This window comes from Coturnix japonica, chromosome W (assembly GCF_054131305.1).
Source record: "Coturnix japonica strain WE chromosome W, WE-NBRP24, whole genome shotgun sequence".
NCBI classification, from domain to species: domain Eukaryota; kingdom Metazoa; phylum Chordata; class Aves; order Galliformes; family Phasianidae; genus Coturnix; species Coturnix japonica.
Window position 1 is genome coordinate 7,214,931 of NC_140701.1, and position 71,845 is coordinate 7,286,775.

General features: G+C 47.0%; 3 protein-coding genes across 3 annotated transcripts; 1 reads left to right on the plus strand and 2 right to left on the minus strand.

Annotated features, from left to right (window-relative positions):
• Positions 1-15,699: 15,699 nt before the first annotated feature.
• LOC146754459 (olfactory receptor 14J1-like) lies at positions 15,700-16,446 on the minus strand. The gene has a single exon (XM_085527571.1). It carries the CDS (start codon positions 16,444-16,446, stop codon positions 15,700-15,702), a length of 747 nt encoding a protein of 248 aa, XP_085383697.1.
• A 17,109-nt stretch (positions 16,447-33,555) lies between these two features.
• Positions 33,556-35,735, minus strand: LOC146754460 (olfactory receptor 14C36-like). Its single transcript, XM_085527823.1, has 3 exons — positions 35,537-35,735; positions 35,002-35,089; positions 33,556-34,544 (listed from the first exon to the last, which is right to left on the minus strand). Exon 3 carries the CDS (start codon positions 34,519-34,521, stop codon positions 33,556-33,558), a length of 966 nt encoding a protein of 321 aa, XP_085383949.1. The 5' UTR covers positions 34,522-34,544; positions 35,002-35,089; positions 35,537-35,735.
• Positions 35,736-41,289: 5,554 nt separating this feature from the next.
• On the plus strand, positions 41,290-42,225 carry LOC146754461 (olfactory receptor 14J1-like). The gene has a single exon (XM_085527572.1). The coding sequence runs from the start codon at positions 41,290-41,292 to the stop codon at positions 42,223-42,225; it is 936 nt and encodes a 311-aa protein (XP_085383698.1).
• The last annotated feature ends 29,620 nt before the right edge of the window (positions 42,226-71,845 follow it).

A 71,845-nucleotide genomic window follows, 5' to 3' on the forward strand; every position in this document is an offset into this window, starting at 1 on the left:
CCCATAGCAGATCTGGATGCAGGCAGTGCATGTTTCTTTACTGTGGAAAAAGCCTTCTGCTCCAGCTGAGGGCTTCCATACTGCAGTATGAAATCACAGCCCTGAGTGCTGCGTGTCCCAGCACGGCAGCAGGCTGTGCAGCCGGGGCTGCAGGCGGGTGCCCAGGGCTGTCCTGCAGAGCAGGGTCCCTGCTGTGCCCCAGGGGCTGTGTGCCGGGTATGGGACTCTGCCGCCTGCCAGGCTCAGCACTCAGCCTGCCCGGGGAGCTGCCCAGGGCGCTGCGGGGAGACGGGTGGGGGGAAGGAGCCCCCCGGCAGGGCTTGTGCTGCTACAGCTGCTGCCTGGGGCAGGGGATCACAGCTCCACTGCACAACTGAATGTTTCTGAGGGCACTTTGCAAGTGGAGAGCCAAGGCAGGGGGTTTCCATTTCCTGTTCTGAGGCAAAGAGCTTTGGAGTCTAAAATCTAAAAGGGGCAATAAGAGTTCTGAGAATTTTTCATCAATCAATTGCTTGTTTTGTGAACACTCACACATGATGTGCTTTCAGTCTCCCCTTTCTCGAAGGATGGAATTATCATCATTTTCTGTAGGCATGAATAATTCACTTATCCTACAAACAGGCAGCATTTTCTAACTGAAACTGAATGCCACAGAAGCTGGGGTAAAGGGCTCTAAGAGCACTTGGGGTAAAGATATGAGACATGAAACAGATGAAAATATCCAGGAAGAAGGCATAAGAAAATAAAAGGAAGGTTAGAGCTCCATATGCTGCTTCTGCTTAAGGAATGTTGAAATACATGAAATTAAATGCAAGTAATGGTGCTAAATGTACACTGTTGTAAGAGAATAAAAACATTTCATAGTATAGCAGGAGGAGTGTGTCTGAGAATGGTCTGGACTTGTCATTATCTTCTGCACTCTGAGCAGGACTCCAAGCCCAACAACAGCAGATGCCCAACAGCAGCTCCATCAGCGAGTTCCTCCTGCTGCCGTTGGCAGACACGCGGCAGCTGCAGCTCCTGCACTTCTGGCTCTTCCTGGGCATCTACCTGGCTGCCCTCCTGGGCAACGGCCTCATCAGCACAGCCGTAGCCTGCGACCGCCGCCTGCACACCCCCATGTACTTCTTCCTCCTCAACCTGGCCCTCCTCGACCTGGGCTGCATCTCTACCACTCTCCCCAAAGCCATGGCCAACGCCCTCTGGGACACCAGAGCCATCTCCTATACAGGATGTGCTGCACAGATCTTTTTCTTTTCCTTCTTCCTCTCAGCAGAGTATTCCCTTCTCACCATCATGTCCTATGACCGCTACGTTGCCATCTGCAAGCCCCTGCACTACAGGACCTTGATGGACAGCAGAGCTTGTGCCACCATGGCAGCAGCTGCCTGGGGCACTGGGGTTCTTCATTCCCTGCTGCACACTGCCAGTACGTTTTCACTGCCTCTCTGCCAAGGCAATGTTGTCAACCAGTTTTTCTGTGAAATCCCACAGATCCTCACGCTCTCCTGCTCTGGCTCCTACCTCATGGAATTTGTATTTCTCTTTTTTGGTGTGAGTTTAGGCTTTGGTTGCTTTGTTTTCATAGTTGTGTCCTATGTGCAGATCTTTGTGGCTGTGCTGAGGATGCCCTCTGAGCAGGGACGGCACAAAGCCTTCTCCATGTGCCTCCCTCACCTGGCTGTGGTCTCCCTCTTTCTCAGCACTGGTGCTTTTGCCTACCTGAAGCCCCCGTCCATTTCCTCCCCACTCCTGGATCTGACAGTGGCACTTCTGTATGCAGTGGTTCCTCCAACACTAAACCCTATTATCTACAGCATGAGGAACAGGGAGATCAAGCACGCTCTCAGGAAAGTGTTGCAATAAGCACTATTCCAGCTACAATAAAATGCACAACTTCCTCAATAGGATTCCCAGTGATGGTTCTTTATGTTTTATGCATCTTTGTCTGTTTGATTATGTGAGATATAGGAATGTGCAAAAAAAAATTTTATTGAACTTATAAATAAAAATGTATTTAAATTCTTTCCTACCTAATTTCCATTTTCTCACTCCAAGAGCTCATGTAAACATGGAACCAGATTCCCTGAATATGTTATAAGATACCTAAAAAGCTTTCAAAATAGACTTACTTAGCTTTTCTTTCTTCCTACTTTGCCTGTATTTGGGGAGGTACAGCGACAGACAGCAGCACAAAGTGCTCTTTTCATTCATGTGCTCTTACCAGTGCTGCAGTGCTCTTGAGTCCTCTCATTTGTGCAGTCCTGAAGGTCTTGTGTGTCTCACGACAGTCCTGTTGCCTCTACAGCAGCAATCCAGGGCTGCAGTCAGTAGCCGGCAATATGAACAGGTCTGTCAGAGCTGGTCTCCTTGCTGGCACTGCCATAACAAGAGGGCCCCTTTAGAGCAGAACCAGAGAACTGGAGGGAGACCTCTTCCAAAGCTGGTGCAAGGAATATACCTCAGGAACTGCTCCCTGAGAAAACCTTGAGATCTTCAGGTGCTCTTCACTGTGTGACCAGATCAGATTGAATAGTCCCAAGGAGATCCGTAAGCATCTCAAGGCAGTGCTGTGGTTTAAGGTTTATGGGTTGAGACAAAGAGAAAAAGAAAAGGATAATAATTATGACAAATGTATTTATACATATATAATATATTTAGTGTATTTTCACACATATACAACATATGCAGTTGCAAACATATATGAACTAATCCCTATGCGCATCTGTTTGCAAGGCCAGGACTATGTGTATGTTTGGTGGCCCTGCTAGGCAGGGGGGTTGGAACTACATGATCCTTGAGGTCCCTTCCAACCCGGGTAATTCTGTGATTCTGTGATTCTGTGACTAGTTGCAGGGGTTTTAACAGCCACAGGGTTCACTGTAGGAGCTGAAGTGGCTGTTGGGCTGTTGCAGGAGTTGAAGTGACCTCAGAGTTCATTGCCAGAGCTGGAACCACCACAGGACCTGTGACTATGTTGGAGCAGCCACTGGGCTCATTGGAGGGGTTGGAGTCACCGCAGGGCTGTACTTCCTCCCTTGGGAGGAATTTGTACCATTTTCTTATTACCATACTTGGAACAGCTACAGGACCCGTAGCAGGAGTAACTGCAGAGCTCATTATGAGGGGTGGAGTGACAGAGGGATCTGTCCCAGAGCTTGGAGCAACTGCAGGACGTGTAGCAAAACCTTGGAGCTGCTGCATGGTCTGTGCCAGAAGTTGCAGAGGCTGCAGCACTGTCAGCAGATCCAGCTCTCTGGATCTGGCACACTGCAGTCATTTGTGCCTCTTGGGGGTTACCAGTGCCACAGCAGACCTGCCCCCAATATTCTACCAGTTTCTCAGGATCCTGCAGTTGCTCGGAGATGAAGTTCCAAAGCCCTGGGGGTGCCCACCACTCCAGGCAGCTGCCCAGACCATCCCACACCCTCTGCCATGCAGAGCCTTCTCACCTTGGGGCAGATCTCTCACTGATATTCCTGAATAATTGTTTAACCTCAATCATAGATTCATAGAATCACCAAGGTTGGAAAAGGCCTAAAATTTCATCCAGTCCAACCGTTCACCTATTACCTATAGCTCCCACTAAACCATGTCCCTCAACACAATATCCAGTACACCCCCGGACTCACAGAGGCGACAATGTAAATTGTGTAATTCCTAATGATATGGACAATATTACTTCTAAAACCCAAAGATGACCGCAGAGCTGAATGTGCACAAAACTTCACTTTGTCAGCTGCCAATTTTATCGTGGTACAAACTGAGGTCAAACAGCATAGCAAAATAAATACCCTAATCAAGCATCCAAGCACCAAGTAAGGAGCTGTGCAGTGAAGCTTCATGAGAAGACTCAACAAGCTCCACACATAGGGAGCACATCCACACATATCAGCACCATGGCCTGCACTTCTCCAGCTCCCACAAAGCCCTGTCCGCTCTGGACAGATGTGCTGCTATCTCAACCCTTGGAGTCTCACATCAGGCACCAAAATGACAGTGGTTGTTGAACCCAACATGTGGCTCAGCAGCACACAGTGCTTTGTGCACTGCCCAATTCCCAGTGGGATGGGGATGAGAACTGGGAAAAAGAGTACAACTTCTGGGATGTAACAAAGCAGTTTACTAAGAGAGATAAAAGGAGAGGAGTAATAGTTATCACTATATATCCGTTGATATGGAATTGTATGTAACAACTGATGCACAAGCACTTGCTCAGCACCACCAGACTGATGCTCAGCTGGGCCCTGGGCAGTGAAGAGACTGAGATGAACTCCCACCCCTTTCAATACAATTTCTGCTTGCTGTCAGCTGATAGAGAACGTCCCTTTGGCCACTATCAGTCAGCTGTCCTCACTCTGTTCCCTCCCAGCTCCATGTGCCCTCCACTGACCATGGCCTTGGCTCTGTACAACACTGCTTAGCAGCAGCTGTAAACATCAGAGTGTTATCAATGGTTTTCTCCTAGAACCAAAACACTGCACCACAGCAGACAGTCTGAAGAAAACAATTCCATCCCAGCTGTAACTCAGATTCCTGCCTGTCCCCTCTTCTTGTTCTTACTGATCAGGAAGCAAGGAACAGAATCTGCCGCTCTCCTCTCTGAGCCCTTTCCATCAGTTCTCAGCTGGCTCCTCTGCCATCCCCAGGCAGAGCTCAGTGCATTCTCATGGATGGCAGCAGCCTTTTCTCTTCTTCCTTGCCCATCCGTCATGCAGAATCTGTACCCCATTTGCTACAGTACAGAGCTGAGAATCAACCCACCATGTCTCTGTGAACCAAACAAGACCCTAGGCCTGCAAAGACACAGAGATTTGGAGTTAGCTGAGTGAATGTTTGTGGTCCTCTCATTAGTGTAAAGACTCTTCAGAAAGCTTCCCCTTCCAGTAGCATGTTTTGATTTTGCCTGGCTGGGCCTTGCATCTACACCGTGCTACTGGTGTTCAGAAGATGGCACACAGGTACCAGACCCATTGTGGGGCTCACAGTTGTCCAGTGAACATTGTCACTACCCAAGGCATGTCTTTCCTAAAGGTCCTCAGTGGCATTTGCCAGCTGGCTGGAGGTGTGTTGGAGACCCCAGGGAACTGCCATTCTGTTGTAATACAAGAAGAATTTTACAGAGCAGCTGCCATGGATCAAGATAAGCACTTTACAGAGCTGCAGCTGCGGAGCAGGATAAACAGCATGAGAACCAAGGACACCTCTAGCAAAAGAGTGAAAGGCTCGTGGCTTTGAAGCGGGGTTTTAGGTTTCTTATTGCAGAAGCTTTCTTCCAATTAGTACGTGTGATTTTTGTACACCATTGTTTGTTTGCTATAAAAGTACAGCTTTTCAGGCAATAGATGGACACAGCTATATTTAACTATATTGGTGTGTGGTTGTTTGTCCTAGAACACTGACCTTTTGCCTTCAGGTTTGCCAAGACGTGGGGGCCCGCAATGTCATGGGATTTAACTCTTGAACACCTGTGGGATCCCGAGAAACTAAGCCAGTATTTGAGTCAGGGATGGTGCAGCCTAGATAGATCTAAGGGGGTATGACTTATTTGGGGCTTGAATTGTGCTTACCGTGCTCTATATAACACTGTTCCGAAAAGAGAGAGTTTCCAAGCTGAGGTTCAAGCCAAAAAGGGAAATCCCCAAGTCGATTTTGATCAGTCACAGGAGGCACCAGTAACAATATCAGTTGCCCTTGTGGAAGGCAAGAAATGGAAATGGATGTCCTCACGTCTAGAACGGAAAAAAGAAGTGGAGGAGAAGGCAACAGAAGATCCAGCTGACAGGTTTGGATCAGCACCGAGAAAGGAAAAAGGAAAAGTTAAGAGGCATGAAGAAGAGAGTGACGAGGAGGAAATCTCTATTACTATTTGTCAACCCCTGAAGATGACTGAAATCCAAGGCGTAAGAAAGGAGTACACACGGCACCAGAATGAATCTCTTGTTGTAGTTTGTTGTGACGTGTCAGGCCCTTCCCCATATTCTGGAAGAATCTTAGTGACGTGTAATACAGTGGGTGTAGACGAAAAGGCGTAAGTTATATAAGGATGAGTCTGTTTCAATAAATTGCCATTTTGCCACTTCATCTCCTTGGTGTCACTTGGTAATTGGCCTAGCTGCTGCTTCAGTTGAAGGTGAGAGGTCGTAAAGCCATTAACAATCGTAAAGCCTTCACGTGTATCATCAAAAAACTCAGCTATTAGACATACGCGCTTTCGAGCTCGAGCAAGGAACAACAGTAAATTGCACTGCGTGTTTCCTTGTGGTGTTACCTACATGACCACAGAGAAGACATGAAAAAGTGGCATGACCAGCCTACTCCTGTACTATTAGCACGGGTGAGAGAACTACAAAACAGTCCAACCACCAGTACGGCTGCTCCAGTTATCACAGGTAACCAATAGAGGGGCCCTGCCCTCAGACAAGGGAGTGGAAGGGATAATAGAGTTTATTGGACTGTGTGGATTTGATGGCCTGGCACATCAGAACCACAGAAATATAAGGCGCTGGTAGATACCGGTGCACAGTGCACCCTAATGCCCTCCAGTCATGAAGGGACAGAATCAATCCATATTTCTGGATATCTCTCAAGAATTGACTGTGTTGGAGGCTGAAATAAGCCTCACTGGTAAAGACTGGAAAAAACATCCTATGTGAGTGGCCCAGGGTTTCCTTTCATACTTGGTATTGATTACCTCAGAAGAGGGCATTTCAAGGATACTAAGGGGTATCACTGGGCCTTTGGAATCGCTGCTGTAGATATGGACAACATTAAGCAGCTGTCAGTTTTACCTGGCCTGTCAGAGGACCCGTCTGTTGTGAGGCTGCTACGAGTAAAAATAAAAGAGCAGAAGGTACCGATTGCTACAAAGACAGTGCACAGACGGCAATATCGCACCAACAGGGATTCCTTGCTCCCCATTCATGATTTGATTCGCCAGTTGGAGAATCAGGGAGTGATCAGTAAAACTCACCTTTTAACAGCTCCATATGGCCAGTGCGTAAAGCCAGTGGAGAATGGAGGCTGACAGTAGACTACCGTGGCCTGAATGAGGTCACACCCCCACTGAGTGCTGCTGTGCTGGAGAGCAAATAATTCAAATTCTTCTATGAGCCAGTTTTGCTATTAAGTGAAGCAAAGTAAAAGGGCCTGCCCAGGAAATTCAGTTCTTAGGTATAAAGTGGCAGGATGGATGTCATCACATCCCAACAGTGATCGACAAAATCACTGCCATGTCTCCACCAACTAGCAAGAAAGAGACACAATCTTTCCTGGGTGCAGTAGGCTTTTGGAGGATGCACATTCCAAACTACAGCCTCATTGTAAGCCCCCTTTATCAGGTGATGCAGAAGAAGAATGATTTTGCATAGGGCCCAGAGCAGCAGCAGGCTTTTGAACAGATTAAACAGGAGATAGCCTGTGCCGTGGACCTGGGGCCAGTATGGACTGGACAGGATGTAAAGAACATCCTCTATACTGCTGCTGGAGAGAAAGGTCCCACTTGGAGTTTGTGGCAAAGAGCCTCAGGAGGGACCCAAGGCTGACCCCTGGGATTTTGGAGCTGAGCGTACAAGGGGTCTGAAGAGTGCTACACTCCAACTGAGAAGGAGATCTTAGCCACGTATAAGGGGGCTCGGGCTGCTTCCGAAGTAGCTGGTACTGAAATGCAGCTCTTTCTGGCACCTCGACTGTCAATGATGAACCGGATGTTGAAAGGGGAGGTTCCATCCACCCATCATGCTACTGATGCCACCTAGAGCAAGTGGATTGCACTGATTAGACAACAAGCGCGGATGGGGAACCTCAATTGTCCAGGAATTTTAGAAGTGATCATGAACTGGCCTGAAGATAAAAAGTTTGGAACATCACCAGGAGAAGAGGTGTCATGTGCTAAAGCGGCCCCACCATACATCGAACTACCAGAAAATGAAAAGAAATATGCTCTTTTCACTGATGGATCATTTCATATTGTAGGGAAGCATCGGAGATGGAAAGCTGCTGTTTGGAGCCCCACACGACAGGTCGCAGAGGCCACTGAAGGTAAAGGAGAATCAAGTCAGTTTGCAGAGGTAAAAGCTGTCCAGCTGACCTTAGATGTGGCTGAACGGGGGAGGTGGCCAATGCTTTATCTTTATACTGACTCATGGATGGTGGCAAATGCCTTATGGGGGTTGTTACAGCAGTGGGAACAAAATAACTGGCAACGGAGGTGTAAACCTATTTGGGCTGCTGAACTGTAGAAAAACATAACTGCTCAAAAAAAAGATATGATTGTAAAGGTGTGTCACGTGGATGCACACTTGCCCAAGAGTCGGGCTATTGCAGAAAAAAAAACAACCATCAGGTAGATCGAGCTGCCAGAATTGAGGTGGCTCAGATAGACTTGGACTGGCAGAACAAGAGTGAATTATTTCAAGCTTGATGGTTCCATGAGACCTCAGGCCATCAAGGAATGGACATAACATATAATTGGGCTAGAGACTGAGGGGTGGACTTAACTATGGATGCTATTGCACTGGTTATTCATGACTGTGAATCATGTGCCATAATTAAACAAGCCAAGAATATGAAGCCTCTCTGGGGGGAAGGCCAAGGCAAAAGTATAAATATGGGGAGGAGTGACAGGTGAATGATGTCACCTTGCCAGGATCTCATAATGATAAGCGTTTTGTGCTTACCATGGTGGAAGCAACCACTGGGTGGCTTGAAACATACGCAGTACCCCATGCTACTGCCAGAAACACAATATTGGGTTGTTAGAAACAAGTCCTATAGAGACATGACACCTCAGAAAGAACTGAGTCTCATAATGGGACACATTTCAAAAATTCCCTTAATAAATACTTGGGCCAAAGTTCACGGATTGAGTGGATTTATCATATCCCCTACCATGCACCAGCTTCTGGTAAAATTAAAAGATACAATGAGGTGTTGAAAACTATGTTGAAAGCAATGGGTGGTGGAACACTGAAGCACTGGGAAAAGCATTTGCATGTGGTGCAAGGATGCTGTTAAAGTTCATATCCCACATGTGCCCTGTGTCTCATCACAGGATGTGGGGTGTGAGAAGGGCCCAGTCTGAACAAGCAGTCAATCCCAGTGAAACTCTGAACTTCAGATCTCTCAGTTCCAGTACCCTCCTGTGCACACTCTCCCATAGTTTGATGTTCTTTATGTTCTGCATTGCCCAGAAGTGCACCCAGAGCTCCACGTGAGGCTGTAGCAATGCAGAGCAAAGAGGGACAAACCTTTCTCCCACCCAGCTGGCAATAAATTGCTTGATGCACTTTAGGGGACTGTTGGCCTTCTTGGCTGGCTGGGCACACTGCTGACTCACTTAAAATTTTATGTTGAGCAGGACCCCCAATCCTTTTCAGTCAGACCTCTCTCATGTGTCCAATATCCAGTCAGTGTTTATGTCCAGTGTTGCCCATAGCCAGATGCACAATCAGGCACTTGTTCATGTTATGTGTTATGCACTTGGTGCTTAGTACCAACTGGTACCCACTTCTCTGACTTGTCCACATCTCTCTGCAAGTCCTCTCCACCCTCAGTCAAGGCAACAGCACCTCCTCATCTGGTCTTATCAGCAAACTTGCTCAGAACGTCTTCTAGTCCTGCATTCAAGTCATCTGCATAAACATGAAAGGAAAGTGGCCCTAAAATGGAACCCTGGGAACTCTGGAAGTGACCATCTACCAGCCCAATGGAACCCACTGACTATAATCCTTTGGGACAGAACTACTGGCCAACTGCTCACCCACTACTGCTGGTGAATCTGAAAGGCAAAATGTCAGCTTGCTGGGACAAACAGACAAACACCAATATAGTTACATATAGCTGCGTCAATTTATTGCCCGAAAAGCCATGATTTTAAAGGAGACAGACAAAGGTGTCCAAAAATCACACACGCTAATTGGAGGAAAGCTACTGCAATAACAACCCTATAACACCCCTTCAAAGCCACGAGCCATTCATTCTTTTCCTAGAGATGTCCTTTGTTCTCATGCTGTTTATCCTGCTCCGCAGCTGCTGCTCTGTGAACTCCTTCTCTCAATCCATGGCTGCTGCTCTGTAAAATTCTTCTTGTATTACAACACACCACGTTCTGTTTCTGTCTAGCTGTATGCAGGAATTTCTGTCCAGAAGGGTGCTGGAGAAATAGTATCAAAAGCTCTACTGAAATCCTCAAGGATTACATCAACTGCCTTCCCTTGTTCAGCTCAATGGATAAAGGTGTCATAAAAAGACCTGAAATTAAATAGGACCTTCCTCTCAGGATCTTGTGTTGTCTGTGACCAATGACAGAATTGTCCTTCAGGTGTTTTTCCATAACTCCCACCATCATTTTCTCCATAATTTTACCAGGCACTGGAGTGAGACTGACAGGTCCATAATTGCCCGTGTCATCTTTCTTGTTCTTCCTTACAATGTGACAACATTTGCCAGCTTCCTGTCAACAGGTATGACCCTAGATTTATTAGATGCCATTGAAATGCGAGCCCAGAGCATGCTAAAGTGTCATCAGTGCAAGAACGTAGATGTGCCATAGCTTTGCAATGCCTTGAAATCCAGACTATGCCACAGATGGAGCAGAGAGGAAGATCTGCCTCTTCTGTTCTGAGCTCATCCTTTCGGTAAGCTGAATATCACTACGTACTCCATGGGGTCAGGTTCAAAAGACACACTGGGTGCCCTAAGCACAGGGCTGCAGTGGTATTTAGGATGGCCAAGAATACCTCCATTCTGGCCCTCAGCTGATGCTCCAGAAGGAGGTGTCTATCTCATAGATTTTCCGTCACAGTTTACAAGCACTAGCACAAAACTAGGATCACCCAAGGCACCTTGGGCATCACTGAGAGACTGTGTATGAGCAGTGCAGTCCCTGTGAAATAAAAACCAAGGATTCAGATGAGGGACTCACACACAGACACATCACTGTGCACATCTGAACTCAGCTAGGTGAACTTGCAGTCATTGTGGTTCTTTGAAAAACTGATCCCAATTCAGCCCCAGGGTTTCCATCTGAGGATGAGATGCCTAATGCTAGAATAAGGATGGGATGGTCTGTTGATAACAGGACAAATGGAAATGGATTTAAATTAAAAAGGGGAGACATAGGTTAGATGTGAGGAACCTATTTTTTTACACAGCAACACTGGAAAAAGTTGCCCTTAGAGGCTGAGCATGATGATGGATGGGATCCTGGTTTTACTCTGGGTTTACCCTCACGTCAATCCAGGTTTCTACTCATACTTTTCTCTAGGTGAACTCTCACTTTACTCAAGGTTTTACTCACAATTTACCATCAGGGTGTGTGATCGGGAGATGGGCTGGTGGAGTGACTTGCTGGCATCACCGAGGGAAGGCTGCCAGGCAGATACCCCCAGAAAAGTGGTTGACTCCCTGCCCTGTCACAGTCAGACAGACCTGACTGATGAGGCGGGTTGGAAGAGAGTCCCAACTCAACATCACAGGAGCCCCCCCATGCCTGCCTAGCCCTCAACCCCTGCTCCCTCTAAGCAACAGGTTTGACACTCTGAAATCTGAAGGAGATAAGAATAGGGAGGCAATGGAGGATCTGCCTAGGAGGGAACCTAATGCAAGGCAGTCACTACCAAGCCTTGTGACTTCCTCTGCCATGAAAGAAAGAAGGGTGGCCGTGGTGGGTGACTCCCTTCTCAGAGGAACATAGGGCCCCATTTGCAGACTGGACCCGAGTTGTCAGGAAGTCTGCTGCATTCTTGGCTGCAGGTCAGGGACATAATGAGGAAACTCCCAATGCTGGTTAGGTCCACTGATTATTTTCCACTACTCATAGTTTAGGTGGGCAGTGATGAAATTTCTTAGATAAGACTACAAACTATAAAAAGAGATTTCAGGAATTTAGGCCATTTAGTTCACAGAGTGGGAGATCAAGTGATTTTTTGTTCTATACCTTCAGGGGCAGTGAGGGACACAGAGCAGGCTTGGAAAGCAAAGCAATGAACAGTTGTCTCAGAGGTTGGTACTGAGCCAGAAACTTTGGGTTCTTTGATCACAGGGCAGTTTACTTGGCCCATGGTCTGTTATCCATGAATGGAACCCAACTGTCTCAAAGGGGGAAACAAATCCTAGCACAGAAGGTAGTGGGGCTTATTGAAAGAGCTTTAAACTAGCTACGATGGGGGAGGGGACAAAACAGAGCTCACCAGAGATGAGCCTAGGGGAACGCTTCTTGAGCTGGGAGAGAGGCAGATGCCTCAGCTGAAGTGTCTACACCAACACAAGGAGCTTGGTCAACAAGCAGGAGGAGCTGGAAGCAACTGTGCATCTGACAAACCATAACCTAGTTGCTATTACCGACCCATGGTGGGACCACTGCCATGACTGGAGTGCTGTGATGGATGGTTACAAGCTCTTCAGAATGGATAGATGAGGAAGGAAGCTTGGAGGTGTGGCCCTTTATATTAAAGAGAGTTTTGATGTTGAAAAGCTTGGGCTTCAGAACCATCAAGATGAGTGCATGTTTGTAAGGATCAGGGGAAAGGCCTTTAGGTGTGACATCTTGCTAATGTTCTATTATAGACCACCTAATCAAGATGAATTGATGGGTGAGGCATTCTATGAGCAGCTTTCTGAAGTCACAAGATTGCCAGCACTCATTTTCTTGGGAGACTTCAACTTCCCTGATATATGCTGGGAATATAATAAAGAGCAGAGGAAGCAGTCCAAGAGGTTTCTAGATTGTATGGAAGACAGCTTCCTTACGCAGCTGGTATGAAGGCCCACCAGATGTGGTTCCTTGCTAGACCTGGTCTTCACTAACAGCGAAGGACTTGTAGGAGTTGAGAAGGTTGGGGACTGTCTTGGGCAGCGTGGCCATGAAATGGTAGAATTCTCTGTTCTTGGCGATGTCAGAAGGGTGACTAGCAAAACTACTATCCTGAACTTCTAGAGGGCAGACTTTGACCTGTTCAGGTACAGGCTCTTCATTATGATTAGGCAATGAAGATGAAGAAAGGCTGCTGCCGTCTGTGAGAGTGCAGTGAGCTCTGCCTGGGGATGGCACAGGAGCCAGCTGAGAACTGATTGAAAGTTCTCAAAGAGCAGCAGATTCTGTTCCTTGCTTCCTGATCAGGAAGAACAAGAGGAGGGGGACAAGCAGGTATCTGAGTTACAGCTGGGATGGAATTGTTTTCTTCAGACTGTCTGCTATGGTGCAGTGTTTTGGTTCTAAGAGAAAAACAATGTTGATAACACTCTGGTGTTTACAGCTGCTGCTAAGCAGTGTTCTACAGAGCCAAGGCCATGGTCCGTGGAGTGCTCAAGGAGCTGGGAGGGAACAGACTGCGCACAGAAGACTGGAAGTGACCAAAGGGATGTTTTGTAGCACCTGACAGCAAGCAGAAATTGTATTGAAAGGGGTGGGAGTTCATCTCAGTCTTTTCACTGCCCAGGGCCCAGCTGAGCATCAGTCTGGTGGTGCTGAGCAAGTGCTTGTGCATCACTTGTTACATACTATTCCATATCAACAGATATACAGTGATAACTATTACTCCTCTCCTTTTATCTCTCTTAGTGAACTGCTTTGTTACAACCCACAAGTTGTACTTTTTTCCCCCCAATTCTCTTCCCCATCCCACTGGGAATGGGGCAGTGCACAAAGCACTGTGTGCTGCTGAGCCACATGCTGGATTCAACAACCACCATGATTTGGGTGCCCAAAGAGAGCCTCCCAGGGTTGGGATAACAGCACATCTGTCCAGAGCGAGATAACACAGGGCTTTGTGGGAGCTGGAGAATTGCAGGCCATGATGCTGATAGCTTCCCTATTTGTGGAGCTTGCTGAGTCTTCTCATGAAGCTTCACTGCACAGCTCCTTGCTTGCTGCTTGTTTTCCCTGCTGCATTATTTGTCAACACGGGATGCTGGATTAGGGTATTTATTTTGCTATGCTGTTTGACCTTGGTTTGTATCACAATAAAATTGGCAGCTGAACTGAAGTTTTGTGCACATTCAGCTCTGTAGTCATCTTTGGGTTTCGGAAGTAATATTGTTGATATGATTAGGAATTACACATTTTACATTGTCTTCTCTGGGAGCCCAGGGGTATTCAAGGAGTGACTGGATATTGTGTTGAGGGACATGGTTTAGTGGGAGCTATAGGTAATAGGTGAACGGTTGGACTGCATGATCTTTTAGGCCTTTTCCAACCTTGGTGATTCTATGATTCGGTGATTGAGGTTAAACATTATTCAGGAATATCAGTGAGAGATCTGCCCCAAGGTGAGAAGGCTCTGCATGGCAGGGGGTGTGGGATGGTCTGGGCAGCTGCCTGGAGCGGTGGGCACCCCCAGGGCTTTGGAACTTCATCTCTGGGCAACTGCAGGATCCTGAGAAACTGGTAGAATATTGGGGGCAGTTCTGGTGTGGCCCTGGTAGCCCCCAAGAAACACACATGACTGCGGTGTGCCAGATCCAGAGAGCTGGAAATGCTGACAGTGCTGCAGCCTCTGCAACTCTTGGCACAGACCCTGCAGCAGCTCCAAGGTTTTGCCACATGTCCTGCGTTTGCTCCATGCTCTGGACAGATCCCGCTGTCACTCATCCCCTCATAATGAGCTCTGCAGTCACTCCTGCTACTGGTCCTGTAGCTGTTCCAAGTATTGTGATAAGAAAATGAAACAAATTCCTCCCAAGGGAGGTGCACTGTGCCAGGAGGTACAGCCCTGTGGTCCCTCCAACCCCTCCAATGAGCCCAGTGGCTGCTGCAACTTCAGTCACAGGTCCTGCGGTGATTTCAGCTCTGGCAATGAGCTCTACAGTTGCTCCAACTCCTGCAATAGGAAAAGAGCCTCTCCAGTTCCTACAGTGAACCTTGGGGCTGTTAAAAACCCTGCAACAGGTCCTGGACTTGCAAACAGATATGCATATATACTTCTATCATCTATGTATGATATGTACATGTATTAGTACATGCACATATGTTAGCAACTGCATATATTGTATATATGTGAAAATATACTATATATATAAGATATGTATATATGCATATATCATATTTATAATCGTTTTCTTTTTATCTTGACCTTAGACCACAGATTCTAAACCTCAGCACTGCCTTGAGTCCCTTACAGATCTCCTTGGGACTTCTGAAACTATCCCTGCCAGTCAGTGAAATGCATCAGAATATCTTGATGTCTTCTCAGGGAGCAGCTGGTGAGGTACATTCCTTACACCAGCTTTGGAAGAGGCCTCCAGTTCTCTGGACCTGCTCTGAAGCAGCCCTCTTGTTATGGCAGTGCCAGCAAGGAGACCAGCACTGACAGACCTGTTCATATTGCTGGCTACTGACTGGAAAGAGCACAGAAATGAAAAGAGCACTTTGTGCTGCTGTCTGTGGCTGTACCTCCCAAAATCCAGGCAAAGTAGGAAGAAAGAAAAGCTAAGTAAGTCTATTTTGAAACATTTTTAGGTATCTTAAAACATATTCAGGGAATATGGTTCCATGTTTACATGAGTTCTTGGAGTGAGAAAATGGAAATTAGGTAGGAAAGAATTTAAATACATTTTTATTTATAAGTTCAATAACATTTTTTTTTTTGCACATTCCTATATCTCACATAATCAAACAGACAAAGATGCATAAAACATGAAGAACCATCACTGGGAATCCTATTGAGGAAGTTGTGCATTTTATTGTAGCTGGAATAGTGCTTATTGCAACACTTTCCTGAGAGCGTGCTTGATCTCCCTGTTCCTCATGCTGTAGATAACAGGGTTCAGTGTTGGAGGAACCACTGCATACAGAAGTGCCACTGTCAGATCCAGGAGTGGGGAGGAAATGGACGGGGGCTTCAGGTAGGCAAAAAAGCCAGTGCAGACAAATAGGGTGACCACAGCCAGGTGAGGGAGGCACGTGGAGAAGGCTTTGTGCCGTCCCTGCTCAGAGGACATCCTCAGCACAGCCATGAAGATCTGCACATAGGACACCACTATGAAAACAAAGCAGCCAAAGGCTAAACTGGAACCAAAAATGAGAAACACAACTTCCCTGAGATAGGTGGCTGAGCAGGAGAGTTTGAGGATCTGGGGGATTTCGCAGAAAAACTGGTTGACAACATTGCCTTGGCAGAGAGGCAGTGAAAACGTACTGGCAGTGTGCAGCAGGGAATAGAGAACCCCAGCGCCCCAGGCAGCTGCTGCCATGGTGGCACAAGCTCTGCTGTCCATCAAGGTCCCGTAGTGCAGGGGCTTGCAGATGGCAACATAGCGGTCATAGGACATGATGGTGAGATGGGAATACTCTGCTGAGATGAAGAAAATAAAGAAAAAGAGCTGTGCAGCACATCCTGTGTAGGAGATGGCCCTGGTGTCCCAGAGCGCGTTGGCCATGGCTTTGGGGAGAGTGGTGGAGATGCAGCCCAGGTCGAGGAGGGCCAGGTTGAGGAGGAAGAAGTACATGGGGGTGTGCAGGCGGCGGTCGCAGGCTACGGCTGTGCTGATGAGGCCGTTGCCCAGGAGGGCAGCCAGGTAGATGCCCAGGAAGAGCCAGAAGTGCAGGAGCTGCAGCTGCCGCGTGTCTGCCAATGGCAGCAGGAGGAACTCACTGATGGAGCTGCTGTTGGGCATCTGCTGTTGTTGGGCTTGGAGTCCTGGTCAGAGACCAGAAGATAATGACAAGTCTAGACCATTTTCAGAGACATTCCTCCTGCAATAATATGAAATGTTTTAATTCTCCTACAACAGTGTACATTTAGCACCATTACTTGCATTTAATTTCATTTTGTTCAGCATTCCTTAGGCAGAAGCAGCATTTGGACCTCTAACCATTCCTCTTACTTTCTTACCTTATCCTGTCTAGCTGGTTATTTGCATCTGTTTCCTGTCTCGTATCTTTACCCCAACTGCTCTTAGTGCCCCAAAAGCAGCCTCTGTGCCATTCAACTTCAGTTAGAAAAAGCTGCCTCTTTGCAGCTAAAGTGAATTATTCATACCTACAGAAAATGATGATAATTAATATTAATAATCATCCTTCAAAAATGGGAGACTGGAAGCACAAAACGTATGACTGTTCACAAAAAAAGCAACTTACAGATGCAAAATTCTCAGAAGTGTGACAGCCACTTTCTGCCTCCAATTCGTTTTGCCTCAGAACAAGAAATGGGAATCCCCTGCCTTGGATCTCCTCTTCCAAGGGCCCTAGAAAACAGAGTTGTGCAATGGATCTGTGATCCCCCTGCCCCAGGCAGCAGCTGTGGCAGCACAAGCCCTGCCGGGGGCTCCTTCCCCCCACCCGTCTCCCCGCAGCGCCCTGGGCAGCTCCCCGGGCAGGCTGAGTGCTGAGCCTGGCAGGCGGCAGAGTCCCATACCCGGCACACAGCCCCTGGGGCACAGCAGGGACCCTGCTCTGCAGGACAGCCCTGGGCACCCATCTCAGCTGGAGCAGAAAGCTTTTTCCACAGTAAAGAAACATGCAGTGCCTGCAGTCAGATCTCCTATGGGATGTCCCAGTTATAGTTATCCCTTAATTAAAAGCAGCTCATGGTCAGCTGTGAGACTTACCTTGTCATGGTCTGTGAGCAATGCTCCTGCAGAGAGCTCACAGCCCACTCACACTTCACACTTCCTGTAAGTTCTCTTCAATTTCTCTCCTCTCCTTTTGGGAGCTGCAGGCTGTGCTGTGCACAAGAGCTGCTCCTGGGCACAGCTGTCTCTCTGCAGCCCTGCACACTTTTATGAGCTCCCTGTGTCCCAGGAGCCTTGACAAGCAAGCAGCAGATTATGTCATTTTTATCTTTCCCACTTGTCTCCCCTGACATGTCCCTGGGTCCTCATGGCCAACAGCTCCTGAAAGAAAACAGCATCATGACTGTGCTTTGAAATTCGCTCAATACACCACCAAATGTCCAGTGGTCAGTGACTGATTGGAGACATATGGGGAGTGCTCCCAGAGTTCGTTTGATGAAACAATAAGGGCAACCAGACAAGGAAGGCGAGGTTTGGACTTTCCCTGTGCAGGACAGTGATCCAGCTGAGGCAGTGCAGGAGTCTCATCCATTGACAGAAATCCTGGAGCTGAAATGGGATTCAGCTCCCCATGGACACACAGTATCATTGGGATTCCTCTGGTTCAGTTTAGAAGTGCACAAGGAGTTGCCTGCGTGTGAGCTCCTGCTCTGAGTCCTTGGTCCTTCAGCTGGGAGGCAGCTGCTCACACACAGACACTGGGTGATGCCCAAGGTGCCTGGGCTGCTCCTGATGTGTGCCAGTGCTTGTAAACCGTGTGGGAAATCCCTGAGATAGACACCTCCTTCCTGGGCATCAGCTGAGGGCCAGAGAGGGGATAGCACCGGCTGTCTGGTGAATTCACATGCAGCTACAAGTGCAGTACAGGGCCTTCAGCAAAGCCATGCCCATGGTGTGTCCGTGCTGCTACGTCACCTCCAAGACCCACGATTGGTCTAATGTCTGTGTGCCACCCCCTGCACTCTGATACCATAGATGAGCTATCCAGTCAGGCTATGTCCAGTGATGCTTTTCAATTAGGATGTTTACTTCTGTGGTTTTGCACTAATGCAAACACCAACAAACAGTAAGCTAGAAATATTGATAGAGCTGCAGGCCTGAGCTCCTGTTTGGACCATGGGGACACAGTTTAATGGCTTCCACAACTGCACTGTAGCACAAGGGGGATACCGAGTCTTTAGGATGGATGGGCGAGGAGATAAAGAAGGGTGAATGCCCTCTGTGAGAGTGCACTGAGCTCTGCCTGGGGATGGAAGAGCAGACAGGTCAGAGCTAATGGAAATGGCAAACAGAGGAGACCATCAGTGTCTTTTCCTGTCTTCCTGATCAGGGAGAGTCAATGGAAGGTGCCCTCTGCAGACAGATGGGAATCTGATATTGTCTGTCCCTTGTCCCATTTGGTGGCCTTTGTCACTCCATTATCTGCGGCAGGGACAGCACAGCAGGGCATGTGGCATCCAGCAGATCCATGGAGAGCACAGATGGCAGCTTCTTGACCAAGCCATGGAGGAACCAAAGAGGAGAGGTGCTCTGCTGGATCTCATACTCTCCGGCATGGAAGGACTTGTGGGAACTGTGAATGTCAAAGGGGCATCAGTCCATGTGCGAGATGCAAATGTTTCTCTTTTTATTTATTTATTTATTTTGAGGCTGTAAGCTTAATAGTTGATCATAAATGTCAATAAAACTGAAACAAATAATTGAAAACAAAGATGGAAATCAATGAAAATGTGTTAACCCTTCTCAACATGAAAAATTCTCATGAGTCTTGTTCCATTTTAAGTTGTATATATGAATCTTTGAGGTGATTTGATGTCTTTTTTTTTCTTTTACTGAAACTACAATGTTTTCCAGAACTGTGTTCGCTGGACACAAATGTCTTCAGATTCAGAGACACAGACAGTGGTGCCAGTGCCAATGCCCTGTGACTATAGCCCGGTGCCTGGCGCTACTCTTCCCTGCTGCCTATTTGATGTGCCTCATCCTCCAAGTTTTTTCAGCTCTCCTAAATAAATGGCCATGGTTAAGGGCATGATTTCAGCAGGCCATTTGGGCACACACTACTCCCACTGCCCTCCAGATTTCTCCATCCCTTGCTCTTTGTTCAGTCAGATACCTCCCAATTATCTGTCTGATTTCTGGCTTTCAGGGGGATTACTGGAATTTGTTCCATCTCCCCAAAGTCTGATGGAATGTGTTGTCAACTCCTTTACTGTGATTTGATCTATCCCTTCCTATCTATTCTTTTTCTTTTTCTTCTTATACTTTTTCTTTTTCTCAATCACTGTCTCTTTTTTATTAAGGCACGAAGTCTGAAAGATGTTCATTAATGTCAGTAAAAGTGAAAAACAGAGTTGGAGACAAAGATAGAAATCAATGAGAATGTGTTAACCCATCTCAATGTGTGAAATACTCACAAGTCCTGATCAGTTTTAAGTTGATACCTCTCAACTACCTGGCTGATCTATCCCAGGAAGATTACTGGAATTTGCTCCATCTCCCAGAGTCTGATGGCCTCTGTTGTCAACTACTTCACTGTGATTCAATCTATCCTATCCTACCTCAGTATAAATCATTTCTTTTAAAAATATTCCATATGAAAATCAAACTTCAATAGATGCAGCTTGAACATGGCATGCAGTTGATCACTGTGTTTTACTGTTCATTCAATTGCATCACCTTTCTTTCCATTTGCTGGCCAGATGAAAAACAGAAATCTTTCCTTTTCCATGTGTAGCTGGTTCTCTGAGGAAAGCCAGTGGGAGTTGGTGCAAAGCAGTTTTAACACTGAGCGGATGAATGCAGAGGAGAAGAGTGATGTGAGGAAAAGTGATGCAAGTCCCTTAGGTCCATTGTGAGCAGAAATTGGGTGGGGAGGTTGAGAAGGACCTTTGTCAACACAGTAACAGTACAGAACTCATTGGGACATCCTGGATTGGTATCAGTTGCACAGTGCTGCTTTAAACCCAGCTATAAATAAAGAGACAATAAATTTATAATGGATTCTTTCTCTTTAAGCTCTCTCCAGATATCCCTCCTTTTTGCTGAAGAAGTTCTGATAACCTGAAGAAGATAACAAGATGGCATAAGGCACAGGAGATTCTTTAGGTTATAATGGGCCCCAGGGCGCATTTGATGCTGAGTTCATCAGCCTCCAGTGCAGAGAGAAGTTTGCACAAAGTGCTCAACAAGACAAAGTCAGAAGTAACAGTGAAGTTTCTTGGAGTATTAATGGGCCCACTGAGGAACATTAACAAGCAAGCTTCCCAAGGTACTTGTTAGAGAAGATAACTGGAAGCCATGACTACAGGCAGGCAAAGGCACTGGCATGCTAAGAAACCTCTCCTTTGCCTTACGAAGCAGACAGGTCAAGCCCTGATTGCAAGACCAGAAGGAGGGAGATCCTGTCTCTCATGTTGGCTCAGGGCACTTCCTGTGGCAGTGAGTTGGAAGTCTATATGATGTTAAGTGAAAGACATAGGAACGGAAGAACCCAGGCTCTACATGTGGTGCAAGGATGCTGTTAAGTTCCTATCCCACATGTGCCCTGTGTCTCATTGCAGGATGTGGGATGTGAGAAGGGCCCAGTCTGAACAAGCAGTCAATCCCTGTGAAACTCTGAACTTCAGATCTCTCAGTTCCAGTGCCCTCCTTTGCACATTCTCCCAGAGTTTGAAGTCCTTTATGTTCTGCGGTGCCCAGAAGTGCACCTAGAGCTGCTAGTGAGGCAGTAGCAATGCAGAGCAGAGGGATGATCCTTTCCCTCACCCAGCTGGCAATAAGTTGCTTCATGCACTCCAGGGGACTGTTGGCTTTCCTGGCTGCCTTGGCACACTGCTGACTCACATTGAGTGTGATGCTGACCAGCACCCCAACCCTTTCCAGTCAGTCTCCTCTCCAGTGTCCCATATCCAGTCAGTGTGTATGTCCAGCATTGCCCCTACCCAGGTGCACAATCAGGCACTTGTTCTTGTTATACTTTATGCACTTGGTGCATAGTACCAATTGGTACCCACTTCTCTGACTTTTCCACATCTCTCTGCAAGTCCTCTCCACCCTCAGTGGAGGCAACAGCACTTCCTCATCTGGTCTCATCAGCAAACTTGCTCAGAACATCTTCTAGTCCTGCATGCAAGTCATCTGCATAAACATGAAAGGAAAGTGGCCCCCAAATGGAACCCTGGGGACCCTGACAGTGACCATCTACCAGCCCAATGGAACCCACTGACTATAATCCTTTGGGACTGACCTACTGGCCAACTGCTCACCCACCACATTGTGTTTCTGTCTAGCCATATGCAGAACATTCTGTTCAGAAGGTTGTGAGAAACAGTGTCAAAATCTCCACTGAAATCCTCAAGGATTACATCAACTGGCTTCCCTTGGTCAACTAAACGGATAACTGTGTCACAAAATGAGCTTAAATTAAACAGGACCTTCGCCTCACAAACTTGTGTTGGCTGCGACCAATGACAGAATTGTCCTTCAGCTGTTTTTCCATAACTCCCACCATCATTTTCTCCATAATTTTACCAGGCTCTGGACTGACTGGTCCATAATTGCCCATGTCATCTTTCTTGCTCTTCCTTACAATGAGTCAACATTTGCCAGCTTCCTGTCAGCTGGTATGACCCTAGACTTCTTTAGATGCAATTGAAATTAGAGCCCAGAGCACACTAAGGTGTCATCATTGAAAGAAAGTAGATGTGCCATAGCTTTGCAATGACTTGAACTCCAGAGTATGCCACAAATGCAGCAGAGGTGAAGATTTGCCTCTTCTGTAGTGAACTCATTCATTTGGTAAGCAGAATAACACTACCTGATACATGGGGACTGTGTCTCTGCTCTGCTCTGCTCAGCTCACAGGGCAGCGGTGCAGGGTGTTGCTCTCATGTCAGTGCAGGTAAACTTGCTTTAACCCTTTTTCCTCTGTAAATGCTTCCTCTATTTGTATGCTCAGATACACTTCCACATTCCCTCAAGTACACTTTCATATATCATTAACAATTACAATTTCTTATACCAACAAAACAGTTTGTCAAACAGTACAGTTCTTCAGTTCACATAAACTCCCTTAATACAGTCTGTATTCTTCAGCTATAAACACTGTGCCACAGAACCAGCACTGACTGAACCACCTCCCTCACACACTTCCTCGCAAGCAGTACATAGTATTACATAAATGGGTTGACACTCATTGGTCGGGTGGAATGTACACCTCTCCTCAGGACAATCTTACTAATCTACAGAGTACAAACTCCTGTCTTCTTACATACAAGCAGAAAGTACATATGAGTGGACAGACAACACAGTCTTTCACTTTGTCCATGTCTGGCCATTTCCCTCACAGGAGGAAGGAAACATGGATCGGGACTCGGCACTCACCCTGCAGCTGTTCTGTGTCTCACTCACACCACACTCACTCTGACATTTAGATCAAAAACCATGGTTTATTCATACTACACAATGCTGACAACGTTTTCTAGCTGGAATCTTAATTACACTCATACACTGGTCGACCAGTTGCAAACGTTAATGTTTTTCCCAGAGTCGGCTTGACACACGGTACCAAACACTTAAAGCAGATGATAATATTGAACATACAACCTATAAGCCCCGTGATTACACCTTGGAGAACCCAGGCTACCATTTGACAGGCTATCCACTATATCCCATACCCGTAGGAGAGACCAACCTAGGTCCCTCCTATTGCCAACCACCTGGGAGAGAGTATTTGTTCTTGTTTCCATTCATATGACATACAGTTCCCTTTCATAGGAACTCACCCAAGGAGTCTTCCTAACCCAGCTGGCAACCAAAGCCATGAGCTCACCTCCCTGGGAGCAGCACGTATGGCTGTAAACTGTGTAGGATGTCTCCTCAAGACATATGGGCTCCACTTACCATACACATACCTGTTCCACCTATGGGTGGAATGTCCCTGCAGTGATCAGGTGAGGAAGGGAGTCCTTCAGAGAAATCTCAGGGTGCGCCAAAAGTGTCTCCCTCTCAGCTGGTCCTGCAGCGAACAGAGCTGGTCCCACCTGGGCCGCCAAATTGACTACAGGAATTGAACTCTATAACCTCTATAACTGATACAGTCTCCCATGACATACTTATAACAAAGCTGAGGAAGTATGGGATAGGTGAGTGGACAGTGAAGTGGGTCGAGAATTGGCTGACTGGCAGAGTGCAGAGGGTTGTCGTTGGCGGTGCAGTGTCTGGCTGGAGGGCTGTAACTAGCGGCGTCCCCCAGGGGTCTGTGCTGGGTCCGGTCTTGTTCAACATCTTCATCAATGACCACCCTCAGCAAGTTTGCTGATGACACGAAGTTGGGAGGATTGGCTGACATGCCTAAAGGCTGTGCTGCCATTCAGCGAGACCTGGACAGGCTGGAGAGCTGGGCAGTAAGAAACTGGATGAGGTTTAACAAAAGCAAGTGTAGAGTCTTGCACCTAGGGAGAAATAATTGCATGCACCAGTACAGGCTGGGGGATGAGCTGCTGGAGAGGGCGTCCTGGTGGACGACGCATTGGCCATGAGCCAGCAGTGTGCCCTTGTAGCCAAAAAAGCCAATGGCATACTGGGGTGTATTAAAAAGAGCGTGTCCAGCAGGCCGAAGGAGGTGATCCTCCCCCTCTACTCTGCCCTGGTGAGGCCTCATCTGGAATATTGTGTCCAGTTCTGGGCTCCCCAGTAAAAAAAAGGCAGGGATCTCTTAGAAAGAGTCCAGCAGAGGGCCACTAAGATGGTGAAGGGCCTGGAGCATCTCACCTATGAGGAGAGACTAAGCAAACTGGGTCTGTTTAGCCTTGAGAAAAGAAGGCTGAGAGGGGACCTGATCCAGGTCTATAAATATTTGAGGTGTGGGGGGCAAAGTGGTGAGGCCAGACTCTTTTCAGCATTGTGTGGAGGAGGGACAAGGGGAAACAGACAGAAACTGGACCATAGGAAGTTCTGCACTAATGTGTGCAAGAACTTCTTTATGGTGAGAGTGACAGAGCACTGGAACAGGCTGCCCAGGGTGGTTGTGGAATCTCCTTCTCTGGAGATATTCAAGACCTGCCTGGATGCCGAGCTGTGCGACGTGGTGTAGGGAACCTGCTTTGGCAGGGGGACTGGACTCAGTGGTCTCTGGAGGTCCCTTCCAACCCCTACAATTCTGTGATTCTGTGAATATCATGGGGTGGTTTGGATGGGGAAAGACTACCCCTTTGAATGACCTTTTGTCAGGGCATGTCCTGGGATTCCTAGGATCCTCAAAATGCAGCACTGCTTCTGTCACTGAAAAATGGGGCCCTGTGTGGGACGGAGGGAGGGTCCATGAGTCCCTGGCCCACCTGACTGAGTATTTCCATGGTCTTAGCAAAGACATACTTACAACTTGAGAATGAGAGTTAGCTGCGTTCATGGTGGCATGGTCACTGCTGATGGCCTTGAACTGTCTGAACATAACTGAAGAGGCTCAGGCTGATGCAAATCAGCTATTGAATGACAGTGTTGAAAAACTGGAAAGACAGGTGGCAGTTTTGATGGGGAAAAAACCTAATTCAATCATTCTCCTATGGAAGATCAGGAACATCTCTCTGGAAGACCATGGGGACCCTGTACAAGGGAATCTGTATGGACTCTGTAAATGAAGGCACTAAAAGGTCAGATTTTGAGGTTCCATTTGGACTAGATCTATTTGAGATCTGACTGATTGTAACCCAAAAATGAAAAAAAAAAATAAAAAAAATGCAGGATAGGCTGGTGGGAGTGCCCTGACCAGTATCCAATCCCCCAAACCCTGCTGCCCATAATACAGCAGCTGAACTGATGGATATAGTACAGTGGTTTAGACAGAAACCAAGAGAGTATGCCAGCATAGCTGCTCTGGTTATGGGACATGGAGGCAGAAAGCGCTGTGGTGAACGGACTGGAAATTTCAAAACTGACATCCATTACTACTCACCCTGCACTCAGGCAAAGACTGTATGCTCTGTCCAACATAATGAGGATAGCCATTTGATCAGTGAATGATTTATGGCTGTGTGTCATATAACATGGCCAAATAAGAATGACATAGCATTAAATATCACCCTGTGGTCCTCTATGGAGGACTAACAAAATTATATTAGAGAATTAGGCATGAAAGAGGCAATCTATGAAGATGATTTTGAGAGCCCAGTCAATAAATTTTTCATCAGGAATGAGGGATCTCATCCTACAGCCATCACCTTTACATCAGGATGGGTCTATGTTATCCATACTGAACCCCCCAGTGGCCCTCAGGTGCTGTAATACAACAGGCTGCCCAATTGATGGGGAGACAAGAGTGCCTATGGCCAGATGCAGGCTCTGAATGGTGGTGAAAAGGTCAGAGAACCATCTGCTGCCATGACTTAGGCGTCCAGCCCCTAAGGTAATCTAGTCTGGACCCATTAGGGTCTTGAGACAACATATGTTTAAAGACCAGATTAGAGCAGGAGTTCAGTTTAAAAAGATCGATGGACAGCATAATCAGGAAAAAATATCTGTTAAACAGGCCCAAGCACTGAGTATTTATAGTCCAACCTTTTAAGCCAAACTAGATGTGAATGTAACTCAAGAAGGGTCTGGATGGGGGCTCTGGCAGAGCCAGAGTTCTTTGTGAACCCCTATGAGGTTTTGGCCACAGGTTTGGCATGGAGCAGAATAAAGATACATCACAGTTGAAAAGCATTTATTGGCTACCTATTCTACACTACAGGTGGTAGAACCAGTAACTCAGATTTCAGAGGTTATCGTTAAACAACAAGGCCAGTCCAGGGGTGGGTAAAAGATCTAACACACATCTCTATGATGGGGGTGGCCCAATCACAAGCAGTGGTGCGCTCAGTTGTTCTGCTTCCCTGCTCCTCAAGTAGTTAGGAGAAATCTATGCCTGTTGCGTGTTCGAGTGCATGCGCAATGCCATGTGGACGGCTTATCACAATAGAGATTGGCGGATTTGCTGCGTAGACCGGTCAGAACTCAGATCTGCGTTGTGCTTCCTGCGGCACCAAACGCCCAACAGTGGCAGTTCCGTGTATTGGCCAGCAGGTGGCAGCAGAGACCACGGAAAGAACTTCTGCGGGACAGACCCTGGGGATCCGTTCTCTTTTGATTATACGGGAAGAACACAAAGATGGAAGAGGAGGGAAGGGGGAAAAAAATAAAAGAAAAAAAGAAAAAATCAAACCACAGCAAACAAATAAAACCTTCTCCAAACGTAGCAAATGTGAATGTCTGTCAATAAATAAATGAGTAATTGAATTGATGTCCATTTCCTCTCCCTCTCGCCCCCCTTCAACTTCCGAGATGAAAAAACACCTGGTATCAATTGGACAGATGCACACAGTGAAGCCAGGGATGGTCTGAAATGCAAAGCAGCTGAGCAGCTTTTAGAAGAAAACAGAGTAGTAACAACTTCTGTACCTACATTCACCACTCTGAGATCCTGTCTGGGTCACCCAAGGCTTGTAAATAACCACTGGGTCGGTTCTGATGTCGAGTGATTTGTTGTCAGTTCTCTCATGGTTCTCCGGTCAGTTCTCCGGTGCCAGGATCTGCCACAGGGCATTCTGACCACGGGCATCATGTTTCTACGCTGCCGCCTGCATTTAACAGGCAATGGGACTGCCCAGCATGTGCAAGGCAGCACCTCTTTCACACCACCAGAATGTTTAAGGCTGTTGGGATTGTTGTTAGCGTCCCATTAACACTGAGGCTAGAGATACCCTTAGGATTGACATTACTATTAGCATTACTTTGATGGTGCCCTATCTGGGTCATTTCCAGGGGATGTCAGGAGTAAGGCACAGTGTCAGGAGAAAAAGAACAGACTCTGTTACTTTATAAACGTGATAATAGAGAGAGTTCATTGGAAAAAATACAACTCTTAAATAATACAAAGCATGCTTCTGATTGGATGCAGGCATCATCTGGGCTCTGATTAATATTACTTTTAAGGTAAAGATTATTGTTACCTTAATGATTGTTTTTTGGATTATGATCAGGGTTAAGGTTCCTTTTGCTACAAACTTCTAGCATCATTTTTGTTGTTACATTTGGAGTTAGGGACGATTTTAGAATCAGGGTAAGGGTTAGGATTAGAGTTACATTGCGGGTTAATGCTGTTATCTTTACAGCTCCTGTGAGGGTTGGGGTCTGGGTCAGGTGTTTAAAAAATGAAATGAAAAAAGAATAAAAAAAATATATTGAAAGCTTCAGATTTCATTAATCTTTGTGGGTATCATATAATGTGCAACTCAGATCTACCTCTTCGGGCAGTGACTGCCTGTAAATTTGCTAGAGCCTAATATAATATGGCCTTGTGCTTTCCGCTAACTCACCTTCATTTCATTTTCATTAAATTTGCTTGGTAGTCAGATTTTGGTGTGTGGATATTTTAAAACAATCTAACTGACATTAGCAAAAAATTAAAAATAAATAAATAAATGCACGACAGCATCAATTGTATCAATTTTTATAGATATGAAGAGCAGTTTTCCTTAGTTTTCTGTGCCTCTCTACTTTCTTACCCTCTCCCCTTGTGTGAGAAACTCTCAAAGTCAAAGATTTCTAGTTAGGCAAAGATGGCAGCGATAGCAGCAGTGCTTATTCATTATTGCAATACTGCACGCACATCCCCTGTTGGCAAGGGAGAAATTGCACACCAGTCAGTGAAATCAATTCTGTTCTGTGCCCTAAACCCAATGCAGGTGATGCTCTCATGGCTCTCATTGGTTGAGCATCACAGGCTCACAGACTCCTCGAGACTGTTGCTAGGATTCATTTCCATATAAGGTCAATTACCAAACTCTTGTTTTTAGATCTGCCTTGTACTTTTCTGCGGAGAGAGAAGGGCAATGTTTCCAAAAGTCAGTACATTCATTCTGTCCTGTGCTGGGCTCTACCCACCCTGTGTATTTATCTTGTGCTTGTCTCAATTCTCCCCATGTCAGAATGCCCCCAGTCTGAACTTAACTCTGTTCAGCAACTTTCTTGGTGGAAAAACTACTTATAAAGCTGTTTTACAAGAGGGTTATACATTCAGTTAGGGCCTACCCTATGTACTGAAAATACTGGAAAATTCCACTGCAAAAACACAATCTACCTCTCCCATCTGTGCAGCCTTGCAGACCCAGAGCATGCCAGGTTATTTCTGCTTTCATAGCATTTGCATGCTGTAGGGTGAGCAAAAGGTTCTGCTGCTTGATTCTTCTGCAAGAGCTGCCTACCGGCAAATGGTTGCAGGGATGGAGGATGTGACAGAAAGCATTTGTCTCCACAAGAGCATAGTTACATTCAGTGCAGAGAGTGTGAGAGTCAGGTTGGTGTGGAAAAGCACTGACACGCTGGGGATGATGCAGTGCTCACATGTCTGACATTACTGTCAGAAGCATGGTGCTGTGTTGTGCTTCTACCTTTGGCAGCCCCTGGAGAAATGCTGTGGCACACAGAACACCTTTGTATTGCACTGACTGCTGCCATGCAGCATGGATTTAACACACCAAATCCAGAGGAGCATGACTGCATCTAACTTCCCTGAGAAAAACTCCTGTAGCTGAAGAGATGAGGAGGCAGCTGCTCATCTGCAGAACAAGCAGTACTGCCAGACATTGGGCCAGGCGAGCACCTCCTGCTGCAGCGTGATGATGACAGGGCTGGAGATGATCTGCAAAGCCAGCTTAAAAGTGGGAGACATGAGTCAACATGGCAGGAGGACAGAGGTGTTAGGGAGCAGCCAAGGCATCAAAGAGTATCAGAAGGCTTTGAAAAGTATCACAAAGTGACAGCCAGGAAGGCTGGGATTATCATGAGCAGCAACCTGGATGCTAGAGATTATTTGCTCCCATACAAAATGGTAGAGATCTTGCTGCAGACATCCCAAAGCCAGGCAAAATGGGAACCCAGAGCTCTGCCTGCACGAACCCCACAGCCAGAGTGTTGCAAGCTGAGCTGCCTTGCTGTTTGTTGCATTCATCCCAATCCCTGTGAATGAAGACTCGGAATGCAGTCAAGGCGATGATTGAGCATGAGAGTGACTTTATTCAATAAAAGACAGGAGGGCTTGAGAGGTCAAGGGTGAAGATGGGACTCCTCTTGTCAAGATGAGAGTGGCTCAGAGCTGGTGCTGCTGCCTGGTGCCTGGGACTGGCAGCCTGACTCTAAGTCCCCATCTAAGATGCTCAGCTTCACCTCACTGATGCTGACCTGCTCCTGCATGGTGGTGCTGCTGCTGGGGCACTCGGGCTGTGCTTGGGATGGGCAGCACTGCAAAGGCGCTGGGTCACAATCCAGGCAGGTGACTGCTGTGTCTGGCAGGCTCAGGTCAGCATCTTCAGCAGAGCCAGGAGATATGAGAGCATGAACGTGGATGAGCCCCTTGTGTCCATCACTGTTACCATGTGGAAGGCTGTCATCCAAATTGCAGCGATTCGTGCTTAATAAGAACTCTCCATTGATGGAAACACACTGCACATCACTACTTGGTTTGGATCTTTGGGGTTGACAAGGGCTCGAATCACCTAGGAAGGCATAGAAACACAAGGGTTAGTGTCAAACATTTCCAAGTTGAATCATGAAAGGTTGTTGATATTTGGTAATAGAGTGGCGTCAGGAAGAAGCAAATAGGCTTCAAGCAACTTCAAGAGCCACTGTCTTGAAAGTGATCCTCGTGCAGTTCCAGCTCATGTGTTGTTTCACTGTAATCCGCTTCTTTGGGTCTACCTAGTGGGCAGCAGCACTCGAGCTGTTACTGATATCACTGAAAAGAACTGGAGACAATTGTTCTATTCCTAAGAGCTTCAAGATGTCTAGAAGCACAAATAGAAACTAGCAGTATTTCATCACTTCACCAAAAGGAAGGTCAAACACCTGAGCTGTGAAGAGCAGTTACAGAACCTATGCATAAGATCACACCAGACATACTTTGTTCTAACAACAGTTATGGCACATAGTCCATTTCCTTCAATATTCCCAAAATGAAATGATGTGGAGCATTACAGGGAAAGAAACACTGCACACAGACACTATGACCCTGATTATACTCAAGCAGCAGACTTAAAACAAGTCAGAGTTTTAGATTCCAGGATATTTCAGGACCTATCATGTGTGAAATTCAGTTACACAACAGTGCCTAGGTGCCTGCGTTTCAAGCAACTTTCAGATCACAGCCATGTAAAATAAAAACAAATTCAGTGCAGAAATAGCAAGCCTGTACCTTAATACTCATGAGATTATCCATTTTTTATAGCACTCTGACTAAGTTCTAAAACTTGCTCATCCCAGTTCACTTCAACAAGTTCCACCAGTTCAAGCAACGCAGTTCTGAGATCCTGTGTATGTTATGCAGATAGAATTGAACAGTGCAGAAATAATCTCTGACAGCTTTAAGAGCTCCGTTCTGCTTACAAACCCTCAGTCCAAAATTATTCGCAGTTTTAAGGAAATGAACACCTGAAGCAGTTGGATCATCTGCCATTTGCCGCATTCTGCTTCTTGGCATCATGATTAGCACAAAGGGTTTTCTGCTGTCCTGCAGAGATGGACAAAGTCCTGCTTACAAATGGACCAAGTTTCAGTGTACAGCAGAGTTTGTACCAGACTAAAAAGCCACGTCATTCAATTCATGTGCTCAGGTTGTTATGCACTCCGAAAGGAAACAGAACTAACTGTTGGATTCTGAAGGCAATCTGTGGGGTCCTACATTACCTCCTGATTCTGGAAGAGGAAATTCTAATAGCAAATGCAGAACTTTGATCTTTGTAGACATGAGAAGAGCTGGCATTTAGGAACATTCATTTCAGGGAAATCAAATGATGTGTCTATATTTTTACTACAGATAGTATAGGGAGCAGCCAGTTGAAGAACCAGATACAAAAAATCCAGCCCATTGGCAGGAAAATACTTCTCCTTAAATTCTGTATGCTATCATGGTACAGAATTAGGCTACAGCGCCACATAGGCCAACCAAGTGTAGAACCAAATCCACAAAATACTGGTAGACAAAGCAGCAAAAACAGGGACAATATTCAGCAGACAGGCCTTTCTACCCACAGCTCAGCATGTTCTGCCATCCGAAAAGCAAGGCCTCTTGTCAAGCTCAGCTACTTCCCTTCTCAGTGTATTCTAGCACAACTGATAACCCACTAGTATCCTCCTGTAGAGTGCCATCACATTGTCATCATCCAAAGGGAAAACCCACACAGCAGAGCATACAGCACTACACCCATGCTCCAAATATCCGCCTGAAAAACAAAAAGACAAGCTTACAAACCTGAAGCACCTCAAATGGTGCAGACAGACTGTATTGTCTGCCCTTGCCAAAGCCCACATATAGCCCATGAAAAGCTGGCTCTTTCCCTCAGGAAAAAAAAACCTTATCGTCCCAGAGAAAGCATATAACCCTCATTCAATTGTTCTTCCACTCAGCTTAGAGCACTACTAAAGCCAGCATCTTCATCTTAGCTCATCACACTGCTGCAGTTCCTTTTACAAGGATTTCACTGGGAAAAATGAAATCAAAGCCGTCACAAGGGATTTAGCACAGTTACATGTTACTGGATATGAGAGCTGTCAGCACAGTCACCTGTCAGGCTTTGCTGCTGTTCTATTTATGTATAGGCACAACAAGGTTCAGACACCTCACAGTGCAATTCTCACTTTTACTGTAAAGAAAAAGGAGGCTTGAAAAGCAGTGTGTGGAAAACAAAGAAACAAGAATTAGAACAACAGTGGGGCCATGGCAATTGTAGGAATTGCTCCGCCTTTAACAGCAGAGCGATTCAAGAAGTACGAGGACATTCCAAACCAGACCAGTTTGGACAGATTAACAACTGCAAGTAGTGGGTTTCAAAATTCCAGACATGAAATCAAAGCTGGAAAAACTCTTTGCATTTACATCTCTCAATTTTTAGTACATTGTGCATTACAACGGAAACAATTCTTCACATACAACTTGGAAGCTAAAGACAAGTCTGACAAAACAGACTGCACAGAAATGATGGATAATTAACAGAGCAAATTGCTCTTTCAAACACTTAGTAATAGAAAGAGATCTCTGAAGTTGCTGTTCTGTAGAGCACCAAAGCAGTCGCTTGAGGCAGTTCAGGATTAGCCAGAGACAAACCAGCCAGCTGTGTGAACTGAGACCAATTGCAATTTTCCAGTCTGCGGCCACTGACAGCTTCTGAGAGCTACCAAGCGATGCAACCTAGCAGAATTCAGAAGGGAAACCAAGAGAGCCTACCTGAGCTCCACTGCCTTTAAATGCTCTGTGGAGACATTTGGGTGATTTTGCATGGCTGAAGCAACTCTTTATTGCTTTGTATTACTGCAATCATCTTGCTTGTTTTAATGTACGTTGAAATGAGGTGTGTATTACGGCAGTGTAAAACCAGTGGGAATAGCTATGAAGAATACAAAATGAACAAGCTAAGACAGAAAGTGGAGAGGAGAAGTTATTTGAAATCTTCCCTTTCCCAGAATGTAGTAATCAAGCAAAAGTATTTGTAAAGTCCAAGAAAAGAGGGATTGAGTTTGAACAAGGGGGCAATCTAAGGCTTAACTATTGCAGAGGGTCTTGGTTAAGCAGGATGTCAGGTCAGATGAGAAAAGAATATTTTGAAACTCCACTGTCAGCGTTATGGGGAACACTGGGCAAGGGACCATCTGGAAACGGTTGCAGGCTGAAGTCAACGCACAGTTTGATGAACAGCCATGTGCTTCCTGCTGGATTGTGGGCTTCTGAGAACATCTGACCCCGACTGCCCAGAAATGTCTCAAGAAGGAGGACAGACAGAGTCACTGCACATCCTTAATTTTTTTAAGGTTCACGGAGAGCCTAATTCATTATGTACAGTGCGTCTGGGCTACACTTAAAAGTTACAAGCTGAAGAGGAATTGATTTGAATAATGAGTTTTTAGTAAAAAGCATTACAGTATTTTAAAAAAAAAGAATAAGATTTAATACATTACACTTATAAAAATCGATTGAAACAAAACAAAACAAAGAGTTTGCAACAGTAAAAAGCTGCATTATATGTCATGAATTCCAATAGACGAGCAATTCACTGCCTTTAAAACACATCTGGTTATCACTTCCCTCATAGCATTCTTGACTTCGTGGTTCCTCATGCTGTAGATGAGGGGGTTTACTGCTGGAGGCATGACTGAGTACAGAAGTGCCACCATCAGGTCCATGGATGGGAAAGAAATGGACAGGGGCTTCAGGTAGGCAAAAAAGCCAGTGCTGAGAAACAGGGAGACCACGGCCAGGTGAGGGAGGCACGTGGAGAAGGCTTTGTGCCGTCCCTGCTCAGAGGGCATCCTCAGCACAGCAAGGAAGATCTGCACATATGACACCACTATGAAAACAAAGCACCCAGAGGCTAAAATGACACTAAAAATGAGAAACACAACTTCCCTGAGATTTGATTCTGAGCAGGAGAGCTTGAGGATCTGGGGGATTTCACAGAAAAACTGGTTGACAACATTGCCTTGGCAGAGAGGCAGTGAAAATGTACTGGCAGTGTGCAGCAGGGAATTGAGAACCCCAGTGCCCCAGGCAGCTGCTGCCATGGTGGCACAAGCTCTGCTGTCCATCAAGGTCCCATAGTGCAGGGGCTTGCAGATGGCAACGTAGCGGTCATAGGACATGATGGTGAGAAGGGAATACTCTGCTGAGATGAAGAAGGTAAAGAAAAAGAGCTGTGCAGCACATCCTGTGTAGGAGATGGCCCTGGTGTCCCAGAGGGCGTTGGCCATGGCTTTGGGGAGAGTGGTGGAGATGCAGCCCAGGTCGAGGAGGGCCAGGTTGAGGAGGAAGAAGTACATGGGGGTGTGCAGGCGGCGGTCGCAGGCTACGGCTGTGCTGATGAGGCCGTTGCCCAGGAGGGCAGCCAGGTAGATGCCCAGGAAGAGCCAGAAGTGCAGGAGCTGCAGCTGCCGCGTGTCTGCCAACGGCAGCAGGAGGAACTCGCTGATGGAGCTGCTGTTGGGCATCTGCTGTTGTTGGGCTTGGAGTCCTGCTCAGAGTGCAGAAGATAATGACAAATATAGACCATTCTCAGAGACACTCCTTCTGCTATACCATAATTTTTTCCTTTCCCTTCGGAAAATGATCATTATTGTGAACTTCACCATCCCTTAAAAAGAAGTAGATTAGGGAGCTCTTATTTTCTTCTCATTTCCTAATCACGTCACAGCCTCCTGCATATTTTCCTCTATGCTCTTTGGGACCCCAGCCCCTGCCTCTGTGTACTTCAATCAAGAAATCTGCCTGTTTGCAGGAGACATCAACTATTAATGTCTGCAGAAAACAACGATAAGTTAAACTGATTGATTCCTTTTCGAAAGAAGAGGCTGAAAGTACAACCTGTGTGACTGTTCACAAAAGAAAAAAAACAACAACAAAAACAACAAAAAAGATGGATTGATAAAAAATATTTGTGAGTTGAAGAGCTGTTTTTAAGTTAGACATACCTTTTTAGATTTCTGCCACAATCCTCTTTCCTTCTTTCAGAACAGGAAATGGAAACCCCCTGCCTTGGCTCTCCTTTTGCAATGGACCCTAGGAAACATAGTGTTGTGCAGTGGAGCTGTGATCCCCCTGCCCCAGGCAGCAGCTGTGGCAGCACAAGCCCTGCCGGGGCTCCTCCCCCCATCCGTCTCCCCGCAGCGCCCTGGGCAGCTCCCCGGGCAGGCTGAGTGCTGAGCCTGGCAGGCGGCAGAGTCCCATACCCGGCACACAGCCCCTGGGGCACAGCAGGGACCCTGCTCTGCAGAACAGCCCTGGGCACCCACCTGCAGCCCCGGCTGCACAGCCTGCAGCTGTGCTGGGACACGCAGCCCTCAGGGCTTTTCTTTCATACTGCAGCACTGAAGCCCTCAGCTGGAGCAGAAGGCTATTAACACAGTAAAGGAACATGCAGTGCCTGCAGCCAGATCTGCTACGGGATGTCCCAGATTAAGTGAAACTTCTATGAAAAGCATCTGCATGGTCTGTAGTGAGACTTACCATTTCTTGTTCTGTGAGTAACTCTCCTGCTGTGCTCTCACAGCCTGCTCACACCGTACACATCCTGGAAGCTCTTTCCCCTTTCTCTTCTCTCTGTCTGTCACTTGCAGTCTGTGCTGTGCACAACAGCAGCTCCTGGGCACAGCTGTCTCTCTGCAGCACTGCCCACTTGTATGAGCTCCCTGTGTCCCAGGAGCCCAGCCTAGCTCGGCACATCTGAGGATTTGAGTTTCTCTTCCTCACTGCTTCCCCAGGAGATTTCCCTGGGGCTACAGAGCAGAAACCTTCTGATAGACAGCAGGCTCATCTCTGCTAAATGCACTTGGATGTCAGATCCGTTATTCACCAGTTGAACGACTGATTCCAAAAGCATGGCTTTGAGTTGTGGAATCAAACTCTATAACCCAGAGTTAGGTTTTAAATTAGGAAGTCTACTTATTAGTCTCTTATTAGTCACCTGGTGTAAGGGGATCACTTTTATCTTGCATACCTGTAAGCAGAAGTGTTATATATTTGAAAACCAAACTGAAACATATCCAACAAATTTCCTGGAACTCATCTTCATATTCATTATTTTCCTGGAACTCATTTACATTCTGCCTGCGTGTACCAGGGGGTGGACACATGTGCAGGACATATGGGTCACGGTTATTCATTGCGTGTGTCTGTTCTGTGTGCCCTGGGCTGTGGATGTCCAGAACGTAGGGGGTTAGCCTAGCTGGTTTGCCATTCAATCAATGTAGGTCCTTAGCATCGCGGCTACATTTGGTGACCCTGACTTGATACAACTGGGTGCACACTCGTGGTGAGAGAAGGCTGGTTGTTTATGGCTTAATTGAAGCGAGTGGTGAGTATGCTAAAAGGGACAGGGCAGAATGTGGACTATCCAGTCCATGAAAAGGAATTGAAGCCACTAATACATTGGATGATGAAGAAGGGGTTTGGCTCAACCCCTGGGGAATGCATTAATAAATGTAATTTAGAAAAGGCGAGAGGATAACTATTCCAGAACTATTCTTGCTCTGGTAGTAAGGAAGCAGAAAAACTGCTTCCAGCCTTTTGGTCATTACGTCTTTTTTCCTGGGTGAAGGAATCCCAACAGCTATGGCAAGCAGCACATGACTGCTTGTCTAATAAGGTTTGTCCCAAATCTGAGTCTGACAACCTTGCCACCCCCTCAGATGCGGCACTAGACAAGGGGAATCACATGGAGCCTGCAGCTGGAGAAATACAAGATACCAATGCAGAAGCGACTTTAGATCAGGAACCATCAATAGGGGTGGGAGGAGAGAAGTCAAAGAAGTCAAACGAGAATGGTTCAAGAAGGGCCACGGTGGTTGCTGTAACCTCAGCCTTAATGGATCCTAAATCCCCTGTGGTACCCGTTTTGATGAAACTGTCCAGCATTACGTCAGGGAGACCTGTGATCTCTTCAAGACTTCCCCATATTTTAGCCTGAATAGAAGGATACATCTGCTTTTCATTTATTGTCACTGTTACAGGCTTAGCAAGGATAGCAGTGACTTGCTGGCGCTTTGCATTGTCATTGTGTTTGCAGAATCAGGTCAGATTGGACAACCGGGGAGTCATATTCTCCAGACAAAGATGTTTCATTTCAAGACTAGATTTGTTATGTCCTGAAATACACTCTTCCAGAAACTCTAGGATAAGACCTCTACAGTGCCTGTCCTTGCTTCTTTCATTTCTGCTCAACCAAGTGGCATCTAATTTCTGGAAAGAGTTGGCCACTCTGACTTCCCACCAGGAGAATTGTGTGATATGCCTGGCCTTATCATCTGTAGGGGACCCTTTCTCACTCTGCTCATTTTGGGTTATAGTAATAGTAATAGTAATAGTAATAGTAATAGTAATAGTAATAGTAATAGTAATAGTAATAGTAATAGTCTCGTGCGGGTTGGAAGGGACCTTAGAGATCATCGAGTCCAACTCCCGGGTTTCGAGCCTCTGTGCTGCAGAGCGGCACTTGTACCACTTGCACCACAGGGGGGATTGCAAGGCGGCATTCCTACCACTTGCGCCACCGGGGCACACAAAGGGTTCCCCTCCCTGGGTATTTCTTCAAGCCAGGGAACTACAGCAAGAGACTTAATATCTCAGTTATGACTTTAAGTGCGTCGCAAAACACCACTGACTACCTGACATGCCATGACACATGGTGAGCGTGAGCCCTCATTTGCACCTAATCAGTGGCCGTGTTGTGCAACATTCCAGGTATGGTTCGAGTACTGGCAGATGAAGAGGATGAGGAAGAGGAGGAGCTTCAGAGGAGCTGCAACTTCCATTGGCCACTATCCAAGTTCACTGGGATAGTGGTAATGACTGAGGTTCTTAACACACTCTAAAGGAATAGAAACTCCAATGGGGAAAAGAACACCACTACTGCCCTGCAGGGAGTGAAGAATGCTGTGCAGAGGCTCTGAGAAAAGAAAGGGTTCATCAATCACGACTGATGGGGCAGCAAGCTGGGTATCTCTGACTTCTGGAATTGGCTGTGGTTCGGCGGTATTCATGGCACTGTGCTCACGTGGCTGGGAATTGGCTCTGTGTTCTTATGCTTTGCACTAACTATTCTCCTGCTCTTCCAAGGCCTCATCAGGAGGCAGGTGATGGCCACACAGTACGTGCTTCTTGCAAACCAAGAGTCCTAAGTGTCATAGTTGAAGCTGAGACACAATTGTTGCGTTTTGCCATGGAGCTCTCTCTAGAGCTCACTCCGTGACAGTGGGAACAAACCCGGGGAGAGAAGGAACAAAGTACCTCCCCTCTCTAACAACGCTGTGTGGCGGCCCAGCCACATGCACTCCAGAACATGGTGCGTGAACAGTTGGCCAATAGGTCAAGCCCAAAGGACTATAGTCATTGGGCTCCATCAGGCTGTTAGATGGTCACTATCAGAGGTCCCCATGGCTCCATTTTAGGGCCACTTCTCTTTCATGTTTTTGTGGATGACTTGCATGCTGGACTAGAAGATGTTCTGAGCATGTTTGCTGATGAGACCAGATGAGGAGGTGCTGTTGCCTCCACTGAGGGTGGAGAGGACTTGCAGAGTGATGTGGACAAGTCAGAGAAGTGGGTACCAGTTGGTACTAAGCACCAAGTGCCTAAAATATAACAAGTGCCTGATTGTGTATCTGGGCAGGGGCAACAGTGGACATACACACTGACTGCATACGGGACACTGGAGAGAAGTCTGACTGAAAAGGATTGGGGGTCCTGGTCAGCATCAAATTGAACATGAGTCAGCAGTGTGCCCAGGCAGCCAGGAAGGCCAACGGTCCCCTGGAGTGCATCAAGCAATTTATTGTCAGCTGGGTGAGGGAAAGGATCGTCCCTGTCTGCTCTGAGCTGCTGCAGCCTCACCTGGAGCACTGGGTGCACTACTGGGCAATGCAGAACATAGAAAACATCAAACTATGGGAGAGTGTGCACAGGAGGGCACTGGAACTGAGAGGTCTGAAGTTCACAGTTTCATTGGGATAGACTGCTTGTTCAGACGGGGCCCTTCTCACATCCCACATCCTGCAATGAAACACAGGGCACATATGGGACATGAACTTACCACTGTCCTTGCACCCCATGCAGAGCCTGGGATCTTCTGTCCCCATGTCTTTCATTTAACATCATACAGACCTCCATCCCACTGCCCCAGGAAGGGTCCTGAGCCAACATGAGACCAGATCTCCATGACAAGGGTATGGGGATCAGGGCTTGGCCTGTCTATTTCGTAAGGCAAAGGAGGGGTTTCTTAGCATTAGAGCCACCATGCCAGTGCCTTTCATTGCCTGTAATCTTGTCTTCCAATTATCTTCTCTAACAAGTCCCTTGGGAATCTTGCCTGTAATGTCCCTCAGTGGGCCCATTAATACTCCAAGAAACTTCACTGTTACTTATGACTTTGTCTTGCTGAGCACTATGTGCAAACTTCTCTCTGCACTGGAGGTTGATGGACTAAACATCAAATGCGCCCTGGGGCCCATTATAACCTAAAGAGCGTCTTGTGTCTTGTGCCTTTCTGTAATCTTCTTCAGGTTTTCAAACTTGTTCAGCAAAATGGAGAGTTATCTAGAGAGAGCTTAAAGAGCCAGAATCCAGCAGACATTTATAGTTTATTAATTTACAGTTATAAAGAAGATATTAAAGCCGCTCTGTACAACTCCTTGTACACATCTTAGCTGAACCAGAGGAATCCCAGCTCCTGTGGGTCCGTGGGGCGCTGAATCCCATTTCAGCCCCAAGGTTTCCATCTGGGGATGAGGTGCCTGTACAGCCTCTGCTGGATCACTGCCCTGCACAGGAGAAGTCCAACCCTCCTTCTTGTTGTCTGGGTGCAATTTTTGTTTCATCAAACACTCCCTGGTACGATTCACCTCATGTCAGGAATTCTCTGGTGGATAATTGAGCAGATTTCAAAGCACACTGTTGTCTTTCAGGAGCTGATGGCCATGAGGACCCAGGGACATCTCAGGGGAGGTGAGTGGGAAACATAAAAACTGACATCATCTTATGCTGAGCTGGACCAGGCTCCTGGGACACAGGGAGCTCATAAAAGTGTGCAGCTCTTTAGAGAGGCAGCTGTGCCCAGGAGCAGCTCTTGTGCACAGCACAGCCTGCAGGTGACAGAGGAGAGGAGAAAAATTGGAGAGAACTTAGAGGATGTGTACTGTGTGAGAAAGCTGTGAGGACACAGCAGGAACAATGCTCACAGACCATGACATGGTAAGTCTCTTGCAGTAGGTAATGCAGCTGCTTTTAATAGAGGATTATATAAATGTGGGACATCCCATAGGAGACATGGCCACAGGCACTGCATGTTCCTTTACTGTGGAAAAAGACTTCGGTTCCAGCTGAGGGCTTCTGTGCTGCAGTATGAAATCAAAGCCCTGAAGGCTGCGTGTCCCAGCACGGCTGCAGGCTGTGCAGCCGGGGCTGCAGGCGGGTGCCCAGGGCTGTCCTGCAGAGCAGGGTCCCTGCTGTGCCCCAGGGGCTGTGTGCCGGGACTCTGCCGCCTGCCAGGCTCAGCACTCAGCCTGCCCGGGAAGCTGCCCAGGGCGCTGCGGGGAGACGTGTGGGGGGAAGGAGCCCCCCGGCAGGGCTTGTGCTGCCACAGCTGCTGCCTGGGGCAGGGGATCACAGCTCCACTGCACAACAGTATGTTTCTGAGGGTACTTTGCAAGAGCAGAGCCAATGCAGCGGGTTTCAATTTCCTGTTCTGGGGGAATGCAGAAAGGATTGGAGGCAGAAATGTAAAAGGGGCTGTCACAGCTCTGAGAATTTTTCTTCAATCAATTGCTTGTTTTGAGAACAGTCACACATGATGTGCTCTCAGTATCCCATTTCCTGAAGGATGGAACCAATTGAAAATATCCCTATTTTCAGTAGACATGAATAATTAACCTGCAAGCAGGCAGTTTTTTAGAATTCACACTGAATGGCACAGAGGCTGTTTTGGGGCTCTAAGAGCAGTTGGGTTAAAGATATGAGACATGAAGCACATGAAAATATCCAGGGAGGAGGAATAAGAAAATAAGAGGAAGGTTAGAGCTCCATATACTGCTTCTGCTTAAGAAATGCTGAACAACATGAAATTAAATGCAAGTAATGGTGCTAAATGTACACTGTTGTAGGAGAATGAAAACATTTCATATTATAGCAGGAGGAGTGTCTCTGAGAATGGTCTGGACTTGTCATTATCTTCTGCACTCTGAACAGGACTCCAAGCCCAACAACAGCAGATGTCCAACAGCAGCTCCATCAGCGAGTTCCTCCTGCTGCCATTGGCAGACACGCGGCAGCTGCAGCTCCTGCACTTCTGGCTCTTCCTGGGCATCTACCTGGCTGCCCTCCTGGGCAACGGCCTCATCAGCACAGCCGTAGCCTGCGACCGCCGCCTGCACACCCCCATGTACTTCTTCCTCCTCAACCTGGCCCTCCTCGACCTGGGCTGCATCTCCACCACTCTCCCCAAAGCCATCGCCAACACCCTCTGGGACACCAGTGCCATCTCCTATACAGGATGTGCTGCACAGGTCTTTTTCTTTCTCTCCTTCATCTCAGCAGAGTTGTCCCTTCTCACCATCATGTCCTATGACCGCTACGTTGCCATCTGCAAGCCCCTGCACTACGGGACCTTGATGGACAGCAGAGCTTGTGCCACCATGGCAGCAGCTGCCTGGGGCACTGGGGTTCTCTATTCCCTGCTGCACACTGCCAGTACATTTTCACTGCCTCTCTGCCAAGGCAATGTTGTCAACCAGTTTTTCTGTGAAATCCCTCAGATCCTCAAGCTCTCCTGCTCAGAATCAAATCTCAGGGAAGTTGTGCTTCTGTTTTTTAGTGCCAGTTTAGCCTTTGGGTGTTTTGTTTTCATATTGGTGTCCTATGTGCAGATCTTCATGGCTGTGCTGAGGATGCCCTCTGAGCAGGGACGGCACAAAGCCTTCTCCACATGCCTCCCTCACCTGGCCGTGGTCTTCCTGTTTGTCAGCACTGCCGCTTTTGCCTACCTGAAGCCCCCGTCCACTTCCTCCCCACTCCTGGATCTGACAGTGGCACTTCTGTATGCAGTGGTTCCTCCAACCCTGAACCCTGTTATCTACAGCATGAGGAACAGGGAGATCAAGCACGCTCTCAGGAAGTTGCTGCAGTACACACTATTCCAGCTTCCATAAAATGCACAACTTCCTCATATGATTCCCAGTGATGGTTCTTTATGTTTTATGCATCTTTGATTGTTTGCTTATGTGAGATATAGCAATGTGCAAAAAAAAAAAAAAATGTTATTGAACTTATAAATAAAAATTTATTTCACTTCTTTCCTACTTAATTTGCATTTTTTTCACTCCAAGAGCTCATGTAAACATGTAACCAGATTCCCCGAATACGTTATATGATACCTAAAAAGCTTTCAAAATTGATGTTTACTTAGCTTTTCTTTCTTCCTACTTTGTCTGGATTTGGGGAGGTACAGCCGCAGATATCAGCTCAACGTGCTCTTTTCATTTCTGATCTCTACACCACCACAGTGCTCTCAAGCCCTCTCATTTGTGCAGTCCTGAAGGTCTTCTGTGTCTCATGACAGTCCTGTTGCCTCTACAGCAGCAATCCAGGGCTGCAGTCAGTATCCGGCAATACGAACGGCTGTGTCAGGGCTGGTCTCCTTGCTGGCACTGCCATAACAAGAGGGCTCCTTCAGAGCAGGCCCAGAGAACTGGAGGCCTCTTCCAAAGCTGGTGTAAGGAATATACCTCAGGAGCTGCTCCCTGAGAAGACTTCAAGATATTCTGGTGCTCTTCAGTGTGTGACCGGATCAGATTGAATAGTCCCAAGGAGATCAGTAAGAGACTCGGGGCAGTGCTGTGGTTAAAGGTTTATGGGTTGAGATAAAGAGAAAAGAGGAAAAAAAAAAAAAAAAAAGAAGAGAGAGAGAGAAGAAAAAAAAGAAAAAGAAGAAGAAAAAAGAGAAAAAGAAAAGGATAATAGTTTTGACAAATGTATTTATACATATATAATATATTTAGTATATTTTCACACATATACAATATATGCATTTGCAAACATATATGAACTAATTCTTATGTTTTTCTGTTTGCATGTTCAGAACTAGTTTCAGGGGTTTTAACAGCCATAGTATTCACTGTAGGAACTGAAGTGACTGTTGGGCTGTTGCAGGAGTTGGAGCAACTGCAGAGCTCATTGCCAGAGCTGGAATCACCGCAGGACCTGAGATTGAAGTTTTAGCAGCCACTGGGCTCATTGGAGGGGTTGGAGTGACCACAGGGCTGTACCTCCTGGCACAGTGCACCTCCCTTGGGAGGAATTTGTTTCATTTTCTTATAGCAATACTTGGAACAGCTACAGGACCTGTAGCAGGAGTGACTGCAGAGCTCATTATGAGGGGATGAGTGACAGCGGGATCTGTCCAGAGCATGGAGCAAACGCAGGACATGTGGCAAAACCTTGGAGCTGCTGCAGGGTCTGTGCCAAGAGTTGCAGAGGCTGCAGCACTGTCAGCATTTCCAGCTCTCTGGATCTGGCACACCGCAGTCATGTGTGTTTCTTGGGGGCTACCAGGGCCACAGCAGACCTGTCCCCAATATTCTACCAGTTTCTCAGGATCCTGCAGTTGCTCAGAGATGAAGTTCCAAAACCCTGGGGGTGCCCACCGCTCCAGGCAGCTGCCCAGACCATCCCACACCCCCTGCCATGCAGAGCCTTCTCACCTTCGGGCAGATCTCTCACTGATATTCCTGAATAACTGTTTAATCTGAAACATAAGCTGAAACACATTAATGACACGTAACAGTGGGAGTGTGCTGGTGTAAGCATCCCATGGATAGTCAAAATTTTCAAGAGCTATTGGAACTAGCTGTCAATCTCCAGGACAAAAAGAAGTGAGAGTGAGTCTGAGGGACTACTGGAAAGTGTCATCCCTTCTGTCCTCCGTAGCAAGACTCCCTGAGGAGTCCAAGTCAAGGGTGTAATTACTAATCTTATCAACAGTATAACTTCCATAACTCAAAGATGACATCAGAGATGAATGTGCACAAAACTTCATTTTGTCAGCTGCCAATTTTATCATGATATAAACCAGAGTCAAACAGCATACCAAAATAAATACCCTAATCCAGCCCCCAGAGCTGGCAAACAGTACAGCAAGGAAAACAAGCAGCAAGCAAGGAGCTGTGCAATGCAGCTTCATGAGAAGACTCAACAAGCTCCACAAATGGGGAAACAATCAGCATCATGGCCTGCAGTTCTCCAGCTCCCACAAAGACCTGTGTTAACTCACTCAGGACAGATGTGCTGTTATCTCAATCGTTGGAGCCTCACATCGGGCACCAAAATGATGGTGGTTGTTGAATCCAGCATGTGGCTCAGCAGCACACAGTGCTTTGTGCACTGTCCCATTCCCAGTGGGATGGGGATGAGAATTGGGGAAAAAAAGTACAACTTGTGGGTTGTAACCAAGCAATTTGAAAAAAGAGATAAAAGCAGAGGTGTAATAGTTATCACTATATAACCATTTATATGCAGTAGTAACAACTGATGCACAAGTGCTTGCTCAGCATCACCAGACTGATGCTCAGTTGGGCACTGGGAAGAGAAGAGAGTGAGATAAACTGCCACCCCTTTCAATACAATTTCTGCTTGCTGTCAGGTGCTACAAAATGTCCCTTTGACCACTTCCAGTCAGCTGTGCGCAGTCTGTTCCCTCCCAGCTCCTTGAGCCCTCCACTGACCATGGCCTTGGCTCTGTACAATGCTGCTTAGCAGCAGCTGTAAACATCAGAGTGTTATCACCATTGTTTTTCTCTTAGAAACAAAAAACTGCACCATAGTAGGCAGCCTGAAGAAAACAATTCCATCCCAGCTGTAACTCAGATACCTGCCTGTCCCCCTCCTCCTCTTGTCCTTCCTGATCAGGAAGCAAGGAACAGAATCTGCTGCTCTCCTCTCTGAGCCCTTTCCATCAGTTCTCAGCTGGCTCCTCTGCCATCCCCAGGCAGAGCTCAGTGCACTCTCACAGATGGCAGCAGCCTTTCCTAATTGTCCTTGGCCATACGTCATAAAGAATCAATATCTGCTCTGCTACAGTTCAGAGGTGAGAACCATTCCACCATGTCTCTGTGAGACAAACAAAACCCTAGGCCCGCAAAGGCACAGAGATTTGGAGTTCGCTGAGTGAATGTTTGTGGTTGTCTCATTAGCGTAAAGACTCTTCAGAAAGCATCCCCTTCCAGAAGCATGCTTTGATTTAGCCTGGCTGGGCCTTGCATCTACACTGTGGTACTGATGTTCAGGGCCTTGCTCAGAAGCAGAAGCCTGCATGAAAGGAAAAGCTCTGTGGTTTTCTCTTGAGTTGTCCCGTTTATTTCTCATGCTACCTGCAGTGGTCTACAGGCAATTTTGGGCAGCAGCAGGTTGGGGTTACCCCCAGAGGGTACACAGTAAGATTTAGGACGGGGTATTGGCAATAAGACCTTCTCTGAGGAATCCTCCCACAGTCCTATGGAACAACTCAGAGGCTTTCCCTGCAATCTCCAACAGCAACATCATCCCTCAGCCCTTCTCTGTCACATCCAATTCCCCTCCCTTCCCCCTTTGGACCTGGTTTAAAGCCCTTTAATCAATCAGTGCAGGAGCATTTCAGATGGGGTCATGGAGGAGGCAGACTGCCATTCTTGGGGTGGCCATTTTCCCAGGAGGGCATGGTGGGAGGGCTTGTCCCGTCCAGTTCAACCAACACTTGTATCCACCCAGCAGAAGGCTGTGCCCTCTGTGTCCCACTTGACCTCTGCATGAAGCTTACAGTTGACAGGGACATGGCTGAGATGCTCTGGGCATGGACTAACGGACAGGGAAGTAAAGTGGGAGTCGACTATAAGCCACCCAGCCAGGAGGATGATACCAGTTAATTATTCTTTTAGGAATAAAAGCATATGTCTGGGACAGCATTACTTGCCCTAGGCACTGAAGTCCAGCCGTGCTGGTCCCTTGTTAAGAGGCATCTTGTCAGGTTTATAGGAACTTCAAGTAAGACTTGAGCTAGTAAAAACAATTAGAGGTACCAAAAGAAAAAAAAAAAAAAAAAAAAAGGAAGAAGGGGAATTAAAGGGAGTGATGAGATCACCAGTGCTGAATCCAGCACCAAGCCTGCTGATAGGGATGTTCCACATAGCATAGAGTGGAAACAACTACACCTAGAAGCAGGGCCAGCAGCAGAGGCAGGGCAAATCCGACCTCCCAACCAGCAACTAGTTATAATATCAAAGGAAGCAGATCAGATATCATCAGCCCCTATTTGGAACTGGAGTTGCCTTAATTCCTGGACACTGGGCTATATCCAAATCAAAGGAAGTCACACCAGGCCTTGTCCTGAAACCTGACCATTTCAGGGCTGTTGTTCAGGACTCTTCCAGGAGTGGCTGATACATCAGTCTAATAAAGGGAAGGGACACCCAGCTGCTCCATGTGACTTAATTGTCTCTCAGTGCATTGTTCCAGCTCACATGAACAGACACTCACATCTCATCCCATACACCAACCTATGGTTCAAACATTCTGTGGTTTCCTTCAATAATTGTGATCTGCATGTAGCAGTTAGCAGATGAAAAGGAAGAGAGATGAGAAGCTCTACCATTAGAAACAAAAACCCACACCATATCCTAAGACTGATATTCACACAAGCCATTTCCCCCACCCTCTGCATCCCAATGATTTCAGCAGGGATGTGATCCATGGCCAGTGGATCAGTCCATCAAATCAGTCATTTTGCTGCATCACTCAAAAAGCACACCAGTCATTTGGTGATTGCCTTTGTGTTTTGATGTGCCTCAGTTATGGTAGTGGTGGCACTGTGGATGATGATACAGCATTCTCCTTCAGCTCAGTTCAACATCTTTCACACCCTGTGGTTCTTTTAACAGCAATATGTCTAGAACCAGTTGGTTTTGCAAGGCCACCTTGGGTACTTGTTGAACCTGCCTGTTTGACTCTCCAAAACCATGTTCTGTCCAGCTCCTTAGCACACGGACCTGCCAAGGTAGATTCTCCAGGGCAAGCTGGCGTCATCCAGGTGGGGTCTGATGATGAGTTTGGTCCCCCAGTCCCTAACTTGAAACCCATACTCTTCAGAATCTTTATAAATGAGGCAGACAGCGAGATTCAGTGTTTACTGATGGTATCATGCTTAGCGGTGCATGTAGTATAAGGAAGGGATGCCACCCAAAATGACCAGGCCAGGCTCCAAAATGTCGCCCACATAAACCAAATGAAGCTCAGTGAGAAGAGAGGACTGCAGGGCAATCTCACTGTAATTTTTCAGTACTTAAATGACTGTAAAAGCTTATAAGCTTTATCTCCCATCTCCTCTGAATCACTGGAAACAACCCCAGAGTGCAGGGAGGGATCATGGGTCCAGAGCTGTTTAAATCACACGGAGTAGCAGCCTCAGTGTCTGTGGGCAATGCCTGTCCCTGCCCGGTGGGACAGATTCTGGGGGAAAGAGAGAAAGGGAGAAACCAACCAACCAACCAACCAATCACCAACAAAAACACATTGCGTTCATTTGACACTTCCTTGAAGCATGCGTCTGCCAGCAGACTAGTACCAAAAGAAACTTAGACCAGACATAAGAAGGAACTTTTTGTCTCAGTGTGGTCAGGCACTGGAATGGCTGCCCAGGGAAGTGGTGGAGTCATCATCCCTGGCAGTGTTCAAGAGTTGTCTGGATGAGGAGCTACAAGATATGGTTTAATGCTTTGTTGTAGCTAAAGAAATGGGAGGATTATGGTTGGACTAGGTGATCTTGTAGGTCCTTTCCAACCTCTTGATTCTGTGATTCTATGAGAGGAAATGAACTGATGAGGAGAACTGTGGATGATGGGTTTCCATTCTGTGCAACCCCATATCCAACTGTACATTCAGAATCTGAAAGGCTGAGGCTGGTAGCTCATTTTCATATTGGAAGCATAGATTATAATCCACTTAAGCAGATATAAACATAGGATCATAGAATCACAAGGTTGGAAAGGGCATAGAAGGCCATCCTGTTCAGCCGTCCTTACATCATCATTACTGCCATTGAGCTACTGAAAAATATCTCATAGCACCTCATCCCAGTGCCTCGAAAACCAGCAGGGACAGTAACCCCACTGCTTCCCTGGGAGAAGAAGATGTCAAGCAGGGCACCAGTCCTGGTAGGTTCTCCATCTTAAAATCATGCATTGGATGGGACCTCAATGTGGCACTTTGTATGGAGAGACCAATGGAGATGGCTCCCTAACCCTAACACTAACCCTAACTCTAACTTTAACAATTACCTCTATGGGTAATTATTTCTCATTACAATCTGACTGTAATGGCAAAACAAAACTCCATCCCAAAGACCACCCACCTCTCAGGGGTAGCCAGCCCTCACTGAGCCCCAGCTCTGAGTCATTACGGCTGGAAAAGAACTTCAAGCGATCCCCTCATCCAACCACCCATTGCCCACTAGCACTGCTCGCTGCCCCACACTGGTGGAACACCTCCAGGGACGGTGACTCCACCGCTCCATGGGTGGAAGCCTAAAATGCAATGCAAAGGGGCTTTGATTTTCTATCGTTTTCTAACCAACTTTTCTTTGCCCACATATGCATGAGTGTGTGGGAGAGGAAAAGAGTGAAGGCTTCAGAACAGGCTGATGGACTGCCCACAAGGTCTTGATAGGGAGGTATGTATTGAAGCTGATGATGTATGTCTGCATGGGGTGGGCTTCAGAAAGTGAGCTCAGTGAGGAAGGAAAGTGCCTCAGGCGGTGCTGCTCTCCCAGCACAGGGCAACAATGTGGATGGATCACTTGGAGGTCCTTTCCAACCCATGCCATTCTGTCAGTACCCTTTCATCGCAACCCAACCCAATCCAGCTGTTCCAAGGCTCTACGATCTTTAAGGACCCTTCCAACCCAACCTTTCCATGGTTCTGTGATCCTTATGGACCCTTCCAACCCAGGCCATTCTGTGGTTCTGTGATCTGTAAGGACCCTCCAACCTCAGCCCAAACATACTGCCCCAACTCCAACACTATGGGTCTCTGTGGGTCTCTATGAGTTTCTGTGGGGTAATCAATTCCAGGAATCAACCCAGAGGTGCATTTAATGCAATTAATCTGCTTATAGACAGAGTTGGGAGTCAGTGGGACATTCAGAGCAGAGCTCAACTGCATAAATACAGCATTCGGTGTTGCCTAATTATCTTAATTATCCCACGATTAATTAAAGGGGGAGATGAGCTGAAGGTTGGACTCTGTGGTCTCAGTGCTTTTTCCCCATCTTAATTATTCTGTGATTAATTAAAGGAGGTGATGGGCTGAAGGTTGGGCTCCTTGGTCTCAGTGCTCTTTCCCTACCTTAATTATCTTATGGATAATTAAAGACTGCTTCATGGCATGATGTGAGGTTTTTAAGGAGCACTTTGCTCTCTCAGCTGGGCACATGGCTGGTTAATGATGGATTAACTGATTAGAGATATTTAGATAATTGTTTTTTCTTCACATCTCCAATGTTCTTATGGCCCCAGTGAGGAACTGGGATGTATTACAGAATTTCTGTGAGGAAAAGTGAAAGTCTGAATGCTATCCCAGCACCCTCATCTGCACTGAAAGACAGCTGGGGAGAATAGATTAGTGTAGAAAATACTCTAACTGATGCATTCCAGGGAAAATCCAGAATGGAATTCCCCATTCCTTGGGATGGCTGCAGTGACACCATGGACTAAAAAGGTTTTTTGGTGTTCCATTGCAATCTGCTTTGCAGCTGTCAGATGAATGCACCCCATTGACTCACAACAGATGGGAGTGCTCCATAACTGGTTTCCTTTTCCAATCAGTGGGTGTGATTTTAGGCCTAGAGGTCAATTTGGGTCGATTTAGGGACATTTGGGGGCCAATTTTGGAGAATTTGGGGGTAATTTGGGGCAATTTGGGGTCAATTTTGATCATTTTGGGGACATTAGAGGACACTTTGAGTCAACTTAGGGACAATTTTGGGCCATTTCAAGACAATTTGGGGACAAAATGGTGGTTGTCTTTGCCTGGAATGTGAGACTGTCTTGTTTGTATCAGACCTCCCAGATTCCATCTCTGCAAGCCTCAGCAAAGCAGACGGCCGTGTAATCAGGCCTCCATGTGCCCCGCATTGTGCACAATATGTTAGAGCCTTTTCCCTTTCCAGGCTGTACCAATGGAAAAAGTCATTGCACTTTTCCATACGGTCATTTTCCCTTTAATGAACCCCATGATCTACACGCTGTGCAACAAGGAGATCAGAAGCTGCATAGGCAGGTTTGTCCACAAATACTCACTGTGGTGTGGACTTTTTATGAAGCAATTTGGAGTAAACAAATGAAGGTCATTGTTGTTATCCTTCAGGAAGTCTTCTATAAAATAAAGCCCTGTGGTGATACTAAAACCCATACAGAGTGATTCAGGGAAGAACCAACCCACACAAAGGAGATGACAGTGTGCCATGAAATTATCATTAAGGATCTAATAAACTTATTAGGTATTATCTGGAGGATGTTGAGGGTTTATAGAGCCCTTCATGGAGTGCTGGCCTCGATTCATTGATTCAAGAGTTCAGTTTCCAGTTGGACACCCACTGTTGGTTCTGCCTTCTTCTTGGGCTCCATCATGACTCAGTCATTGGTTTCTTACTGGGCCTCGCCCAATCAAGCCATGTCAATTCTATTAGGCCCCACCCCCACCTGCAATGCTACACTCACCCCCTTAAAACCACGCCTGCCTCCATATGGCCCCACCTCTCTTCCCAAAGGAGGACTTGGGGTCACAGTTCAGCTTCCAAATCCCCTTATTTTAAAGGAGATGCCACGATCAAAGAGAGGGGTTGATGAACTTCTTTTACCTCAAATGACTATCTGTATAGGAAGAAACAATAATTAACATGTGTTACATATACACACACCCATATACGTATATATACATGGAATCACTGACTGCACTCCCCCCGCATCAAATTCCCTTATGGTACACACTGGACGTCTCTGTGTTTCTCCAGCACCCACCAAGTGCACCCAGGTCCCTGGGAAAAGCAGTTCCATGGAGAACTTCACCCTTTCCAGAGGCTGGAAAGACCCAAACAGCTTTTCCCAACATGTTCTTTACATGCACTACAGGGACCTCATCTCCCTCTGCAGTATGCAGGGGGATGGATCAGGTAGAATCATCACGACTGACAGATCCTCTAGTATTGACCAACCAAGTGGCTTCTACCCAATGCTTCTCCCAGTGCTTCAGTGTTCCACCACCCATTGTTTTCAGCACAGCTTTCAACAACCCATTGTATCATTCAACCTTACCAGAGGCTGGTGCATGGTAGGGGATACGATAATCCCACTCAATGCCATGATCTTTGGCCCAAGTATTTATAAGGGAATGTTTAAAAGGAGACCCATTATCAGATTCAGTTCTTTCTGGGTTGCCATGTCGTCACAGGACTTGTTTCTCAAGACCTAGTATGGTGTTTCAGGCGGTAGCATGGAGTACTGCGTATGTTTTAAGCCACCCAGTGGTTGTTTCCACCATGGTAAGCACATAACACTTACCATTGTGAGATTGTGGCAATGTGATATCATCAACCTGCCACACCTCCCCATATTTATACTTTCTCCTTCTCCCTTCTCCCCAGAGAGGTTTCATCCTCTTGGCTTGTTTAATTATGGCACATGTTTCACAGTCATGAATAATCTGTGCAATAGCATCCATAGTTAAGTCCACCCCTCAGTCTCTAGCCCACTTATATGTCCTTGATGGCCCGAGGTCTCATGGGCCCATTGAGCTAGAAATAATTCACCCTTATTCTGCCAGTCCAAGTCAATTTGAGTCACCTCAATTCTGGCAGCTCAATCCCCTGATGGTTGTTTTGTTGTTCTTCAGTAGCCCAACTCTTTGGCACGTGTGCATCCATGTGAAGCACCTTTACAACCATATCTTTTGTTCGGGCATCAATGTCCTTCCAACATTCAGCAGCCCAAATAGGTTTACCCCTCCATTGCCAGTTATTTTGTTCCCACTGTTGTAACCACCCCCATAAGGCATTCACCACCATCCATGATTCAGGATAAAGATAAGGCATTTGCAACCTCTCCCATTCAGCTGCATCTAAGGCAAGCTGGACATCCTTTACCTCTGTAAACTGACTTGATTCTCCTTTACCTTCAGTGCCTTCTGCAACCTGTTGTGTGGGGCTCCACACTGCAGCTTTCCATATGCAGTGCTTCCCCACAATGAGACATGATCCATCAGTGAATAGGGCACGCTTCTTTTCATTTTCTAGTAGTTCATTGAATGGAGGGGCCTCTTTAGCACATGACACCTCTTCTGCTGGTGATGCTCCAAACTTTTTGCCTTCATGCCAGTCCATGATCACCTCTAATCTTCTTTGAGATCAGTGCAAAGCATGTGGATGACACTTAATAGCAATTTCATATGAAAGGTTCTCCTCAGGAAACCCCGTTGGCTGGTTTGATGACATCTAAAACGAAATACTCAGGCTTTTGTAGCAGTCAAACTGAGCAAGTGAAATGTGATGCGGTCTGAGTTCTCAGGCTGCTCAACCAACAGCCTCCCCTGCAGCGATCTCCCCATCATGGCATCATTTATGTTAGAAATGACCACTCAGGACATCCAACTGTTAAGTCAGATAAGATCTGCTTCAAAAGTAATGCCCCCTCTTGTATTACCTGGGCCATAAGATCAGAGGCAGATGTAGGAGATGTGGCTGTAGAGATTGTGACATGCGGAATCAAACTCTATATCCAGAATTAGGTTATAAATCAGGTATGTGTTTATTCAGCTCTGGGCACAGAGGGATCACTCCTCCAATCATGTGCGTCAATGGACAGAAGCATTAGAAAGTTATAGAGGAAGTGTATACATATTCAACAGATTTCCTCGATATCATTAACACATTCATTGTTTTTTGGGGAACTCATTTACATGATGTCCCTCCTACTGACGCGTGCACAGTCCATAGTGGGGGTCTCACGCAGGTGGTTGTTGGGATGAAGTCAGAAGTCTTCCTCAGGTTGCTCTGACCCATATCCTCTACTCAATCAGTCAAAACCAGTTTCTTTGGCTACCTTTCCCTTATGTGTACCCAGCTATATTGTCTTAACTGTAGACCCAGTTGAATTGTAACTATAGCAATGTCGACGTGTCCCACTGATCCTTTTCTTCTGATATTCCCCAAAGCCTAAGATATTTCATCTTCCTGAAAGGGCCTTATTTACCCAATTCCTACTTTCATACTCATTAAGGGTCAAGGAAATAAAGTGGATGTCACTGTGGGAGTCTACTAGAATCCACTCAGCCTGGACAACAATACAAATTATTCTTAATTCTTTAAAGGAGTATCTCAAGAAGAGCCTCACTTGTCCTAATGTTTCACCGGCTTCGTAGAAGCTGACATGGTGTAGCACATAGCCAGTGGGCTCTGTGGTTTTCATGGCCAACTGCCTGTATATGAAAAACTGCAAAATGAGAATTTATTTCAGGAGAGTCTGGTGTCCCTAACTACCCTCCATCAATAGTGGCAGTAGAAAGAGCGAAAGTCTGACAGTAACAAACTTCTCTTTGTGCTTTGCCAACTGAGAAGAGAGAATAGCCAATACCATCTGAGTCAAACCAGGTGTGATTGTCAGGCTACCATCTCTTGGTGTTGTGCTCATCATCTTGAACTGAAGTTTGTAGCCCACTTTGCCATAGTAGTGGTGCTAAGCAAAAAGATGAAGGCCTGCCTGTAATGACAGCCTCCAATTATCTGCTCAAACACAGCTGTGGGGAGACTTTGTTGGCAATGGCCCCACAGGGACCAATTACAGCTCCAACTTTCTCAAACATTTCTGGACAGCATTTTGTCTGTACCTCCATCGTTTCCTTACAGCAGTCTTCTCTCAGTCCACAAAGTTCATGTACACCACATACGCTGTGGGGTTCATTACAGTGCAGAAAGACCTAACAAGCCATTTCCCTCAAGTCTTCAAGGCCTGAACTGCTCCTTAGGGAGGTCTCAGTGTTGCAGATGACGGTTTCAAGGATCACTGCCCAAAAAAGGAGATGTCCTATTTAAGGGTACTTTGTCTTACAGCAGGCACCGAGATGTCACTGAGTGCAGCACAACCCGTGTGACAGATGGCAGCTCTGCCAGGGAGAGGGAGGTACAGCCAGCATGGGGGTAGCATTGGGGATCCAAGAGGGAAATGTAGTCAGTGAGAGCTGATAACTGGAGAGTGACTGCAACAGGCAAAGATGGGAATGAATGGCAATGGAGGAGAAAGAAGGCTGTGCAGGAGGAGGGATGCAGGGGGCCAGATGCTTGTGGCCAGATTTGTGGTCAGTGCTGGTCCAGCTGGGTGTGTGGGAGGCATGGGAGGGAGCTAAGCCCCCTCCAGGAACCAGGACTACAACCTCAGGATAAGATGCCTGAATGGATTCAGTTGAATCCCGTCCCTATGGAAGTGTAAAGGTGTCCTGCAGAGCCAAAATCCCTGCATCCCAGGGCACTGTGCCTGGGCAGGGACTCAGCCGCCAGCCAGGCTCAGCACTCAGCCTGTCTGAGGAGCTGAACAGGTATCTGTAGGGAGACGTGGGGGGGGGGAGAAGGAGCCCCCCAGCAGCACTGGGGCCTTTTGCTGCTCGGGGTGCTGAATGAGGCTGGAGGCTTACAGCTGCACTGCCTGCTCGGGGCATTGCAGAAGGGACTTAAAAAAAAAAAGAGGACCAAACATGGGAATTCCTGCCTTTTGTTCATTTTCCTACCGTTAGGGTAGGGATGACTGGAGAAATGAGAGACAAGCTGTATATATTAACACAGCACTGAGACTGCTGTGCTGTAGCTTTGGAGATGAGTGGGTTTGTGAGCAGCATCCTCATGCTCCATCAGCCTTTTCTGGCTCGATGGACACAATGAGCATCAGGTTTGAACCGCCTCCTCTGCAGCCAGAGCTCCAGCAGAGCAGAGCTGCATCTCTCCAGGCGTGAGCTCATTTCCTTCTCCAGCACACGGGCTGAGAGCAGCTGCTGATGGCTGTGGACAACACATTCTGTGCGGCTGGGAAATGAGCTGCATTTCTTTTAATGAGACTCCATCATTAGGACACTTGGTTCTCTCTATAAGACAGAGGTCCTTCCAAGCTGTGAACTGCCCTGCAGGACGCAAGTATTTGCCTTAGCATCTCTCCGTTACCAGAAAGAGCATCTGCCCAGGGAGATGATGTGGAGAGATGCTAAGACGTCACATTCTACAAGTAAAACTGAGCGCTCCTGTCACTTTACAGTGTACCCACCTGGGTGGTTCAGGGTCGCCTCCTCCAGAGCCGACCAGCAGAGGCCTCTTCTCCTCTCCTCTTCCATCCACATTCCAACTCATGACAACAATCTTAGGCCATGGATCTGAACCAACATTTCCATTGGAAAATGAAAAAGGATTGGATGATACAGCAGGAGGAAGGTCACCAAGGAACAGTACAGGTTTGTGCCAAGAGAAATCTCATCTAACTTTCTTTTATTTTCTTCTGGGATGACTCCCCATGTCCAGGAACAGCAGATGTCCAACAGCAGCTCCATCAGCGAGTTCCTCCTGCTGCCGTTGGCAGACACGCGGCAGCTGCAGCTCCTGCACTTCTGGCTCTTCCTGGGCATCTACCTGGCTGCCCTCCTGGGCAACGGCCTCATCAGCACAGCCGTAGCCTGCGACCGCCGCCTGCACACCCCCATGTACTTCTTCCTCCTCAACCTGGCCCTCCTCGACCTGGGCTGCATCTCCACCACTCTCCCCAAAGCCATGGCCAACGCCCTCTGGGACACCAGAGCCATCTCCTACACAGGATGTGCTGCACAGCTCTTTTTCTTTCTCTTCTTCCTCTCAGCAGAGTATTCCCTTCTCACCATCATGTCCTATGACCGCTACATTGCCATCTGCAAGCCCCTGCACTACGGGACCTTGATGGACAGCAGAGCTTGTGCCACCATGGCAGCAGCTGCCTGGGGCGCTGGGGTTCTCAATTCCCTGCTGCACACTGCCAGTACATTTTCACTGCCTCTCTGCCAAGGCAATGTTGTCAACCAGTTTTTCTGTGAAATCCCCCAGATCCTCAAGCTCTCCTGCTCAGAATCAAATCTCAGGGAAGTTGTGCTTATCATTTTTAGTGCTTGTTTAGTCTTTGGTTGCTTTGTTTTCATATTGGTGTCCTATGTGCAGATCTTCATGGCCGTGCTGAGAATGCCCTCTGAGCAGGGACGGCACAAAGCCTTCTCCACGTGCCTCCCTCATCTGGCTGTGGTCTCTCTCTTTCTCATCACTGCCTTTATTGCCTACCTGAAGCCCCCCTCCACTTCCTCCCCACTCCTGGATCTGACAGTGGCACTTCTGTACTCAGTGGTTCCTCCAACACTGAACCCTATTATCTACAGCATGAGGAACAGGGAGATCAAGCATTCTCTCAGGAAGGTTTTGCAATAAGCACTGTTCCAGCTTCAATAAAGTGCACATCTTCCTCGCAGGATTCCCAGTGATGGTTCTTCATGTTTTATGCATCTTTGAGTGTTTGATTATGTGAGATATAGCAACGTGCAAAAAAGAATGTTATTGAACTTATAAATAAAAATTTATTTCACTTCTTTCCCACCTACTATCCATTTTCTCACTCCAAGAGCTCATGTAAACATGGAACCAGATTCCCCGAATAGGTTAAGAGATAAATAAATAGCATTCAAAATACGCTTTTCCTTAGCTCTTATCCAACTTTGTCTGGATTTGGGGAAGGAACAGCTACAGATAGAAGCACAACTAGTTCTTTTCATTCCTCCTCTCTTTACACTGCCACAGTGCACAGAGGATTTGAGTCCTCTCATTTGTACAGGCCTGAAGGTCTTGTGTGTCTCACAGCAGTCCCGTCGTCTCTACAGCAGCACTCAGGGGTTTGCTTAATTTTCTTATCTCAATACTTGGAACAGCTACAGGACCTGTAGCATAAGTGACCGCAGAGCTCCTTATGAGGGGTGGAGTGACAGTGGGATCTGTCCAGAGCTTGGAGCAACTGCAGGATGTGTAGCAAAACCTTGGAGCTATTGCAGGGACTGTGCCAGGAGTTGCAGAGGCTGCAGCAATGTCAGCAGATCCAGCTCTCTTCCCCTTGAAGATGCTGAATAGTGTTGAACACAGCTCAGTAGGTGTGGGCCAGGCCCTGGCACACTGCAGTCATTTGTGCCTGTTTAGGATTACCAGTGCCACAGCAGACCTGTCTCCAATATTCTACCAGTTTCTCAGGATCCTGCATTTGCTCGGAGATGAACTTCCAAAGCCCTGGGGGTGCCCACCGCTCCAGGCAGCTGCCCAGACCGTCCCACACCCCCTGCCATGCACAGCCTTCTCACCTTGGGGCAGATCTCTCAGTGATATTCCTGAATAATTGTTTAACCTCAATCATAGATTCATAGAATCACCAAGGCTGGAAAAGGCCTGAAAGATCATCCAGTCCAACTGTTCACCTATTACCGATAGCTCCCACTAAACCATGTCCCTCAACACAATATCCAGTACACCCCCGGACTCACAGAGACGACAGTGTAAAATGTGTAATTCCTAATCATATGGACAATGTTACTTCCAAAACCCAAAGATGACCGCAGAGCTGAACTTCACAAACTTCACAAACTTCACAGAGCTGCACAAAACTTCACTTTGTCAGCTGCCAATTTTATCGTGGTACAAACTGAGGTCAAACAGCATAGCAAAATAAATACCCTAATCCAGCAACCAAGCACCAAGTAAGGAGCTGTGCAGTGAAGCTTCATGAGAAGACTCAACAAGCTCCACACATAGGGAGCACATCCACACATATCAGCACCATGGCCTGCACTTCTCCAGCTCCCACAAAGCCCTATCTGCTAAGGACAGATGTGCCGTTATCTCAACCCTTGGAGTCTCACATCAGGCACCAAAATGACAGTGGTTGTTAAACCCAACATGTGGCTCAGCAGCTCACAGTGCTTTTTGCACTGCCCCATTCCCAGTGGGTTGGGGATGAGAACTGGGAAAAAAAATACAACTTCTGGGTTGTAACAAAGCAGTTTACTAAGAGAGATAAAAGAAGAGGAGTAATAGTTATCACTATATATCCGTTGATATGGAATTGTATGTAACAACTGATGCACAAGCACTTGCTCAGCACCACCAGACTGATGCTCAGCTGGGCCCTGGGCAGTGAAGAGACTGAGATGAACTCCCACCCATTTCAATACAATTTCTGCTTGCTGTCAGCTGATTGAGAACGTCCCTTTGGCCACTATCAGTCAGCTGTCCTCACTCTGTTCCCTCCCAGCTCCATGTGCCCTTTACTGACCATGGCCATGGCTCCGTACAACACTGCTTAGCAGCAGCTGTAAACATCAGAGTGTTATCAATGGTTTTCTCCTAGAACCAAAACACTGCACCATAGCAGGCAGTCTGAAGAAAAAAAATTCATCTGAGCTGTAACTCAGATTCCTGCCTGTCCCCTCTTCTTGTTCTTCCTGATCAGGAAGCAAGGAACAGAATCTGCTGCTCTTCATTTTGAAACCTTTCCATCAGTATTCAGGTGGCTCCTCTGCCATCCCCAGACAGAGCTCAGTGCACTCTCACAGATGGCAGCAGCCTTTCTTCATCTTCATTGCCTAATCGTAATGAAGAGTCTGTACCTACTTTGCTACAGTTCACAGGTGGGAACCATCCCACCATGTCTCTGTGAACCGAACAAGACCCTAGGCCTGCAAAGGCACAGAGATTTGGAGTTCGCTGAGTGAATGTTTGTGGTCCTCTTATTAGTGTAAGGATTCTTCAGAAAGCATCCCCTTCCAGAAGCATGCTTTGATTTAGCCTGTCTGGGTCTTGCATCTACACTGTGGTACTGATGTTCAGGGCCTTGCTCAGAAGCAGCAGCCTGCATGAAAGGAAAAGCTCTGTGGTTTTCTCTTGATTTGTCCCGTTTATTTCTCATGCTACCCGCACTGGTCTACAGGCACTTTAGGGCAGCAGCAGGTTGGGGTTACCCCCAGAGGGTTCACAATAAGATTTAGGACGGGGTATTGGCAACAAGACTTTCTCTGAGGAATCCTCACACAATCCTATGGAACAACTCAGAGGCTTTCCATTCAATCTCCAACAGCAACAACATCCCTCAGCCCTTCTCTGTCACATCCAATTCCCCTCCCTTCCTACTTTGGACCTGGCTTAAAGCCCTTTAATCAATCAGTGCAGGAGCATTTCAGATGGGGTCATGGAAGAGGCAGACTGCCATTCTTGGGGTGGCCATTTTCCCAGGAGGGCATGGTGGGAGGGCTTGTCCCGTCCAGTTCAACCAACACTTGTATCCACCCAGCAGAAGGCTGTGCCCCCTGTGTCCCACTTGAACTCTGCATGGAGCTTACAGTTGACAATGACATGGCTGAGAAGCTCTGGGCATGGATTAAGGGACAGGGAAGTAATGTGCCTTCCTAACTTCCTCCCTTCATACCTTAGCAACTTCCTTGTAATCTCCCCAAGTATCCTGTCCGTTCTTCCAGAGGGCGTAGATTCTCTTTTTCTTCCTTAGTCTCAATAGTTTTTCCCAGTTCATCTGCACTGGTCTTCTTTCCCTATGGCTCACCTTATGGCATTCAGGGACAGCCTGATCTTGTGCCTTTAAGATTTCCATCTTGAGGAGTGTCCAGGCTTCCTGGACCCCTTTACCCATAAGGAGCGACTCCCAAGGGACCCGTGCTACAAGTGTCCTGAACAGGTCAAAGTCCGCCCTCTAGAAGTTCAGGATAGTAGTTTTGCTAGTCACCCTTCTGACATCTCCAAGAATAGAGAATTCTACCATTTCATGGCCACTCTGCCCAAGACAGTCCCCAACCTTCTCAACTCCTACCAGTCCTTCACTGTTAGTGAAGAGCAGGTCTAGCAAGGAACCGCCCCTGGTAGGACTTCATACCAGCTGCGTAAGGAAGCTGTCTTGCATGCAATCTATAAACCTCTTGGACTGATTCCTCTGCTATTTATTATATTCCCAGCATATATCAGAGAAGTTGTAGTCTCCCAAGAAAATGAGTGCTGGCGATCGTGCGACTTCAGTAAGCTGCTCATAGAATGCCTCACCCATCAGTTAGGCGGTCTATAAGAAACCTTTAGCAAGATGTCACACTTACAGGCCTTTCCCCTGATCCTTACAAACATGCACTTCATTCTGAAGCCCAAGCTCTTCAACATCAAAACTCTCTTTAATATAAAGGGCCACACCACCACCCTTCCTTCCTCCTCTATCCCTTCTGAAGAGCTTGTAACCATCCATCACAGCACTCCAGTCATGGCAGTGGTCCCACCATGGGTCAGTAATAGCAACTAGGTTATGGTTTGTCAGATGCACATTTGCTTCCAGCTCCTCCTGCTTGTTGACCAAGCTCCTTGTGTTGGTGTAGACACTTCAGCTGAGGCATCTGCCTCTCTCCAAACTCAAACAGCGTTTCCCTAGGCTTATCTCTGGTAAGCCCTGTTTGGTCCCCTCCCCCATCGTAGCTAGTTTAAAGCTCTTTCGATAAGCCCTGCTACCGTCTGTGCTAGGATTCACTTCCCCCTTTGAGACAGTTGGGTTCCATTCATGGATAACAGGCCATGGGCCAAGTAAACTGCCCTGTGATCAAAGAACTCAAAGTTTCTGTCTCAGTACCAACCTCTGAGACAATTGTTCATTGCTTTGCTTTCCAAGCCTGCTCTGTGTCCCTCACTGCCCCTGAAGGTATAGAACAAAAAATCACTTTATCTCACACTCTGTGAACTAAATGGCCTAAATTCCTGAAATCTCATCCCATAGTTTGTAGGCTTCTCTAAGAAATTTCATCACTGCCCACCTAAACTATGAGTAGTGGAAAATAATCAGTGGACCTAACCAGCATTGGGAGTTTCCTCATTATGTCCCTGACCTGAAGCCATGAAGGCAGCAGACTTCCTGACAACTCGGGTCCAGTCTGCAAATGGGGCCCTCTATTCCTCTGAGAAGGGAGTCACCCACCACGGCCACCCTTCTTTCTTTCATGGCAGAGGAAGTCACAGGGCTTGTTAGTGACTGCCTTGCATTAGGCTCCCTCCTAGGCAGATCCTCCATTGCCTCCCCATTCTTATCTCCTTCAGATTTCAGAGTGTCAAACCTGTTGCTTAGATGGATCAGGGGTCGAGGGCTAGGCAGTCATGGGGGAGCTCCTGTGATGTTGAGTTGGGACTCTCTTCCAACCCTCCTCATCAGTCAGGTCTGTCTGACTGTGACAGGGCAGGGAGTCAACCACTTTTCTGGGGGTATCTGCCTGGCAGCCTTCCCTCGGGGATGCCAGCAAGTCACTCCACCAGCCCATCTCCCGATCACACACCCTGATGGTAAATTGTGAGTAAAACCTTGAGTAAAGTGAGAGTTCACCTAGAGAAAAGTATGAGTAGAAACCTGGATTGACGTGAGGGTAAACCCAGAGTAAACCCAGGATCCCATCCATTGGGCATGCACAGCCTCTGAGGGCAACTTTTTCCAGTGTTGCTGTGTAAAAAAATAGGTTCCTCACATCTAACCTATGTCTCCCCTTTTTAATTTAAATCCATTTCCATTTGTCCTGTTATCAACAGACCATCCCATCCTTATTCTAGCGTTAGGCATCTCATCCTCAGATGGAAACCCTGGGGCTTAATTGGGATCAGTTTTTCAAAGAACCACGGGGGCTGCAAGTTCACCTAGCTGAGCTCAGATGTGCACAGTGAGGTGTCTGTGTGTGAGTCCCTCATCTGAATCCTTGGTTTTTATTCCACAGGGACTGCACTGCTCGTACACAGTCTCTCAGTGATGCCCAAGGTGCCTTGGGTGATCCTAGTTTTGTGCTAGTGCTTGTAAACTGTGACGGAAAATCTATGAGATAGACACCTCCTTCTGGAGCATCAGCTGAGGGCCAGAAGGGAGGTATTCTTGGCCATCCTAAATACCACCTCAGCCACGTGCTTAGGGCACCCAGTGTGTCTTTTGCACCTGACCCCATGGAGTGTGTAGTGATATTCAGCTTATCAAAACGATGAGCTCAGAACAGAAGAGGCAGATTTTCCTCTCTGCTCCATCTGTGGCATAGTCTGGATTTCAAGGCATTGCAAAGCTATGGCACATCTACGTTCTTGCACTGATGACACTTTAGCATGCTCTGGGCTCACATTTCAATGGCATCTAATAAATCTAGGGTCATACCAGTTGACAGGAAGCTGGCAAATGTTGTCACATCGTAAGGAAGAGCAAGAAAGATGACACGGGCAACTATGGACCTGTCAGTCTCACTACAGTGCTTGGTAAAATTATGGAGAAAATGATGGTGGGAGTTATGGAAAAACAACTGAAGGACAGGTCACAGACAACACAAGATCCTGAGAGGAAGGTCCTATTTAATTTCAGGTCTTTTTATGATACCTTTATCCATTGAGCTAAACAAGGGAAGGCAGTTGATGTAATCCTTGAGGATTTCAGTAGAGCTTTTGATACTATTTCTCCAGCACCCTTCTGGACAGAAATTCCTGCATACAGCTAGACAGAAACAGAACGTGGTGTGTTGTAATACAAGAAGAATTTTACAGAGCAGCAGCCATGGATTGAGAGAAGGAGTTCACAGAGCTGCAGCTGCGGAGCAGGATAAACAGCATGAGAACAAAGGACATCTCTAGGAAAAGAATGAATGGCTCGTGGCTTTGAAGGGGGGTTATAGGGTTGTTATTGCAGTAGCTTTCTTCCAATTAGCGTGTGTGATTTTTGGACACCCTTGTCTGTCTCCTTTAAAATCATGGCTTTTCGGGCAATAAATTGACGTGGCTATATGTAACTATATTGGTGTTTGTCTGTTTGTCCCAGCATGCTGACATTTTGCCTTTCAGGTTCACCAGCAGTGGTGGGTGAGCAGTTGGCCAGTAGTTCTGTCCCAAAGGATTATAGTCAGTGGGTTCCATCGGGCTGGTAGATGGTCACTTCCAGAGTTCCCCAGGGTTCCATTTTAGGGCCACTTTCCTTTCATGTTTATGCAGATGACTTGAATGCAGGACTAGAAGATGTTCTGAGCAAGTTTGCTGATGAGACCAGATGAGGAGGTGCTGTTGCCTCCACTGAGGGTGGAGAGGACTTGCAGAGAGATGCGGACAAGTCAGAGAAGTGGGTACCAGTTGGTACTAAGCACCAAGTGCATAACGCATAACAAGAACAAGTGCCTGATTGTGCACCTGGGTATGGGCAACCCTGGACATAAACACTGTCTGTATATTGGACACATGAGAGATGTCTGACTGAAAAGGATTGGGGGTCCTGCTCAACATAAAATTTTAAGTGAGTCAGCAGTGTGCCCAGCCAGCCAAGAAGGCCAACAGTCCCCTAAAGAGCATCAAGCAATTTATTGCCAGCTGGGTGGGAGAAAGGGTTGTCCCTCTTTGCTCATCATTGCTACAGCCTCACCTGGAGCACTGGGTGCATTTCTGGGCTATGCAGAACATAAAGAACATCAAACTATGGGAGAGTGTGTACAGGAGGGCACTGGAACTGAGAGATCTGAAGTTCAGAGTTTCACTGGGATTGACTGCTTGTTCAGACTGGGCCCTTCTCACACCCCACATCCTGTGATGAGACACAGGTCACATGTGGGATATGAACTTTAACAGCATCCTTGCACCACATGCAAATGCTTTTCCCAGTGCTTCAGTGTTCCACCACCCATTGCTTTCAACATAGTTTTCAACACCCCATTGTATCTTTTAATTTTACCAGAAGCTGGTGCATGGTAGGGGATATGATAAATCCACTCAGTGCCATGAACTTTGGCCCAAGTATTTATTAAGGGAATTTTTGAAATGTGTCCCATTATGAGACTCAGTTCTTTCTGAGGTGTCATGTCTCTATAGGACTTGTTTCTAACAACCCAATATTGTGTTTCTGGCAGTAGCATGGGGTACTGCGTATGTTTCAAGCCACCCAGTGGTTGCTTCCACCATGGTAAGCACTAAACGCTTATCATTATGAGATCCTGGCAAGGTGACATCATTCACCTGTCACTCCTCCCCATAGTTATACTTTTGCCTTGGCCTTCCCCCCAGAGAGGCTTCATATTCTTGGCTTGTTTAATTATGGCACATGATTCACAGTCATGAATAACCAGTGCAATAGCATCCATAGTTAAGTCCACCCCTCAGTCTCTAGCCCAGTTATATGTTATGTCCATTCCTTGATGGCCTGAGGTCTCATGGAACCATCAAGCTTGAAATAATCCACTTTTGTTCCGCCAGTCCAAGTCTGTCTGAGCCACCTCAATTCTGGCAGCTCGATCTACCTGATGGTTGTTTTGTTGTTCTGCAATAGCCCGACTCTTGGGCAAGTGTGCATCCACATGACACACCTTTACAATCATATCTTTTTTTTGAGCAGTTATGTTTTTCTACAGTTCAGCAGCCCAAATAGGTTTACACCTCCGTTGCCAGTTATTTTGTTCCCACTGCTGTAACAACCCCCATAAGGCATTTGCCACCATCCATGAGTCAGTATAAAGATAAAGCATTGGCCACCTCTCCCGTTCAGCCACATCTAAGGTCAGCTGGACAGCTTTTACCTCTGCAAACTGACTTGATTCACCTTCAGTGGCCTCTGCGACCTGTCGTGTGGGGCTCCAAACAGCAGCTTTCCATCTCCGATGCTTCCCTACAATATGAAATGATCCATCAGTGAAAAGAGCATATTTCTTTTCATTTTCTGGTAGTTCGATATATGGTGGGGCCGCTTTAGCACATGACACCTCTTCTCCTGGTGATGTTCCAAACTTTTTATCTTCAAGCCAGTTCATGATCACTTCTAAAATTCCTGGACGATTGAGGTTCCCCATCCGCGCTTGTTGTCTAATCAGTGCAATCCACTTGCTCCAGGTGGCATCGGTAGCATGATGGGTGGAGGGAACCTCCCCTTTCAACATCCGGTTAATCATTGACAGTCGAGGTGCCAGAAAGAGCTGCATTTCAGTACCAGCTACTTCGGAAGCAGCCCGAGCCCCCTTATACGTGGCTAAGATCTCCTTCTCAGTTGGAGTGTAGCACTCTTCAGACCCCTTGTACGCTCAGCTCCAAAATCCCAGGGGTCAGCCTTGGGTCCCTCCTGAGGCTCTTTGCCACAAACTCCAAGTGGGACCTTTCTCCCCAGCAGCAGTATAGAGGATGTTCTTTACATCCTGTCCAGTCCGTACTGGCCCCAGGTCCACGGCACAGGCTATCTCCTGTTTAATCTGTTCAAAAGACTGCTGCTGCTCTGAGCCCTATGCAAAATCATTCTTCTTCTGCATCACCTGATAAAGGGGGCTTACAATGAGGCTGTAGTTTGGAATGTGCATCCTCCAAAAGCCCACTGCACCCAGGAAAGATTGTGTCTCTTTCTTGCTAGTTGGTGGAGACATGGCAGTGATTTTGTCAATCACTGTTGGGATGTGATGACATCCATCCTGCCACTTTATACCTAAGAACTGAATTTTCTGGGCAGGCCCTTTTACTTTGCTTCACTTAATAGCAAAACTGGCTCATAGAAGAATTTGAATTATTTGCTCTCCAGCACAGCAGCACTCAGTGGGGGTGTGACCTCATTCAGGCCACGGTAGTCTACTGTCAGCCTCCATTCTCCACTGGCTTTACGCACTGGCCATATGGGACTGTTAAAAGGTGAGTGAGTTTTACTGATCACTCCCTGATTCTCCAACTGGCGAATCAAATCATGAATGGGGAGCAAGGAATCCCTGTTGGTGCGATACTGCCGTCTGTGCACTGTCTTTGTAGCAATCGGTACCTGCTGCTCTTTTATTTTTACTCGTAGCAGCCTCACAACAGACGGGTCCTCTGACAGGCCAGGTAAAAATGACAGCTGTTTAATGTTGTCCATATCTACAGCAGCGATTCCAAAGGCCCAGTGATACCCCTTAGTATCCTTGAAATGCCCTCTACTGAGGTAATCAATACCAAGTATGAACGGAAACCCTGGGCCACTCACATAGGATGTTTCTTCCAGTCTTTACCAGTGAGGCTTATTTCAGCCTCCAACATAGTCAATTCTTGAGAGATATCCAGAAATATGGATTGATTCTGTCCCTTCATGACTGGAGGGCATTAGGGTGCACTGTGCACCAGTATCCACCAGCGCCTTATATTTCTGTGGTTCTGATGTGCCAGGCCATCAAATCCACACAGTCCAATAAACTCTATTATCCCTTCCACTCCCTTGTCTGAGGGCAGGGCCCCTCTATTGGTTACCTGTGATAACTGGAGCAGCCGTACTGGTGGTTGGACTGTTTTGTAGTTCTCTCACCCGTGCTAATAGTACAGGAGTAGGCTGGTCATGCCACTTTTTCATGTCTTCTCTGTGGTCATGTAGGTAACACCACAAGGAAACACGCAGTGCAATTTACTGTTGTTCCTTGCTCGAGCTCGAAAGCGCGTATGTCTAATAGCTGAGTTTTTTGATGATACACGTGAAGGCTTTACGATTGTTAATGGCTTTACGACCTCTCACCTTCAACTGAAGCAGCAGCTAGGCCAATTACCAAGTGACACCAAGGAGATGAAGTGGCAAAATGGCAATTTATTGAAACAGACACATCCTTATATAACCTACGCATTTTCGTCTACACCCACTGTATTACATATCACTAAGATTCTTCCAGAATATGGGGAAGGGCCTGACACGTCACAACAAACTACAACAAGAGATTCATTCTGGTGCCATGTGTGTACTCCTTTCTTATGCCTTCAATTTCAGTCGTCTTCAGGGGTTGACAAATAGTAATAGAGATTTCCTCCTCATCACTCTCTTCTTCATGCCACTTTTCCTTTTGCCTTTCTCGGTACTGATCCAGACCTGTCAGCTGGATCTTCTGTTGCCTCCTCCTCCACTTCTTTTTTCCGTTCTAGACGTGAGGACATCCATTTCCATTTCTTGCCTTCCACAGGGGCAACTGATATTGTTACTGGTGCCTCCTGTGACTGATCAAAATTGACTTGGGGATTTCCCTTTTTGGCTTGAACCTCAGCTCGCAAACTCTCTCTTTTCGGAACAGTGTTATATAGAGCACGGTAAGCCCAATTCAAGCCCCAAATAAGTCATACCCCCTTAGATCTATCTAGGCTGCACCATCCCTGACTCAAATACTGGCTTAGTTTCTCGGGATCCCACAGGTGTTCAAGAGTTAAATCCCATGACATTGCAAGCCCCCATGTGTTGGCGAACCTGAAGGCAAAAGGTCAGCGTTCTAGGACAAACAACCACACACCAATATAGTTAAATATAGCTGTGTCCATCTATTGCCTGAAAAGCCGTACTTTTATAGCAAACAAACAACGGTGTACAAAAATCACACGTACTAATTGGAAGAAAGCTTCTGCAATAAGAACCCTAAAACCCCGCTTCAAAGCCACGAGCCTTTCATTCTTTTCCTAAAGGTGTCCTTGGTTCTCATGCTGTTTATCCTGCTCCGCAGCTGCTGCTCTGTAAAGTGCTTATCTTGATCCATGGCAGCTGCTCTGTAAAATTCTTCTTGTATTACAACAGAATGGCAGTTCCCTGGGGTCTCCAGCACACCCCCAGCCAGCTGGCAAATGCTGCTGAGGACCTTTAGGAAAGACATGCCCAGGGTAGTGACAATGTTCACAGGACAACTGTGAGCCCCACAATGGGTCTGGTACCTGTGTGCCATCTTCTGAACACCAGTAGCACGGTGTAGATGCAAGGCCCAGCCAGGCAAAACCAAAACATGCTTCTGGAAGGGGATGCTCTCTGAAGAGTCTTTACATTAATGAGAGGACCACAAACATTCACTCAGCTAACTCCAAATCTCTGTGCCTTTGCAGGCCTAGGGTCTTGTTTGGTTCACAGAGACATGGTGGGTTGATTCTCAGCTCTGTACTGTAGCAAATGGGGTACAGATTCTGCATGATGGATGGGCAAGGAAGAAGAAGAAAGGCTGCTGCCATCCATGAGAGGGCACTGAGCTCTGCCTGGGGATGGCAGAGGAGCCACCTGAATACTGATGGAAAGGTTTCAAAACGAAGAGCAGCAGATTCTGTTCCTTGCTTCCTGATCAGGAAGAACAAGAAGAGGGGACAGGCAGGAATCTGAGTTACAGCTCAGATGGAATTGTTTTCTTCAGACTGTCTGCTGTAGTGCAGTGTTTTGGTTCTAGGAGAAAACCACTGATAACACTCTGATGTTTACAGCTGCTGCTAAGCAGTGTTGTACAGAGCCAAGGCCATGGTCAGTGGAGGGCACATGGAGCTGGGAGGGAACAGAGTGAGGACAGCTGACTGAAAGTGGCCAAAGGGACGTTCTCAATCAGCTGACAGCAAGCAGAAATTGTATTGAAAGGGGTGGGAGTTCATCTCAGTCTCTTCACTGCCCAGGGTCCAGCTGAGCATCAGTCTGGTGGTGCTGAGCAAGTGCTTGTGCATCAGTTGTTACATACGACTCCATATCAACGGATATATAGTGATAACTATTACTCCTCTCCTTTTATCTCTCTTAGTAAATTGCTTTGTTACAACCCACAAGCTGTATTTTTTTTCCCAGTTCTCATCCCCATCCCACTGGGAATTAGGCAGAGCACAAAGCACTGTGTGCTGCTGAGCCACATGTTGGGTTCAACAACCACTGTCATTTTGGTGCCTGATGTGAGACTCCAAGGGTAGAGATAACAGCACAACTGTCCAGAGTGAGATAACTCAGGGCTTTGTGGGAGCTGGAGAAGTGCAGGCCATGGTGCTGATATGTGTGGATGTGCTCCCTATGTGTGGAGCTTGTTGAGTCTTCTCATGAAGCTTCACTGCACAGCTCCTTACTTGGTGCTTGGATGCTTGATTAGGGTATTTATTTTGCTATGCTGTTTGACCTCAGTTTGTACCACGATAAAATTGGCAGCTGACAAAGTGAAGTTTTGTGCACATTCAGCTCTGCGGTCATCTTTGGGTTTTGGAAGTAACATTGTCCATATGATTAGGAATCACACAATTTACATTGTCGCCTCTGTGAGTCCGGGGGTGTACTGGATATTGTGTTGAGGGACATGGTTTAGTGGGAGCTATAGGTAATAGGTGAACGGTTGGACTGGATGAAATTTTAGGCCTTTTCCAACCTTGGTGATTCTATGATTCGGTGATTGAGGTTAAACATTATTCAGGAATATCAGTGAGAGATCTGCCCCAAGGTGAGAAGGCTCTGCATGGCAGGGGGTGTGGGACGGTCTGGGCAGCTGCCTGGAGCGGTGGGCACCCCCAGGGCTTTGGAACTTCATCTCCGAGCAACTGCAGGATCCTGAGAAACTGGTAGAATAGTGGGGGCAGGTCTGCTGTGGCACTGGTAACCCCCAAGAAACACACATGACTGCGGTGTGCCAGATCCAGAGAGCTGGAAATGCTGACAGTGCTGCAGCCTCTGCAACTCCTGGCACAGACACTGCAGCAGCTCCAAGGTTTTGCTACACGTCCTGCAGTTGCTCCAAGCTCTGGGACAGATCCCACTGTCACTCCATCCCTCATAATGAGCTCTGCAGTCACTCCTGCTACGGGTCCTGTATCTGTTTCAAGTATGGTAATAAGAAAATGCAACAAATTCCTCCCAAGGGAGGAAGTACAGCCCTGCGGTGGCTCCAACCCCTCCAATGAGCCCAGTGGCTGCTCCAACATAGTCACATCTCCTGTGGTGGTTTCAGCTCTGGCAATGAACTCTGAGGTCACTTCAACTCCTGCAACAGCCCGACAGCCACTTCAGCTCCTACAGTGAACCCTGTGGCTGTTAAAACCCCTGCAGCTAGTCCTGGACTTGCAAACAGATGCGCATAGGGATTAGTTCATATATGTTTGCAACTGCATATGTTGTATATGTGTGAAAATACACTAAATATATTATATATGTATAAATACATTTGTCATAATTATTATCCTTTTCTTTTCCTCTTTGTCTCAACCCATAAACCTTAAACCACAGCACTGCCCCGAGATGCTTACGGATTTCCTTGGGACTATTCAATCTGATCTGGTCACACAGTGAAGAGCACCTGAAGATCTGAAGGTTTTCTCAGGGAGCAGCTCCTGAGGTATATCCCTTACATCAGCTTTGGAAGAGGCCTCCCTCCAGTTCTCTGGTCCTGCTCTAAAGGGGCCCTCTTGTTATGGCAGTGCCAGCAAGGAGACCAGCTCTGACAGACCTGTTCATATTGCCGGCTACTGACTGCAGCCCTGGATTGCTGCTGTAGAGACAACAGGACGGTCGTGAGACACACAAGACCATCAGGACTGCACAAATGAGAGGACTTGAGAGAACTGTGGTGGTGTAAAGAGATCAGAAATGAAAAGAGCACGTTGAGCTGCTGTCCGTGGTTGTACCTCCCCAAATCCAGACAAAGTAGGAAAAAAGAAAAGCTAAGTAAAATCTATTTTGAAACCTTTTTAGGTATACTTTAACGTATTCGGGGAATCTGGATACATGTTTACATAAGCTCTTGGAGTGAAAAAAGGAAATTAGGTAGGAAATAAGTGTTATACAATTTTATTTATAAGTTCAATAACATTTTTTTTCACGTTGCTATATGTCACATGATCAAACAATCAAAGATGCATAAAACATGAAGAACCATCACTGGGAATCCTATGAGGAAGTTGTCCATTTTATGGAAGCTGGAATAGTGCTTATTGCAACACCTTCCTGAGAGCGTGCTTGATCTCCCTGTTCCTCATGCTGTAGATAACAGGGTTCAGTGCTGGAGGAACCACTGCGAACAGAAGTGCCAATGTCAGATCCAGGAGCGGGGAGGAAATGGAGCGGGGTTTCAAGTAGGCAAAAAAGCCAGTGCAGACAACTAGGGAGACCACAGCCAGGTGAGGGAGGCACGTGGAGAAGGCTTTGTGCCGTCCCTGCTCAGAGGGCATCCTCAGCACAGCCATGAAGATCTGCACATACGACACAACTATGAAAACAGAGCACCCAAAGGCTAAACTGATACTAAAAATGAGAAACACAACTTCCCTGAGACTTGATTCTAAGCAGGACAGCTTGAGGATCTGGGGGATTTCACAGAAAAACTGGTTGACAACATTGCCTTGGCAGAGAGGCAGTGAAAACGTACTGGCAGTGTGCAGCAGGGAATTGAGAACCCCAGTGCCCCAGGCAGCTGCTGCCATGGTGGCACAAGCTCTGCTGTCCATCAAGGTCCCGTAGTGCAGGGGCTTGCAGATAGCAACGTAGCGGTCATAGGACATGATGGTGAGAAGGGAATACTCTGCTGAGGCAAAGAAGAGAAGGAAAAAGATCTGTGCAGCACATCCTGTGTAGGAGATGGCCCTGGTGTCCCAGAGGGTGTTGGCCATGGCTTTGGGGAGAGTGGTGGAGATGCAGCCCAGGTCGAGGAGGGCCAGGTTGAGGAGGAAGAAGTACATGGGGGTGTGCAGGCGGCGGTCGCAGGCTACGGCTGTGCTGATGAGGCCGTTGCCCAGGAGGGCAGACAGGTAGATTCCCAGGAAGAGCCAGAAGTGCAGGAGCTGCAGCTGCCACGTGTCTGCCAACGGCAGCAGGAGGAACTCGCTGATGGAGCTGCTGTTGGGCATCTGCTGTTGTTGGGCTTGGAGTCCTGCTCAGAGTGCAGAAGATAATGACAAGTCCAGACCATTCTCAGAGGCACTACTCCTGCTATACTGTGAAATGTTTTCATTCT

Bases quoted from the DNA above. Each gene is read 5' to 3' on its own strand.
- LOC146754459 (XM_085527571.1), bottom strand. From the start codon at position 16,446: ATGTACTTCTTCCTCCTCAACCTGGCCCTCCTCGACCTGGGCTGCATC.
- LOC146754460 (XM_085527823.1), bottom strand. From the start codon at position 34,521: ATGCCCAACAGCAGCTCCATCAGCGAGTTCCTCCTGCTGCCGTTGGCA.
- LOC146754461 (XM_085527572.1), top strand. From the start codon at position 41,290: ATGTCCAACAGCAGCTCCATCAGCGAGTTCCTCCTGCTGCCATTGGCA.